This window comes from Rhododendron vialii, chromosome 9a, assembly GCF_030253575.1.
Source record: "Rhododendron vialii isolate Sample 1 chromosome 9a, ASM3025357v1".
NCBI classification, from domain to species: Eukaryota; Viridiplantae; Streptophyta; class Magnoliopsida; order Ericales; family Ericaceae; genus Rhododendron; species Rhododendron vialii.
Window position 1 is genome coordinate 31512422 of NC_080565.1, and position 60948 is coordinate 31573369.

The 60948-nt window shown below is 35.9% G+C and overlaps 3 protein-coding genes, 1 long non-coding RNA gene and 1 pseudogene across 7 annotated transcripts; all 5 read left to right on the forward strand.

The window, feature by feature from the left end:
• Positions 1-1103, forward strand: part of LOC131299796 (probable disease resistance protein At4g27220) — a 5476-nt pseudogene extending 4373 nt beyond the window's left edge.
• An 8888-nt stretch (positions 1104-9991) lies between these two features.
• On the forward strand, positions 9992-19254 carry LOC131301116 (accelerated cell death 11-like). The gene is made up of 4 exons (XM_058327270.1): positions 9992-10256; positions 16535-16707; positions 18443-18588; positions 18997-19254. The coding sequence occupies exons 1-4, from the start codon at positions 10062-10064 to the stop codon at positions 19113-19115; spliced, it is 633 nt and encodes a 210-aa protein (XP_058183253.1). The 5' UTR covers positions 9992-10061; the 3' UTR covers positions 19116-19254.
• Positions 19255-25141: 5887 nt separating this feature from the next.
• On the forward strand, positions 25142-31330 carry LOC131301118 (accelerated cell death 11-like). Its single transcript, XM_058327272.1, has 4 exons — positions 25142-25452; positions 29199-29371; positions 30319-30464; positions 31026-31330. Exons 1-4 carry the CDS (start codon positions 25258-25260, stop codon positions 31142-31144), a joined length of 633 nt encoding a protein of 210 aa, XP_058183255.1. The 5' UTR covers positions 25142-25257; the 3' UTR covers positions 31145-31330.
• Positions 31331-39961: 8631 nt separating this feature from the next.
• Positions 39962-40936, forward strand: LOC131301180 (uncharacterized). The gene is made up of 2 exons (XR_009191193.1): positions 39962-40146; positions 40757-40936. It is a non-coding gene; the product is annotated as an uncharacterized LOC131301180 (long non-coding RNA).
• Positions 40937-46811: 5875 nt separating this feature from the next.
• LOC131301120 (disease resistance protein RPV1-like) lies at positions 46812-56205 on the forward strand. 4 transcript variants are annotated; one of them, XM_058327277.1, is made up of 5 exons: positions 46812-47484; positions 49819-49903; positions 52154-55416; positions 55583-55651; positions 55835-56205. In XM_058327277.1, the coding sequence occupies exons 1-4, from the start codon at positions 47012-47014 to the stop codon at positions 55608-55610; spliced, it is 3849 nt and encodes a 1282-aa protein (XP_058183260.1). In that variant the 5' UTR covers positions 46812-47011; the 3' UTR covers positions 55611-55651; positions 55835-56205. The 4 variants fall into 4 exon arrangements, with proteins under 4 accessions (XP_058183260.1, XP_058183259.1, XP_058183262.1 ...); XM_058327276.1 differs by having other exon boundaries at positions 55583-55647; positions 55808-56205; XM_058327278.1 differs by having other exon boundaries at positions 47420-47484; positions 49819-49928; positions 55583-55647; positions 55808-56205.
• Positions 56206-60948: the final 4743 nt, after the last annotated feature.

Sequence of the window (60948 nt, forward strand, 5' to 3'; positions counted from 1 at the left end):
AGCAGTGCTGACATTCAACTTCTACCCTCGTCGCTTGGACTCCTAACCAACCTTGGGACACTTTGTCTGAATTGTTGCCAGTCAATAACAGACATATCCATTCTTGGCAAACTAAAGAAGCTCGAGATTCTTAGTCTGAGAGAATCTTGTATTGAGGAGTTGCCACAAGAAGTAGGAGAATTGGTCAATCTAAGAATGTTGGATCTCACTTTGAGCAACGATATCAAACAAATTCCACCCAATGTTAAGATTGTCAAATTTGGAGGAAATATATGCATCCACCGGAACAAGTTCATCTGTCGAAACCAACAACAGTGCACCCAATGGCATCATTGGTCCTTGACACAACCATCAACACCTTGCCTTATTGGTTTAACAAAGTGGTGACAGAGAAAGCAGAGAAAATACTCTACATGGAGTGCGGAGGTTTGGATAACATCCTTACAGCATAGAATCGAACAAGGTTAAGTGGCCTAAAGTCTATCTTGATCCAGCAATACTATGGAATAGTCCATCTCATGGATTCAGTGAATTGGGTTCCAAGCATGCCCGTGTTCGAGAACCTGGTGGAGTTGTGCATCAACAATATGGATTTCTTGAAACAGATGTGTTGGCCAACTACCACATGGGTCATTGGCTAAGCTGAAATTTTTGGATGTGCAACAGTGTAATGAGTTGGCGGATGTACTGCTGCAATCTAATTTGTTGCAAAGGCTACAGAATTTGGAAGTACTTAATGTAAGTGCAAATTCTTTCAAAGAGATTTTCAGAACTGAACGGCTGGAGGAAGGACAAATTGTTCTCCCAAAACTGATAGAAATGAAGCTGGACAATCTACCGAAACTGGCAAGGATGTGGAACGGCCCTTCTCGACTAGCTATCTTTCACAACCTCAAAGTTTTAACCCTGATCAAATGCAAGAAATTGGAAGCCTATTCACGCAGTCTGTGTCCCGATGCCTCTTGCACCTAGAAGACCTCTGGATAGCAGATTGTGTTGCATTGGAAGGGATCATTGGTAAAGATGACCAGGATGAAGCAACGTCCATTCAAAGCTCGTCTCTCAGTTCGAGATGAAGGAGAATGGTGAAAAGCACGAGGAAGAAGTGATGGACAAGATCATTTTCCCACAACTGAAGAATCTATTGCTGCAAAATCTTCCCACAACTCAAGAATCATTTTCCCACAACTCAAGAATCATTTTCCCACAGCTTAAGGTTGGAGTTTGCTTGAGACCAAGGAAGCATCATGACTTCTTCTTTTTTTCCTCTCGGCAACCCTACACTACACCGGCGGGACTCGATCCCGGGTGAAACGTGGGGCGTGCAAGTCCCTTACCTACTGGGATGGCCACCACTTTCGAAGCATCATTACTTGAGCTTGTTACTCCCTATGTTCTAATTCTTTTGTTCATTTTGAGAGTTTGTGCTATTTTTTAATTGATTATATCTCGTAATCTAAGGCTTTAGGTAATTTTGAAAACTTTGACTTATAATACTAATCGAAAGCTATCAAACAAGATCCATATTGCACTTAAAATTTGTTACCAATTGAGAAATATAACCAATTTATTATCTGGTTAGGATATAACGAAGGACTAAAAAATAAGGTCGGAGGGAGTATTTTTTACATGCTTTATTTACCCTCTTTATATATGCACACAAAAAAAAAATTATCCGCAAAAAGATTTTATTAATAAAACTTCATATGGGTACATCAAGGAAAAGGAAACCTAAACCATGATATTGATATATGGAAAAGGATAAAAAAAAACTTCCAATAGAGCATTGGAAGAGAGGAGGCATTGTGTTGGAAAATTGCAAATGATGTTGGAAACATTGGGAGCATGCTCCGTCTAATTGCATTGTGTTTTGGTCTATCTTCAGGGTTGTGAGTAGTTCTTATTCCTATTTTTTAGCGGCTTAATTTCATACCTACCCCTATGTTCCTATATTTTTATCTCTTTTTTTCGTGCATTTTGTAAGATAAAAGAGTTCAGAGCATAACCGAGTACAACAACAAAAGAAAACGAAAAAAAGAGGGTAGGGCCTCTCATATATAACTCCGGCCCAATCCGATTCTTGAAAAGGACAAAGAAAATGAAAAGAGATGTCGATGTTTATGTTCGTGATTCCTAGATTGTAACCTGTTTTATTCAGGTCTTCAATAAAATGTAACCAAACCCATATTCAAGCCACTTTTAACCCATTAAAATCCTTAAGTGCACCCATTAAAGCCCATATTACAATATGGTGAATTTGGGCGGATTTTTAGTGCATGGATATGAGCGGGTAAATTAATCTAGTTTACAGTTGTCATCACCTCTTAAAAAAAAATGATACTACCACAAACAAAAGGAATGTATGTTTGCAACTTTACTGCATTGAGGGTTCGATTGGATGCTGTATGAGTTTTGGATCTATTATTTATGAAGAAGGAGAAATTATTCGTTGCCCCAAGGGCAACACGTTTACTTTGCCAGGTGGTGCCTCCCACAAATAAAAATTTGCCTTGTGGGTAAAATTGTCAATCCGAAAGTCTAGCTCCGTTTGAGGCATTAAATCCATTGACACACGTTCTTTTCTCTCTCCACTAGACACAACCTTCTCTTTAAATTAAGTGTTCCAAATTTTAATCCGTTTGAATGGGTGAGAAGATTTTATTTTTTTTATCATTTAATTCTAAAGGTTCAATTAAATTTTGACTATAGGGCTCTCGTTAATTAATCCTAAAAAAGTCGTTGAATCAAATATCTCTTAGGACTAACTAACGAGAGCCTTAGAGTCAAAATTTAATTATGACCCTTTAAAATTAAATGATCTGAAAAATAAAATCTTCTCACCCATTCAAACGGATTGAAATTTGGAACACTTAACTAAATTTTGATCATTTAACGGGAGCACTATAGTAAACTCAAATATGACCATTTTATTTTTCTGATCATTTAATTCTGAAGGGTCATAATTAAATTTTGACTATAAGGCTCTCGTTGGTTAGTCTTAAGAGATATTTGAGTTTACGACTTTCTTGGGGCTAATTAATGAGAGCAATATAGTCAAAATTTAATTATGGCCCTTTAGAATTAAATGATAAAAAAAAAATATATTCTCTCCCATTCAAATGGATTGAAATTTAGAACACTTAATTTTAGAGAGAATGCTGTGTCTAGTGGAGAGAGAAGAACGTGTGTCAGTGGATTTAATGCCTCAAATGGGGCTAGATTTTCTAACTGACAATTTTACCCACAAGGCAAATTTTTATTGGTAGGAGGCACCACCTGGCAAAGTAAACGTTGGGGCAACGAATAATTTCTCATGAAGAAGAGATAAGATAGTAGAAAAATTAATAAAGAATGAAGGGCCCATGTTGATATGACACTTATGGAGGGAAATTAAAAAGTAGATGGTTAGAAAATGGGATAAAGTAAGCATATTACTAATCGCCCCCGTCAAACCCCGGAACACGGGGTACACTTCTTCCCCCTTTTACCCCCAACCCCACCTCCCCTTAAACCGAAAATACCGCCGCTTGAGCCCAAAAATATCTGAACTCATTTTTTGTTATTTTTTCTTTATTTAATTAATAATGTTTATACTCTATATTTTTTTTCTTTTTTATTTATTTAAAATTATTTTAGTGTTCCAATTTTCAATCCGGTTGAATCGGTAGAAAGATCTTGTTTTTTTTTTTTTTTTTATCATTTTGGAACACTTAATTTTTAACTATATTTTTTAATACATAAACCGTCTAAAAAGGTAAAAAAAATTAAATGTTTCAAATTTCAATTCATTTGAACCGGTGGAAATATTTTAGTTTTCTGATTATTTTATCCTACATAGTCATAATTAAATTTTGACTCTAGAGTTTTCGTTGATTAACCCGAAGAGATATTTGATTCTATGAGGCCAAAAATTCATTATGACCATTAAAGATAAAATGATAAAAAAAAAAAACAAGATCTTTCTACCGATTCAACCGAATTGAAAATCGAAACACTAAATGCATCAGTCAAAGCACGCAGATGAGCTCATCCTTATGAAACACGTCTCCAATTGTGGTACGAAGTAATGGAGATAGATCCGTCGGGACCATGACTACAATTTGTCGGAAATATTGACTAAATTTGTGTATTTATTTATGTTCATGTATTGTTTCTATATACTCAATTATAATTAAATGAAGTTTGATTTCAGTTTGCATTATTGACTGTTCAAAGAAATATAAAGTAAATTTAAGTGGATTCAACATATATAATTTACTTGAAAACTCAAATATAGAAGTTTAAAAAAAATTAAGGACAAAAAAATAAAAACAAAGAGATAATATATTGGGCCCAAAAAAATAATTTAATTTAAACATATTATTTCATATTCAATATTAGACTTGTTTGATAGGTTTCGTTGAGTAGATTTCAAAAATATAAAATTTATGAAAAATAAATACTTGAACAAAAAGTTATTAGCATTTAAAATTTTATAGAAAAAGAAAACAAGAGAGAAAGAGAGAGAGAGAGAGAGAGAGAGAGAGTGCAGTGAGAGTAAGAGAAAGAGAGAGATAGGGGTAAAAGGGGGAAGGGAGGGACCCGTGTCGGGGGGTCTGACCGGGTGGGGGTGTTGGGTGATTAACACATCTCTAAAATAATATTTGGTTTGGATGGAGGATAAATTGGAGGTATAAGAAAATGTGTATGGTGTGAAAAACTGTCAAATAACTCATTTGCGCTTGTGCATATGAAATTAGATTATTTATTACATTAATTGAATAATTACAAAACGAAATATATTTAATTACTTTTTGACATTTACACTATAATAAGTTATTTTACTAAAAAAATTAAATAATTGAAATTTTAAAAAAAATAAAAATATAGTTCACTGCATAGTTATCGATACCGTTCCGTACCGGCCGGTATGTACCGTTTTGACGGAAAACCAGTACCCTAACCCCCCAATTTCGTTCCGGTCCCAATACCGGTCGGTACCGGACTTTTCGGAAAATACCGGCCGGTATAGGGATACCGGAAATTCCGTCCGAGATTTTGCAGGGTTTTTTTTTTTTTTTTTTTACTTTTTCTGGTACCAAAAAAAAAAAAAAAACGTTTCAGGCCTTTTTTTTTGGGAAAAAGACTGAAATAGTCCCTGTAGTTAAGTATTTGTGTCAATTTGGTCCCTGTAGTTATAATTGGCTCGATTTACACTCTGTACTTTTCATTTTGTTCCAATTTGGTCCAATTACTAACTTCCGTTAGTCTGCCGTTAGTCCTTTAAACAACAAAATCATATGGCCCACTTTTTTGGGATTAAAATAGACTCGTTTGGCTAAATAAGCCAACTGGCTTATTTTTTTATCCTTATTCAAATTTTTTTCGTATTTGTTAGTTTTTCGTCAATTTTTTTGGGGTTATTGTATCGTTATGACGAGAAGAATCTTAAAAGTAAAAAATTATGATCGAGATCCAACTTTTTTGAATAAAGACGAAAAAATTGGCTTATTGGCTTATTTTTGTCTTTATTCAAAAAAAATTAGGTTTTGATCGTAATTTTTTACCTTTTAGATTCCTCTTGTTATGACGATGCAATAATTCTCAAAAAAATGATAAAAAACTAACAAATACGAAAAAAATTTGAATAAAGACAAAAAATTAAGTCTGTTGACTTATTTAGCTGAATAGCGTTACTCATTTCCCTCTTGCCCTAATATACCTCTGAACCAAAACACAACTCATTCTTCCATTCTCCATTGATAAGGAGGCACTTGGGAAAAATTTTGGTTATAATTTTCTACAAAAAGTTACCGTCGAATTCAGCATTTTCATGATCAGCCATGAGGCATCATAACTGCTGATATTGTCTACATGTTCAACTTGTGGACAAATACTGAGATGCCATATTTTTCTGCATAGTACTAAAAATGCATATAGAACCATGTCCAAAAGTCACAACATGATATAGATCCAAAAGTCAACATGATAAATAGCCATGTCGAAAAGTCAGAATATTATATAAACTCAATTCCAAATTTACCATGTCATAATCTAATATATAGACATAACAAACCACTCAACTAAGTTACAATAAACCTAACTTAACAGCCCAAGTGGTTATACAAAAAATAGTGCCCTGTCATTCCATTCATTTTCTTACACTTGGCCCATGCACTGATTCTTGACTAGGAATGTTGAAAAATAAACCTAAGTCAATTTTTTCGTCTTTATTTTAAAAAAATTGAATTTCGATAATAATTTTTTACTTTTTAGATTTTTCTCGTCATGACGATGCAATAATCCCCCCCCCCCCCCCCCCCACCAAAAAAAAAAAAAAAATTGACGAAAAACTAACAAATACGAAATAAATAAAGAAGTTAGCTTATTTAGTCGAACGGGTCTGTTTTAACCACAAAAAAGGGGGCCATATGATTTTAGTATTTAAAGGACTAATGGCGGACTAACGGAAGTTAGTAATTGGACCAAATTGAAACAAAATAGAAAGTACAGAGTGTAAATCGAGCTAATTAAAACTACAGGGACCAAATTGACACGAACACTTAACTACAAGGACTATTAGAGTTTTTTTCCCTTTTTTTTTTTTACTTTTTCTTGTCCCAAAAAAAAAAAAACATTTCAGGCCCAAAAAAACTAAAAAATTTTTTAGCAAAACATAGGCTTAACCTTAGTACGTGCGCGAGGCTTAGATCCCGGATTTGCACCCCCCCTGCGCACGAATAACCCGTGACGCGCACCCGGTTAATTGGTTTCCGAATCAGTTTTTCCAAATTGCCTTCGGCCACGACACATTTTCCTGAGCGCGCGAGACCTCTTATTGGGTTATCATTCACAAGTTCACTAGTGTGCAAAGTCATTTAAAGTGGATAAGAGTTTTGTAACTAAGCAATGTGGGACTAGAGAATTTCTAGTAGAGATATTTTATGATAAATTGTATGATATGGGAAATTTTTTTGAATTATAATTATATATAATTATTATATATATTGTAGTTGCGGTAAATCCGAAACGGTACCCGGTACCTGACCGGTACCGGTACGTACCGTACCAGTAGAAAAACCGGTACTCTGTCCGAAACGGTATTCAGAACTATAGTTCACTGTAATAAAAAAAATTTACTTTTCTTACTCTTTATTACACTTAAAAAAAAACATGTTTTTTAATTAATTATAGGAATAACTGTATGTCAATTCATTTTCGCTGATTTCAGGCACCTCACCTTAAAAAATACTCTTTATTTGCAAATTTCAAGCTTAAAAATAATAAGTTTATTGAAATAAAAAAAATATGCAATATAGTTGTTGTTTAAAAAATTTCATCGAGATCTATCAAACCCTGCAAAAAGAATTTAAAAAGTTATTTTTTTAAACCCATTATTTTGAAGCTTGAAAATAAATCATTAATTTTTATGTACTTATTTAAGAAAGTGAAACGGAATTCCTTTCTTGGTCTAGTGAAGGACACAAGACATCCCATCATCTACATCGAAATGGAGAATTCATGAAAAGGTCTCGCGGTCTAGCTTTAGCTAAGAGGCTTATGTTCTTTTGGATTGCAATCTACAGTAGCTTATTTGCTGCAAATCTCTGAATGCATCTCAGAAACTTAAATGGAAAAATCAGCTGTCACTAAAAAAAGGCTAAGGTTCCGTTTCGCAATTTAAAATAAATATTTATTTTAAAAAAAAGTAATTTTAAGTTTAAAAATAATATGTTTACGTAAATAATTTTTCTACCAATATGGATCTTGTTTGATAGATCCCATCAAAATCTTTTATACGGTGCAAATAATTTTTATTTTATATTATTTTTGAGTTTAAAAATATGAAATAAGCTACTTATTTTTAAGAAGGTTTCTGGAATATGGCCTAAATCTACTGTCCGCCCTGATTATTAGTGGGCCCTATAGCTTGAAAATTCTATACGTATCCCTGGACGATGTAGCAGGTAAGAAGCGTGTAGATTGTTTCAACGAAAATGACAGAAATAACCAGTTCTCTCCCTTTAATTAACAAAACTAGCATGTTGGGGACTTTTTCCACGTAACTTTTCCTCTTTATTTCTGGAATTTTTTTTTGTCGCCCTTAAACGCAATAGTTGTTATCTAGGGGATCGACCTCTATTTTGGAAGTCATAAAAAAATAAGGTATGTTTCACTCTATTCATGGATTTTGGATTTACAGGTAATAAATGTTAAGAGAAATAGAGTAATAATTGAAAATAGAGATAATAATTGGGGGAAGATAGAGAGTAAAAATGAAAGTAATAATTTGAGAAAAATAGTATAATGATTAGAATTCAAAATCCAAAACCCTTAAACGAACGGGGTCTAATCTTCACTTTGAATCATTTACAGATTTGAAACCTAACTAGTTTGTTCCTTTATGACACATAATTGTGGATATCTATTGGTGAGTAAACACTCTTGAATTTTGTGAAAAACGTTGACTAACATTTGGGACTTATTTGAGTTAGTGGAACACCCTCTTATTGAATGTTAAAATAAACACTTTTTAAAAATAAGTATTTGTTTGAGTTAATGAAAAACCCTCTTATTCTAGTTGTTAAGGAAATAGAATTTCGCATTGCTTGAGATGAAATGTGATATTACTTAATAACATTTGAAATCTCTCTACACATTGGTTTTGAGATAAATATACAGTTTTCACACGGTATCAAAGAGGAGTCCATTCCTCATCACATTTAAAAATTTCATAATCTGCTCTCCACGAAGACAAACCAGTAAAAAACCTGCACGATGATAGGATCTAAAATGTAGCCACACATGACAAACCTCAAACGCGGCTATACATAAGGGATGCTAAGAAAATAGAGTTTCACATTGCTTGGGAGTTGAGTAGTCACTCAATAATATTTGAGACCTCTCCACAAGTTGGCAATTGATTTTGAATTAGATACAAAATTTCAAAAATGCTACGCGCACAACCGTTGTATTGGTTGTGTGCGTAATTCTGACCGTTCAGATGTATTTGGCGATCTAAATTTAAAAAAAAAAACACTCTCCCAAGGGAAAAGTTTAACTTAACTTTTCCGATGAAGAGTTTAAGTGAATCTTGACTATTTATTACAGCAATGGACGGCTAGAGATTGATTGTGTTTTATGTTTTACACAATTGTTGTAGCACTTTTGATAAAGTTTTCACACTAGTAAGAAAAAATAAAGGAAGTTAAATTAAGCCAGAAGGGGAGAGAATAAGTCATGAGGGAAGACATTTCCTCACATTGCTCTATTTTCACATTAATAAAGAAAAATAAAATAATAAAGTTAAAGGAAGAAAGAGAATAAGAGAGTGAAGACATAAAGTTAAAGAGAGAAAAAGTGAAGACATGCGTTAAGGTTCCTTCTTCAGAAGTTCGCCTCAGCGTACATCGAGCATGTTTTTCGCGAGGCAAAAGGTTACGCGGACGGTTTGGCAAAAGATGCTTTCAGCAATGGTGTCGGCTTTATTAGCTATAATTCTATTCCTATTGTTATTGTATTTCAGTTTCAGAATGACTAGTCGTTGGGGTCTCAATACCCAATAACTCTATTTTAATTAATGCTATATCTTTCTTTCAAAAAGAAAAAAGAAAAAGTGAGAAGTGTACAGAGTTCGGAAAAGATAAGGTTAGACTAGCCTTTTACCGCCTATGCAAAAGAATCCTTGCATTTATTGAAAACCTCGTTGGCAACAATCAGACGTCGGCCACGGGGCTGACTCCAGAAGGAGAGAAAATTTTTAATGTCGGGATGGGTATATTTCATCTGGTGCCCGATCATGTATTCAAGTCGTCCAAAAATATTTTGGACGGTCTGAATTTTAAAACAAAATTGTAGGAAATAGTTTAACTTTTTCGGAAAAAAGTTTTTTTAAAATTCGAACCGCCAAAAATACTTTTGAACTGTTTGGATGCGCCGAACGGACATCATGTGGTATCAGGTACTAAAAAATTTCTCCTAGAAGGAGCGTAAAAAAAAAGCTGACGGGCACTCTCGTCCTCGTCGTGTATATATATACCCTCGTCACGAGGTGCTCTTGAATTTCTTTTCTGATAAAAAAAATGGCAGCAACGAATGAGAGAGTACTGACAAAGATGGCTGAGGCTTTTAATGAACTCGCCAACGATGTGAATTCTCGTAGCGCTCCGCCCCGACTTTCTCTGAGCAAGTTCTGTCGTGCTTGCCGACTACTTTCCCCACTTATCGGTTGCATGGGAATCGCTTTTAGGTTCGCCGATATGGAATTCTCTGCCAAGGTAGGTACATGATCATATTCATTATTCTTAATTTCTCTTGGATTTTAAGTAGAGTCTCCACCGAGCATAGAGTTTAGGCGTGTTTGGTCACTTCTTAAATATCGGAAAAATAATTTAAGTATTTTACAAAAAAGAACACGGGGCAGAAAACCTGATTTTTAGAAAAAAGTGACTCCGTTTTACTTTTTAAGAAAAAGCTTTACGTTTGTGAGATTATAGAAGAAAGAGTTCGATAATTCACTAGGAAATGGACTCATTTGTGTCTAGGGTTAACAGCAGTTAGTAATTAGATCAAGTTGGAACAAAATGAAAACTACAAAATGTAAATCGAGTCGATTCAAATTGCAAGAACCAAGTTAAACACAAACACTAAACTACATAGACCATTTCGGTTTTTTTCTCATATTTATTACTTCCACCCAAGAAGTTCACTTTCAGCGGTACCACACCTATTTACACACCCAATCACACACCCACACTCATAGCAAGGTTGTGGCTCACACACACTGGATATGTAGTGTGTGCGGGCTCCACCCTCGTTGTGAGTGTGGATGTGTAATTGGGTGTGGCAGTAAAATGATTGTTTCTAAGAGGAATCCTGCATTATTACTTCCACTCAAAGAAGTTATCCAGTGTGGTTGACGCCTCAGGAGTATACAGTACATCCATACCTTCGTGTGAACAGTACCGTACGTATGAATAGTGCTATATGAGTGAAGAGTTTTTTCGCGGATCAAAAAAAAAAGGAAATTTCCCTTTTTATCTCCTAAATTATGCAACTTTTCTCTACTTAATCCCTAAACTATTAATTTGACGATTTCATACTCTTAACTATCATACCGTTTAGGGGTGTTCAAGTAAACTGTCTGAACCGTAAAACCGATCCAATCCGAATCGAACCGTCTTATTTGGTTCGGTTCTACGATCAGGTTATGGTTCCAAAAAAATAAGTACCGTTAATTTTGGTTCAGTTACTGATTCTCAATTAATGAACCGTGATTAGAATCGAACCGGACCGTTTAAAACTAAGATAAATATAGATATACATAAGTGTGTAATTAAATATGTATTTGAATTTGGTAGGTTAATCTTTTCCTTGCTAAACTTAATTTATTTAGAGATGAAATTTCATTTATTAGGAAAGTTTTTATTTTCTTCATTCCTTTCCTATTCCAGTAGATTATCTTCCTATTTCTTTAATTCTATGCGTTCATATTTTGTGAATAAGTGTTTAGATATTTATTGGATAGAACCGGAACTGAACCGGTCTTGCGGTTGGTTCTGGTTAGGTTCTGATTCTCAATTTTCTAGAACCGTTTGAAATGATCTAGTTACTGATTTCTAAAGAACCGGACCAATATAGACTGTGTACACCCTTAATGCCGTTACATACTTAGTCTAATAAATAACAAAAATTAGAAATTTTTGATGAAAAATGTCACGTAAGGCTCTATTTGGGACCTTATAGAGCAGATACTTGATTATGAGAGCCCTAGAGATAAAAACTAATTTTGACGATTTGAAATAAAATGATAAAAAAATAAGATTTTCGCACCGGTTCATACAGATTAAAAATTAGAGCACTTCAATTTGTTTTACAAGGTTCATATATCAGGATCTTACATGGTATTTTATAGAGACTGAAACATAACATTTTTTTTAAAGACTGAGCGCCTTTTATGGAATTTAGATTGTTTATATATTAAAAATATGATTAAAAATTAAGTGCTCTAATTTTCAATCCGTATGAACCGGTGCAGAGATCATTTTTTTATCATTTTATTCTAACTGTCATAATTAATTTTTGTCTGTAGAACTCTCATAATCAAATATCTGCTCTAAAGAGTATAAAATAAAAAGCAAATACTTAATTATAAGAATCCTAATGATAAAAATTAATTATAACCCTTTAGAATTATATGATCAGAAAAAAAAATTTGCACAAGAAAATTGGGGTACTTAATTTTTTTTAGAAGGTTTATATATTAAAAAATATAGTTAAAAAATTAAGTGCTCCAATTTTTAATCCGTTTGACCCGATGCAAAGATCTTATTTTTCTTATCATTTTATCGTAAAGGATCATAATCAAGTTTTATCTGAAGGACTCTTATAATCAAGTACATGTTCTTACATGGCATTTTCATCTAAATTCTTAATTTCCGTTATCTATTAAACTAAGTAGGTAATGGTATGATAGTTGGGGGAATGAAATCGTCAAATTGATAATTTAGGAACTTAGCAGAAGAAAACGTTCATAGTTTAGGGGATTATAAGGAAAAAAAAAAACCTCTACGTGTGAATAGTACTTTTCAGTAGCAATTCCACTGAAGGTCCCTGGAGTTAAAGAAGTTTTTTTTTCCTGAAACGATGGAGGATTACACTGCCGGAGCCATGATTAAACTCACGTCATCAAATTATTCTATGATCTCATAAGATATATCGAGTTTAACTTCTACACGGTCCCTCCGTGTACTTGAATTACACGGCCAGCCATTCAAAATCTTACACATCAGCTAATATGTAATGTATATTGCATCAAAGAAGTGATGCAGCTAAATCTAAACCGTGGTTTGAAGCCAGCACGCGAGGAATGTTTTATAACTGGACGTCAACTAGCTTGAGTGCATCTTGACTAATTTTGAAACCTTAAAATTAAAGACCAGACAAATCTCAAGTAGCCCCAAGATTTGAAAGATTTGGCATCTGTAGAGAGAACTTATTGTTTTTTCATATCCACTTGGATAAATCCCTTGGAAATTGAAAAAACCTTAAAGCATTCTTTTCACGAGTAACTAATTTTGGGCTACAAGTGGACCGAGTTGTTTGTAAATTGTTTAAAGCTTAACTCGATAAATATTTGTTTGAGTTCGATTTAGGTACTAAATGAACCAAATCTGAGCAACAATTTTAAATGTACATAATGAAATTTTTATATCTTGTACATGTGTAAACTTTCAAAAATACTATAAACTTTAATTTTTTGCATGTTTTATAATTTATATAAACTATTATGTAGAAAATAAAATTTATTTGCAATTTTAAACCTATATGAGAGTGTAAATATCTAATATTTTGATTTGTTAAGACTCGTAAACAAGTTCAAGTTTGAGTGAAACATAGGGAAGCTTAGCTCGTCAATTTTTTTTTGAGCTCGAGTTCATTAAAGTACTTGTCAAATGTAATGAACTCGAGCATTTTTAAGCTCGGCTCGATTCGGCTTGTTTACAGCCCCAAGTACTATCGCAATTGTTTTGACTTCCCCAGGAGTATTGGTATTGGGGTATTTAATCACAAAACCTTGTGACTTGTGTGGTCACATGTTCCATTTTTAAAAAGCAAAACATTTTAAACTTTGGGGCCATTAGAGATTCGGCCGATTGTTAACTTTTGGGCTACGAAATTAGTCGAGATGTGCTCAAGCTAGCCCGGATATTTGGTTACTAAGAAAAAAAAATCATTTTCCCCCCATGTGTTGGCCTCAAAACACGGCTTAGATTTGGCTGGGTCGATGCCTTGTTAGCATTTATTTGTTGCAATAGCAACGTGTAAATTTTTGAATGGCTGGACGTGTAATCCAAGTACATGGAGGGGCTGTGTAGAAGTTAAACTCTATTAAGTATTGATGCATCCAGACAATGTCCAGGATCGGGGGACGAATTTTAAAGATATCATGACCAATGAAGGGGCTATAAGGGAGGAATGTTATGTAGCAGCAGCTACTAGTGACTTGATCATTTCACACCATATGGGGTCGCTCCCCTAATTATTTTAAGCTGTTGGATGTTCATCACAAGATTATGCAAGATTGATATGATTCAAACTCTTCTTATGAGCTTTATGATAAAGTTATGAAACGCTATGTCAAAGAAGTTTATGAATGTTATTTCTATGGTAAAACGTACAACTCTGGTATAGTATCTCACATGACCTATCAGTTTATGAAAATTAATTATTTTTCTACAGCTATTACCAAGTAGGAATGAGAAACGTTGCTGCCTGGGAGACATATAAGAAAAGTATTTAGGCAACGTTTTGAAACCTTCAAGTTGGAAATTGGCTATTCCCTGTTTCGTTTAAGGTTACTTTAAGTTGTAAAGTTTTTAACCCATTAAGGCTCTGACGGTGTTTTCTAATGTCAATAATACTTTTGCAGTTTTATGATTTCCATAGTACATGCATCTTTTGGACTGATCATAAAGGAGGCCTCGGGTGGAAGTAAGATCCACATATCGGTCACGATAACCTCAACCACTGGAGTTGGGTCATGACACAATAATCTACCGTACAACCTACCAACCACCAAACCCTGTCTACTAATGAATCAACAAACCCGAACATACAAAACAACTACCAGGCAAGGCCGGCTCATAGTGTAGGAAAGAGAAGCGACCATTTCCAGCCCCCAAATTTTGATCAAAAATTCAGGCCCCACTATAACTTACATATTAATAATAGAATATTTTCAAATAAAAACAAAAACTAGATACTGATTTAGTGGTCACATGTTGGTATCATGCTATTGGGAGTGTAGGGTTCGACTCTCATGCATCTCCGTGTTTATTTTTTCAATTCTCAGGCCCTTCCTCTTTCATTTATTGCTTTACTTTTTGTTATTTTTGTATATTATGAAAATTCATGAATATGCAAGGTGCTCAATATAGAAAATTCGTTTTTGGCCTCTAAAATATATGAATCGGCACTGCGACCAGGCCTCAACTACAACAACCATGAACTAAGAATCAACCACAAAATCAACAACTAACAAATCACGAAAACAACTAGTAGCATATCAGCAACCACCAATTAGAAACAAAACCAGCAAGTAGAGCATCGACACAATATAGAGAGCGAATAATCGAGAGTAGGCATTACCACAGGAGATCATGTTGGGTAAAATACTCGATCACCCGCACGACGGAAGCGTAACGAAAAATAATCACATGTAAAATAGACACAAGAGTACGTGGTTCCCTAAACTTGGGTACATCCACGAGAGAGAGAACAACTTCCACTAATATTGAATGAGTACAATGAGATACAAAATACCCTACTCTAACTCTCAAGCTCTTGGTATTTTTATCTCTTTCACACTCACCAATATTCCTACACAATTTTGCTCTTTCTCACATACTATACTCTCTACCGTTTTTTCACTCTTGTCTATTTTCTTTAGTCTCACACACACACGGCATACAAGCACTGCCTCATTTAAATAGAAAACAAGAGAAGGATCTACACACTTGACTCTTGAAATTCCAAGCATCACAAATCACATTTGAGATCCGAAGCATGCACAGCCGGCAATACCCGATTCCAATGAGCAGAATGACTTAAGCCAATAAAAGCATAACCAGCCAACCAACCATCCATTTTTATTTCTTCTTTATCAAAACCCATTACCACATGGGCAAAACCCAACAGATCAAAGTACCAAGAGCAGATCATTTTGCAATTTTCAGAGGTGGATGACTAACAAATCAGCAGATTCAGCAGATTTTGAGCATATTTAGTAGGTTTCGAGCACTGGGTAGTAGAGGTCAAGTCCTATTCAGGCAGTTTCGTGGAAAAAATGCATGATTTCAAACTCGATTCAGATGTTTTTCATGTCGGTAAAGGTCGATTTAGAGTGGGTAGGGGTCGAATGAGGTCGGGGAAGGGTTCTGGTGGTTGTCGAATGGTTTCAAGCGCCGACAAGGGCTGTAATGGTTGTCGAGTTTGATACATGCAAGTACTGGGTGAAGAGTTTTAGACTTCGAACCTAGACTTCGAAGAGTGTTGAGGGTCGAAATTGACTGGGCCAGGGTTTTCGAGGGTTGACGTGTCCCGGAAAATGGTTGGCGGAGATTTTCGAGTGGTGGGCTTGGAGTTCGAGCACTGTTCACAATGATCTAGGGTTACGGGAGGGGTGGGCTAGGGTTTTCGAGCACTGTTCGATACCATGTTGTGAGAGAGAAGAGAAAGTGTTTAGAGTGTTTAATTAACCCTAACACAAATAATTATTATTTATAATATGAGATAGACTGTTACAATACTTGACTTAGTGATGTGGGACTAAGACTATTCTAACAGTATTGTTGATTTATATGGTCCTCTATGTGTTTTCATATGTATGGGTATGTATGATTTGTGCTAAAAACAAATTTGAAAGCTTAAGCTGATATAGAGCGATGTAGCATGTGTGTTTATTCAAACAATGCAAAGTGTTGATATAGGAGTATATACATCAAGCCTTTTTTTCTTTATCAAACATCACTGGAACGTTGTGTGTGGATGAAAGGTTGATAGGCTTACAAAGGCATCGGAGTCCATCGATACAATAGAAGCTTTAATTGATCTAGACATTGCACGTAACGCTGGAAAAAGTTCGGGCAGCAATTCGCGAAACCTTATCAGGGCGAACCGCTCGGTCGACTTGGTTAGAATAATGTGCGAGCAGATTTTGGCTCAGAGGTAACTAAATAGAAAACTCCAATTCCATGTTCTTCTTCGGCTCATTTTCAAGAGCTATTGGTATGTTTTTCATGATTTTATGGATCCTACTTCTGTTTCTGTTAATTTAGAAGGATGCAACATTCAAAAACTTACACCGGGGAATATATATTTACTCCTTGTGCAATGAGTCACTCGGACCCGGTTGAAATTTACAATATCTATCAATTATCTATGGGAAATGATTTTTCTACTCCTTTTATTGTTAACGTCACTCTCCTGCAAGTGTATTTTTGGTGCAAAATATACTTGCAGGAGAATGACGTTAACAAAAAAGAGAGTGGCAAAATCAACAGCCTTATCTATTCTAATAAATATATAAAGAGAGAGCACCCTTTGGTGTCACCCTTTTATTTATTTATTTTTTGGCAAAGTTCACGTTCACCCTCTGTGGTTATATAGCCATGTGCGAATACCCTCCTCATGGTTAAAAATTGACCACATAACCTACGTGTGGTTTTGAAAAAGTGCGGATAGACCCCCTGCAGTCATGTTTTCCATCTATATTAACGGACACAACATTAAAAGACTGATATATCCTCGTCATGTCTCTTAATTCTTCTTCTTTTTTAAATATAACCATACCATCCCCTATACCAAAAATTGAATCCAAACCATTGATATTGTAAATTTTAACGAGTACTACATCTATGCCAAAATTCAAGTCAATCAAAAAATGAAAAGCTCATGGTCGAATCGATTTTGTTATGAAATTAAAATTTCAAATTTGAATTTACTAAAAATTAGATCACTGGGTTATTGATTCCTGATCGAAATGATTTTTTATATAGATACTATATTCTTTGTTTAATACATTATGAACGAACTCAGATCACATTCTAGAGGCGTGTGAGATACATATCCGTTAATATGGATGAAAAACATGACGGCATGGGTCTATCTGCACATTTTCAAAACCACAGGTAGGTTATGTGGGGGGTATCCGCACATGGCGATAACTACAGGGAGTGAAAATGGGCTTTGCCCTTTCTTTTCTTTTTTTAAGCTGTGTAAACTTTTTTAACTACCAAAAACACCCTCTAAAATTAAGCATTTTACCCCTTAAATGTTTTTGGTAACGACTTTGCATATTTGGTAACCACTCCTGCTCTCTCTCTTAAACCATGTTAACCACCCACCCCCACTCCCACTCTCAAATATTTCACTTTACTTGCCAATGCACACATGGAGGCCAGGTGGGGCCCCAACCGCTAGTAAAAATAATGTGGTAGCTAGCTAGCGAGGTTTTTGATTTCTCAATGGTATAAACTAATTCCATCGCATGTGAAGGTTAGGGCAGAGTTTAAATTAACTTTGTGGAAGTTTTAGCAGACTCAATGTCTTAGTACGTATCTACTGAATTTTGAATAAATCACGAATTCATCTTTCATGATACTAGCAAGCAAGATTGGATAGAGCCACCTTAAATGCTATGAAAATTACATTGGATTAAGAACTCACATGGGACGACATTGGATCATCCCATATAAATTAAAGTTTGCTGTTTACACAATATATTGTCTTGATAATATTATATCATTTAAAGCTCCATTTATCAATTTCTAATTATAATAAACAAGAAAAAGAAAAAGTGATGGTTGGCCGGGGTATGATTAGCAAGGCATTTTTTTTTCCCCATCTTGACGTATCTATAATTTCAGAATTATGTAAACCAATATTACAATTTCATTGACAGGGGAAACTCCATAACCGGTCCGATTTTAACAGCATACGGGCAGGTGTTTGGTCCATACCATAGTTTGGCTATAAAGACAGCCGTCCGTGCTGCGGTATTGACCCTTCCCACAAAGGCACGGTTGTTGAGAAAGCTAAAGGAAAATGGTAATTGCATACTACTCCTTTAAACAACATGCTAATTAAGTAACTACTACTTGGCATGCTTATGGGAGCGTGTCTAACTAAGCGCGCATCTCAGACAGATATCTTATGGTTCCTTATAACTTAGGTGTGAATGTACGTACGTAGGGCCTGAGCACTATATTATTTTTGACCCAATTAAATACTCCACAAATTTAGAAGAGTCCCATATAACATAGTCCCAAATTTAGAATACTTTATGCATGTTTGATATGTAATAGCTCATCCATTAATTCATCAGTGATCGAGATTCTAAAGTTGGCCCCTCTCATTCTATTAATCTTTTGAGAGTTATAACTATGCATGTTTGTGGATATGTTCATGTTTGATTATCGCACAAACTTTCAATTCATTTGCTTGTGCGATTTTCAGAGGCCTCTGCAAGGGTTTCGATGCAGAAGTTTGTTATTGCATCCTCCGCTGTCATACAATACATTAACAACCTGTTTCACTCGACGGAGTATGGTGATGAGTTGCTCGGAATGATATAATAACATGGCTTCATCAAGATCGATCTTGTCAATGGGCTCGCGCACGCGTTTGTGTGTACGTGTACTTCGAAACTATCTTGTATTCACCTTCCAGAATCTGGAAATAAGGTTATAAAGAATAAAGCTTAGTGGATCTATGATATATACTTGTCACTTTTACTACTAATATGTAAAATTGGTTTAGTTGGTGGAACAAACATAGTATCAATCTGCAGGGTGGTGAAAAATGTACTATTGGTTGAGTTGCCTGTGCCAAAAAAACTTGATTTGTTTTTGTTTTCTAGCAGTTTTTAATAATGGTTATGCCATGTTAAGTTTATGTGCGTACCTATTAAGCTATTTCCTTTTCAGCGCAAAAAAGTTTTAGTTTACCAATTTTTATTGGGTAAATTTCATTGACCTCTCTTGAGGTTTTCTGACAAATGTAGGGACCTCCCCCGAGGTTTTTGAAATATTACTGACCTCCCTTACTTTTAAAAATATTATTGAGATTCCCCCTTCGCTTACTCTACCATTAAAAAACTAATAGAATTCGCTGATGTCAGCTAGTTTAGTTCTCAAAATTCCAAGGTTGTCCATAATCAGTAATGAAAAATCTCAAAAGGCCTCAAGAAATTTTCTCCCCCTTTTCTCTTTCTTCTATTTTCTTCATCTTGTTCAAGCCCTTCCTCAACTTTGATTTCTTCTTTAAAATTCTCAAATTTCTTTTTGTGAAGGAGAGAGAAACAAGGTCATGAGTGAGACGAGGCTTTCTTGGAGGAGAGAAAGACTACTTGTACAAGCAAAATCAAACATAAATATCTCTTAATAAACTGTGTGGATTGACTAATGAGTTTGCTCTGTTTTGTCCAATCTGCACTCTATATATTCTTTCTAAAGTTCCCCCCCCCCCCCAAACCCAATTGTGAGGGTTCTCCATAAACCATGAGATGGATTTCAGGCTATGTTCTAAAGTTTTTCTTTTTAATTTCAAAAACAAAAATGTGGAGGCCTTGGTATGTGTCTCCCCGAATGCCCTAAGCATAACTTGATCCATGGCATCATTGGCATGGAAAGGCTGCAACTTAATAGGGACGTGGGCAGTGGGCACAGTCGAAGGACAAGAATAAGGAATTAGCACAATTCGACAAAACAAAATGCACCTGCATAAGGACACTGTTTCTTTATATCCATTAGTTTGTAGCAAACTCAATGCAGACATTAATGGGAAATCAAATCATTGTTCATGAACCTTTCTTTCTCGAGGTTCAAGCATAAGCCCATTTTACGCACGAACTCCAGATACACATACGCGACTCAATATATGAACAACTGGGAATCGTTAAGGTATTTGTTAAAATAGATACAACCCTGACCATCCTAAAAAGTATAAACACGAAAGAATTGCCTGTAATGCTATTTCGTTTTCCAGCATTTCCTAATTAACCAACGCAACCCAGATAGAGCAGAAAGTGGAATGGTAGGCACCATATACTACCATGCATTTCTCATGTTCAAACCTAACTAAAAATGCTGATTTTCACCAATTAAAAGAAGGAAAAAAAACTACAGCTAGAGCAAAATTCAAATTTTTTATTTTTACCCAAGTATTTTTGAAAATATTCAAGATAAAATTAAGTTTTACACTATAACTGGCTATAGTGACATTTTCATGGATAATTTCAAAAATATTAAGTAAAAGTAAAATTTTTGGATTCTTAGATTCATCTTGATGAGACAAATCTAAAAACCCAATTTTTTTGCGCAAAATCAACAACGCAGATTTTTTTTGAATAAGGACAAAACGTAGATTTAGTGAAAATCTCCTAAAACCAGAACAAGGCTTTATTCTTATTAACGTAATTGAAATTTATTTGATTTCCGGAAAATCGGTTGACGAACAGCAAAAAGTCATCACTTCAAAACAAGGCTTTATTCTTATTAACGTAATTGGATTAATTTTGGAACTTTCTTGTAATCTTTTTCGTGTTTATTGTCCGCTTGTTAAAAATATTTTACTTTTTAAACAAGAATAATTAAAAAAACAAAAAATAACTAACTTTTGGTCAAATGTTTTACACTTTTGGACCCGTCTCGATGAGACCACCCGGAAAAGTGATTTTTTAAAACAAAAGTATAAAAAAAATTCAGAAAGAGACAAGAAAAAAAACCAGTACCAAAACAAATTTTATTTTTTTTGGTATTTAGTGCATTTTGTTTAGTCAGAATTTGAATATTTCTTAGTATAGCTTGTCGCAATGAGACCAACGGGGAAAAAATTTATTTTTTCAAAATATGACAAAGTTTTAGGAAAGATAGTTATGAAAAAGTTATGAAACACAACTTTTTTATCTCATCATTATTCAAAAAAATTCACATTTGTTAATTTTTTTATGTAATATTGGTTCATCTAGTTAGATAAGAAATCGAAAAAGAAAAAAATTAATGATTTTTACACATTTATGAAAATATCCAAAAAATCCAAAAATTGACTTTTTGAGCTTTTCTTTGGATATTTTTCAAAGTACTTGTATTCAGTTGCAAGATTCGAAAAAAAAATTCAAATTTTTTTAGAATACTTTTTCTTCTCTCTCCACTCACTACTCCTCTCAAATCATTACTCACATTTCTCTCTTCACTCATTATCACTTTCTCTAATCATTACAATCATTTCTCTCTATTTCTCCACTTATTATCTTTCCAATTATTACTCTCATTTCTCTCTCCAATTATTATCCCAAATACTATTTTCAAAAACCAAACCAAACACTATATTAAAATACATGGATAAAAAAAAAAAAACACCATCTCAAAATTGTTTTTCCTTTAAACTACCAACCAACTAAAGTCATAATTTTTTACTATTTCAATTTCTCTCGTCGAGACGAATCAATATTACGTAAAAAATTGACATAAAATTAATAAATACGAAAAAAATTAAATAAAGAGAAAACAAAAAAATTGCAGTGCATAACTTTTTCATTAGTGGAAATCCCCTATAAAAAATGCCAATGATTTTGTTACTTCCCTATTTGTTTTTATTAGGGTGAATCTACTAAAACACCTTTGCACTTTATGATACTACTTTTTCTCACTTTGCAAATGAAATGGTGTTTTAATAACAAATAAGCGAGTGACAAAATTAGCTTACCATAAAAGAAGGATAAATCTATTGTCCCCCATTTGGGCTGATTATTAGTGGACTCCATAGCTTGAAAATTTTGTACGTGTCCTTGGAGGATGTGGCATGTAAGAAGTGTGTAGATTGTTTCAACGAAAATGACAGAAATAACCTGTTCCCTCCCTTTAATTAACAAAACTAGCATGTTGGAGACTTTTTTTCCATGTAACTTTCCCTCTGTTTTTTCTTTTACTTAACTCTTTCTTTTTCCATTTCAGACTGCATGTTGAAGTTTTTTTTTGTTGGTCTTCAACGCAATAGTTGTCATCCACGAGATCGACCTCTATTTTGGAAGTCATAAAAAAATAAGGTATCTTTCATTCTGAAGCTATGGTTTCAACCATGGCAAATCAGGCCTCGTTCGTTTTGGGATTTTGAATTTATAGATAATAAATATAAAGAGAAACAAAGTAATGATTGAAAATAAAGATAATGATTGGGAGTAGATAGAGAAAAAAAATAAAAGTAATGATTGAAGAAAAATAGGATAATGCTTAGAATTCAAAATTCAAAACCCTTTAAATGAATGAGGTCTAATCTTCACTCTGAATCATTTACAAATTTGAAACCTAGTTTGTTCCTTTATGACACATAATTGTGGATATCTATTGGTGAGTAAACACTCTTGAATTTTGTGAAAAACGATTGACTAACATTTGGGACCTCTTTGAGTTAGTGGAACACCCTCTTATTGAATGTTAAAGTAAATACTCTTGAAAAATAAGTACTTATTTGAGTCTATGAAACACCCTCTTATTCTAATTGTTAAGGAAATAGAGTCTCGCATTGTTTGGGAATGAAATGTGATATTACTTAATAACATTTAAAACATTTCCACACATTAATTTTGAGATGGATATAAAATTTTCACATACTATCAAAGCAAAGCCCATTCCACCTTACATTTAAAAATTTACAATCCATACTCTACGATGACAGACCAGCAAAAAGGTTGCACGATGATAGGATCCAAAAAGTAGTCACAGGTGACAAATCTCAAACGCGGCTGCACATAAGGGATGTCAAGAAAATAGAGTTTCACATTATTTGGGAGTTAAATGAGTAATCACTTAATAATATTTGAGACCTCTCCATAAGTTAGATAATTAATTTTGAGTTAGATATAAAGTTTCACACTAATAAGAAAAAATGAAGGAAGTTAAAGCCAGAAGGAGAGAGAATAAGTCATGAGAGAAGACCTTTCCTCACATTGCCCTTTGGCTTTGTTCGTTTTTCATTTTAACTTTGTTTTGTTTCTGTTTTTTAATTATTACCTTATTTTTCTTTTCAATCATTACTTTATTTCTTCAATTATTAATTTGATTTCTCTGTCTATCGCTCTCTACTGATTACCTCTTCCTTCAATTATTACCTTATTTTTCTCTCCATTCACTACTAAAACTAAAATACCCAAAGATGGAAACCAAACAAAGCCTTATTTTCACACTAATAAGGAAAAATAAAACAATAAAGTTAAAGGAAAAGAGAGAATAAGAGAGTGAAAGACATAAAGTTAAAGAGAGAAAAAGTGAAGACATGCGTTAAGGTTCCTCCTTCAGAAGTTCGTCTCAGCGAACATCAAGCATATTTTTCGTGAACACCAAGCAATGGTGTCGGCTAAGATGCTTTCAGCAATAGTATCGGCTTTATTCCTATTGTTATTGTATTTCAGTTTCAGAATCACTTTGCAGGGGTCTCATATCCCATAACTCTATTTTAATTAATGCTAGCTTCCTTTTAAAAAAAAAAAAAGTGAGAAGTGAACAAAGCAAGGTTATAAATACCGTTCTGTACCGGCCGGTAAGTATCGGTTTGAGAGTAAAACGGTATTGTAACCCTTTAATACCATTCCGACTCCAATACCGGGCCTAACCAGAAATACTGGCCGATACCGACCGAGAAGATGTTACAGAAAAATTCGTCCGGCATTTTGCTAAGCCCAAAAAAACAAAAATCAGATTTGAAAATGTTTAGCTACCTCTAAAAATGACAACGCTAGCAGCGACGATCGCTGGCGACTGATGAAAGATGTTCCAGTACCGACGATTGTGCTCACCGTTAATGTCTTCTCTGCGCTTTTGTTTATTTACTTTTCATGTGGTCTTCTGACTCTTCTGGATCGAGGAAGGCAGAAGACGATAAGCTCTATTGAAGGGTTTTTTTTTAAATTTTGTGTGTGCAACTTGTGTCATTTAATATTAGTCCAACTGTCCAACAAATAAAGTGCCAGGAATTGCTAGCATATTGTCCTTTACCCATAAAATTTACTATCCTTTTCTTGGTGGGACTGCCACACATGGTTTTATAGGCTCTAATTATTGATGTTTTGCCTTTTCACTGGGAACAGCTGGAATCACGTTTACAATTACAAATGTTCTTTATTTTTTGCTATCTAAATAATAGAATAATATTTTACTTTTTGACATTTAATTATTTGACGAGAAATCAAAAACGGTATCCGATATCTTACTGGTATCGATATATATCGTATCAGTAGCAAAATTTGAAACGGTATTCAGAAGCTTGGTACAACGTTCGAAAAAGATAAGGTTAGAATAGCCTTTTACTGCCTATGCAAAAGAATCCTTGCATTTATTGAAAACCTCGTTGGCAACAATCAGGTGTCGGCCACGGGGCTGACTCTAGAAGGAGAGAAAATTTTCAGTGGCGGGTCAGTATATTCCATCTGGTGTCCGTTCATGTATTCAAGCCATTCAAAAGTATTTTGGGCGGTCCGAATTTTAAAACAAAATTTCAGAAAATAGTTTAACTTTTTCGGAAATAGGTATTTTTAAAATTTGAACCGCCAAAAACACTTTTGGACGGCCTAAATACTCCAAACTGACATTACGTGTTACTGGGTACTGAAATATTTCTCCTGGAAGGAGCGTAAAAAAAAAGCAGACAGGGCACTGTCATCCTCGTTGTGTATATATATACCCTCGTCACGAGGTGCTCTTGAATTTCTTTTCTGATAAAAAAATGGCTGCAACGAATGAGAGAGTACTGACAAAGATGGCCGAGGCTTTTAATGAACTCGCCAACGATGTGAATTCTCGTAGTGCTCCGCGGCGACTTTCTCTGAGCAAGTTCTGTCGTGCTTGCCGACAACTTTCCCCTCTTATCGGCTGCATGGGATTCGCCTTTAGGTTCGCTGATACGGAATTCACTGCTAAGGTAGGTACATGATCATATTCATTATTCTAAATTTCTTGGATCTTTAGTTTTATTTGGATTCCTGGTTTGTGGAGAGCGAAAAAGGGAAGGGAAAAACAAAATTGATGAATACAACTGTAGTGTTAGATTTCTGAGGGGTGTTCATTAAAGAACCATTCGTTCTTATTCATTAATAGTTTAGATTCTAACTTAATTTTTACCGATAAGAATTAACTTTTACCAGTAACAATTAAAAAATCCATCCAAACCATCCAAAACAGAGACGGATGGCTGCGATTGTGCACAACACCGTACTGCTCAAGAGGCCGCACTTAGTGTCTAACCTTAGCGTCTAAGGTTCAACCATGGCAGCCTTTCATGAAGCTTCCGGGGAGATCTACGGTCAAACCTTAGTCTCTAAGGTAAGTCTCAAATCCCTGCCTGTAAATTGAAGGTAGGAAGACATAGCTAGGCATCCTGGTCTCAACAAAACCAGAAATGAGAAGAGAATGAGAAATCCTGGTGAAATTGCCGGACGTGAGTTTTTGTGTGTAATCTTTTTGGGTATTCAATAAATGTTACTCCTATTTCCTTCTCAAATTAGTGTATGTTTTTCGATGTTTTATCTCCTACGATCCTAATAAGTGGTATCAGAGCTTTGGCCATCGGATGGTCACCGAAAATACTACTGCAACCTCTGTTCGAGTTCGGACGTCTGTTGGAAATTGCCCCAAAAGAAAGGAAAAAGTCTTGTCTGCCATTTCAAGGAAAATCAAGATAAGAAGTTGTCTACGGTATTTCTTTTCATTAAAGAAATAATTTCACTTTCGTCGGTGGAGAATTAAGGGTGTTTCCGGTAGTGAAAAATTTATAGATTTTTATTTGTAGATGAAAAGTTGTTAGGTGTTTTTGGTCGTGAATAAGTTGTTGAGAAATGTCAAGTTATTTCCGATAGTGAATAAATTCTTAATAGGTTTGTGAGTAGAGTTAGTGTAGCAAAAAAAACTATTGTTTGTTAGTGGAAACGAGATGGTAAAATGCTAAAACTTTTTGATAGTGGAAACGAGATGATAAAATGCATTAAGGTTTTAGTATTTTTTGTTAGTGAAAACACCCCTTATTAGGAGGAATCCTACATTATTAATTTATTACTTCCACTCAAAGAAGTTCACTTTTAGCTGTGGAGAAGGGAAAATTTCAAAATACCTCACAACTTTTACTCTAAATTTCAATTAGACTCCCAACTTTTTAAAAAAATCAATTTTACTTCCAACGCCACTTTCCGTTAATCAAAACGTCACCTTCCGTCCGAATGACTAACAGATTTTGTTAAAGGTTTCGTTAAATACCATCCCAATTGAATTTTGATGATCCGAGCCGCTCAATGTGTTCAAAACGTGATTTTAAGGGTACTCGGCGAGAAATCAGCAAAAAAAAAAAAAAGATTGGGAAGAGCTTCATCCGAACATTTTTTCATTAAATAGTTCAACAAAAAACTGTTCAAATCAAACTCTTTCCGGTCATTTTTTTTTGCTGATTTCTCATAGGTATCCTTAAAATCATCATATTCTGAACACATTGAGAGGATCGGATCATCAAAATTCGATCGGAAAAGAAGAGGTGCGGACCGATCCTGATTTTGTTCAAGTCACAACGTCCGGATTTTGCTTCGGTCCGGACGTCGTGATTGGAGGTGGTTTTGCCAAACGTTTGTGTTTTGCCCGGTGATATTTGTAATTCATTAAAAAAAAAAAAGTTTCGATAAAGATTTTTCACCTTTTGAATTTCTTTCGTCGAGATAAATCAATAATCCAAAATAAAGTTGATAGAAATCAAAGAAATGCAAATATAAACCTCGTAGAAATTAAGTAGGGGCTTTATTGTAGTGCAAATATAAACCTTAAGGGTGATATTTGTAATTTATCCAACAAATTTAATGGAAAGAAGCGACGGCGTCAGCCACAGGGACCTTTTAAACACAAATTTGAAACATTGGGGACAGGATTGTTACAATTGGTATGTTGGGGACCAAAACGGCACGCGAGTAATAAATTGAGGACCAAAAATGTCAATAAGCCGTTATTTCCATGGTAAAACGTATAACTCTAGTATAGTATCTCACACGACCTATCGGCTTATGAAAATTAATTATTTTCCTACAGCTATTGTCAAGTATGAATGAGAAACGCTACTGTTTGAGGGACATGTAAGAAAAGTATTTAGGCAACATTTTGAAACCTTCAAGTTGGGAATTGGCTATTCCTTGTTTCATTTAAGGTTACTTTAAGTTGTAAAGATTTTAACCCATTAAGGCTCTGAAAGTGTTTTCTAATGTCAATAATGCTTCTGCAGTTTTATGATTTCTATAGTGCATGCATCTTTTGAACTGATCATAAAAGAGACTTCGGATGGAAGCTAGATCCACTGACCGGTCACGATAATCTCAACCGCTGGGATTGGGTCGTGACACAACAATCTACCGTATAGCCTACCAATCACCAAACCCTGTCTACTAATGAATCAACAACCAACAAGAAACCACCCGAACAGACAAAACAACTACTAAGCCTCAACTACAACAACCATGAACTAAGAATCAACCAAAAAATCAGCAACTAACAAATCACCAAAACAACCAGTAGCATATCAGCAACCACCAATTAGAAACAAAACCAGCAAGTAGAGCATCGACACAATATAGAGAGCGAATAATCGAGAGTAGGCATTACCAGTTTACCACATAAGATCAAAGTACCAGAAACACAAGAGCAGATCATTTTGCGATTTTCAGAGGTGGATGACTAACAAATCAGCAGATTTAGCAGATTTTGAGCATATTCAGTAGGTATTGAGCACTGGGCAATAGAGATCGAGTCCTATTCAGGCAGTTTTATGGAAAAAATGCATGATTTCGAACTCGATTCAGATGTTTTTCATGTTGGTAAAGGTCAATTTAGAGTGGGTAGGGGTCGAATGAGGTCGGGGAAGGGTTCTGGTGGTTCTCGAATGGTTTCAAGCGCCGACAAGGGCTGTAAAGCCTGTAATGGTTGTCGAGTGTTGATACAAGTACTAGGTGAGGAGTTTTTAGACTTTAAACCGAGACTTCGAAGAGTGTTAAGGGTCGAAATTGATTGAGCCAGGGTTTTCGAGGGTTGACGTGTCCAGGAAAAGGGTTGGCGGAGATTTTCGAGTTGTGGGCTTGGGGTTCGAGCACTGTTCACAATGATCTAGGGGAGGGGTGGGCTAGGATTTTCGAGCACTGTTCTGGTAGGGTTTCGATGGGTAGGATGGGCAGTGACGACATATATGTGGTGTTCTGGTAGGGTTTCGATGGGTAGGATGGGCAGCAACGACATATGTGGTGGAAGGTAGCGGCTGGTGAAGAAGACGTTTTGGGTGGTAAAAGAGGCTCTGATATCATGTTGTGATAGAGAAGAGAAAGTGTATAGGGTGTTTAATTAACCCTAACGCAAATAACTATTATTTATAATATGAGATAGACTATTACAATACTTGACTTAGCGATATGGGATTAAGACTATTCTAACAGTATTGTTGATTTATACAATTCTCTATGTGTTTTCATATGTATGCGTATGTAGGATTTGTGTTAAAAATTGATTGCTTCAAAAGCTTAAGCTGATATAGAGCAATGTAACATGTGTGTTAAACAATGCAAGTGTTGATATAGGAGTATATACATCATAACATCACTGGCTTTCTTTCTCTTTATCAAACATCACTGGAATGTTGTGTGTGGATGAAAGGTTGATGGGCTTACAAGGGTATCGGAGTCCATTAATACAATAGAAGCTTTAATTGATCTAGACATTGCATATAATGCTGGAAAGGGTTCGGGCAGCAATTCGCGAAACCTTATCAGGGCGAACCGCTCGGTCGACTTGGTTAGAATAATGTGCGAGCAGATTTTGGCTCAGAGGTAACTAAATAGGAAACTCCAATTAATTCCATTTTCTTCTGCGGCTAATTTTCAAGAGCAATTGGTATGTTTTTCATGATTTTATGGATCCTATTTCTGTTTCTGTTAAATTTAAACTTAGAAGGATGCAACATTCAAGAACTTATGCCGAGGAATATATATATTTATTCTAAATATATAAAGGGAGAGCACCCTTTGGTGTCACCTCTTTTTTTTTTTTTGAAGCTGTGTAGACTTTTCAACTATACCAAAAACACCCTCTAAAATTAAGCATTTTACCCCTTAAATGATTTTGGTAACCGTTTTGCGTACTTGGTAACCGCTCTTGCTCTCTTAAACCATGTAACCACCCACCCCAACTCGCACTCAAATATTTCACTTGCACTTGCCAATGCACACATGGAGAGTGTGCCCCCAACCGCTAGTAAAAATAATGCAGTAACGAGGTTTTTGATTTCTCAATGATACTAAATAATTCCATCGTATGTGAAGATTAGGGCAGAGTTTAAACTTTGTCGAAGTTTTGGCAGACTCAATGTCTTAGTATCTACTGAATTTTGAATAAATCACGAATTCATCTTGAATGATACTACTAGTAAGCAGGATTGGATAGAGCCACCTTAAATGCTACGAAAATTACATTGGATTAAGAACTCACATGGGACGACATTGGATCATCGATCCCATATAAAATTTGCTGTTTACACAATATATTGTGTTGATAATATTATCTCATTTAAAGCTCCATTTATCAATTACTAAAAAACAATTAAGAAAAAGAAAAAGTGATGGTTGGGGTATGATTAATTACCAAGGCGTCATTATTATTATTATTATTTTTGCCATCTTGACGTATCTATAATTTCTGAAAGAATTAGTTAGCAACTAATTAGTTTTGAGTTTTCAGAAATTTTATGTAAACCAATATATTACAATTTCATTGACAGGGGAAACTCCATAACCGGTCCGGTTTTAACAGCATACGAGCAGGTGTTTGGTCCATACCATAGTTGGGTTTTGAAGATAGCCGTCCGTGCTTCGTTGTTGACCGTTCCCACAAAGGCAGGGTTGTTGAAGAATCTAAAGGAAAATGGTAATTGCATACTACTCCATTAAACAACATGCTAGTTACGTACCTAGCTAGCTACTCGGGTGCAGTACTATTTAACGTTCTTATGGTAAAAAATGGTATTCACAAAACATAGAAAATTTTATGAATGGAGCCTTGTGGCTTATGCGTCATTGCACAGTAGTGGTCAACTACTTGGCATGCTTATGGGTGCGTGTCTAACGTCTAAGCGCGCATCTCGAACGATATCCCATTAATGGTTCCTTATAACTCAGGTGTGAATGTACGTACGAGGGGCCTGAGCACTATATAAACTTTGACCCAATTAAGTACTCCACAAATTTAGAAGAGTCCCATATAACACAGTTACAAGTACAGCATGCCACTACACTCAGAATACTTTATGCATATGGAGTATGTATGATATGTAATAGCTCATCCATTAATTCATAAGTGATTGAGGTTCTAAAGTTGGCCCCTCTCATTCTATTCATCTTTTGAGAGTTATAATTATGCGTGTTTGCGGATATGTTCATGTTCGATTATCGCACAAACTTTCAATTCATTTGCTTGTGCAATTTTCAGAGGCCTCTGCAAATGTTCAAATGCAGAAGTTTGTTATTGCATCCTCTGCTGTCATACGATACATTAACAACCTGTTTCACTCGACGGAGTATGGTGATGAGTTGCTCGGAATGATATAATTAATTAGTTATTCTCTGGTTATATGTAGCTTGTAATTAATAACATGGCTTCATCAAGATCGATCTTGTCAATGCGCTCGGGCGCGGGTTTGTGTGTACGTGTACTTCGAATCTATATACCTTGTATTCACCTTCCAGAATCTGGAAATGAGGTTATGAGGAATAAAGCTTAGTGGATATATGATATATACTTGTCACTTTTACTACTAATATATATGTAAAATTGGTTTAGTTGGTGGAACAAAAATATCAATCTACAAGGTGGTGAAAAATACTAGAGATTGTCTTGTTTCTGGCTGTGCTGTAAACAAGTTGTTTATGGTTGTTTACAGCATCAACCAATCTTAGTTGTCAATTTGAACAATTAATGGCTGAGATTCGTTTTTAATTATGACTGGTCACAATTAACTATTCCCTGAAAAAGTTTCATTAAAATCCGAACCGTCCAGAACACTTTTAAACGGTCACGATTGATTGTTGTAAACAAGTTTTGCTCAAAATACTATTGCCTATGCCCATAAAACTTTGATTTGTTTTTGTTTTCTAGTTGTTTTTAATAGTGGTTATACCATGTTAAGTTTATGTGCGTACCTATTAAGCTATTTCCTTTTCAGCACAAAAAAAGTTCTAGTTTAACAATTTTTATTGGGTAAATTGCATTCATCTCCCCTGAGGATTTTGACAAATGTGCAGGGACCTCCCCCGGGGTTTCTGAAATATTGTTGAGATTCCACCTCCGGTTACTCTACCGTTAAAAAAATTAACAGAATTCGCTAATGTCAGCTAGTTCAGTTCTCAAAATTCCAAGGTTGTCCATAATCAATAATGAAATAAAATCTCGAAAGGCCTCAGGAAATTCTCTCCCCCCCCTTTCTCTTTCTTCTCTTTTCTTCATCTTGCTCAAACCCTTCCTCAACTTCGATTTCTTCTTTAAAATTCTCAATTTACTTTTTTTAAAGGAGAGAGAAACAAGCTCACGAGTGAGACGAGGCTTTCTTGGAGGAGAGAAAGAGTACTTGTACAAGCAAAATCAAACATAAATATCTGAGTAATAAACTCTATGTGGACTAATGAGTTTGCTCTGTTTTGTCCAATCTGCACTCCATATATTCTTTCTAAAGTTTTTTCCTCCCCCAATTGTGAGGGTTTTCCATAAACCATAAGATGGATTTCCGGCTATTTTCAGCTAATAAAGTGGAGTCCTTGGTATGTGTCTCCCCAAATGCCCTAAGCGTAACTCGATCCATGCCATCGTTGGCATGGAAAGGCTGCAACTTAATAGGGAAGTGCCCCACTTTCCCTACAAATATTTTCATCTAATTCTTTATGAATCATTTTCTCTTTTCTTTCAACAAATGGTTACTTTTAATTTGTATTTTTTCCTTCAACAAAGTGGGCATTTGTTGTGGACTGAAATAGTCGGTTTTGTTTACCTGTATTCTTAATTTAATTTTTTTTGTTTTTTGGTATGGGTTGAAGAGAATGAAAACTGAGAGATGGGTTTTCTTTGGTCATCTATCATCTCACTATGCATTTGTTGATTTGTATTTTTTTAAGAATTTGTAAAATGGGAACTTTGCCCATAATTTCTTTTGCAGTTTTTTGTTTTGTATTTTAAGTTTTTAGGAATGAAAATGGATTGCACGAAGTTGTTTCACTACAAGAAAATCGGGATCTGGCAATGGTCAAAAACATCACTAAAGAACACAAAAAGCGTTGCTAAAGGGTATACCAACGGTTCACCAACCGCCGGCCAAACCGTCGCAATATATCCGTCACTGTAGAGGTATAGCAACGGTTTTGACAAGCGTTGGTACAGATTTTTTTTAGTAACGGTTTCTTTAGCGACGCTTATAACCGTTGCTAAAGACAATTTATTTTATTTTATTTTTGAAAAATCACCGTTGTGGAATGCAATGGCCATGTGTCCTCCACGGGTGGAGCGTGTCACCCACGTGGCATCGTGCAACAAATTTTGCTCCTCCTGGGAATTGAACCCAGGACCTCGAGTTCTTGCGCGCGCGTGTGAACCAATTGGACTAGCACATCACTTTTGTTAAATGAAGCACCTACTAATATTTATACTATATTAATCAAATTTTTCTTAATCCAATTTTTTAGCAACGGTTATTAAAATCCGTCGCTATAGTCCGGTTTATAGTAACGGTTAATGGAAACCGTCGCTATAGTCTTGTAATCTAGTAATGGTTGCATGAAAACCGTTGCTATAGTTCTGTTTCTAGTAACGTTTTGCAAACCGTCGCTATTCACCATCTATACCGACGGTTTTTCCAAGCGTTGCCAAAAATAATCTTTGGGAGATCCTAAATTTCTTGTAGTGTGTTGGGATGTTGGTTTGCCTCTAAAAAAAAAGTTTCCAATACACAAAATGGGTATTCAAACAAAAAATTCTTTTTTGTCAATTTTTTTCCCAAAAGTTAATAAATATCAATGAGTGTATTGATTGCGAAAAAACTTCTTTTTTTTTTTTTTTGGGAAAAAGTCTACTCTTTTTAGTTCTATTTTGCGTACTGGATAATCTTTTTGGTACGGTTGGGTCTAAAGGTTGTCTTTTTTACTATTCACAGTTGCTTACTCTTTTCTTTCTATCGGTTATTATTGTAGCACTAACAAGAAAATTGTGAAATATGAATCGGTTGGACTTTTTCCTCATACTTAGCTAGAGTATCTTTCTCCAACATAATCCTCATATGGCAGCATTGTGATAATGGTGTGGCCGTGTGGGCAACCATTTGGAGAAATTGAGGAAGAAGATAAGGAGAGTTAAATGTACCCCATAGGATTTTAGCCTTTTAATTTGAGGGTGTTTTCATCATTTCATCACCCTATTTAACACTGTTTGGGAGACATTTAACAGATGGGAGAATCTTTACAATACTTTCAAAAGCAAGGGAGGTCAATGATATTTCAAAACCTCAAGGGAGGTCCTTGCATTTGTAAAAAATCTCAGGGGAGGTTAGTGAAATTTACCCTTGTCATTTCTTTCAAGAAGTACAATTACACAGCAATTGTAGCGGAGCTATGGGCCATTTGGCACGGGTTAACCTTTTGTTTGGGATTTTGGGAGTGTACTATTTTGGAGACAGATTCTCAAGTGGCTGTGCGGACTATCTCTGATCGAACACCTCACGATCATAATTATAATCTCATTATGCCTTCACCGGAGTTGCGATATCCGTTTTACTTGGGGAGAAACTAATGATTGTACGCATAATCTTGCACGGTCTTCAGTCGCATCAAATTAAGAGAAGTGATCTATAACCAAGTTCTTTTAGGGGTGACGGAGAAGCTAGATTTTGATCGCCATGGGTTTGGCATTGGGCAAAGTCCACTTTGACCGCCAACGGTTTGAGTCATGTGTGGATACAACTCCTATAGTTTAAGACTGTACACATAACACCTTGTGGTTTGCCAAGTGTGCACATAACACCCAATTTCGTCCATATTAATGTTAAATGTGACGGACGCGCTTTAAAAGTTTGATATGCTCTTATCTTCTCCCTTTATTCATTTTCTTTCTTAAATCTAACCAATCCATCCCATGTACCAAAAAACTAAATCTAAAATGTTATATTTTGCAGAGTTTGACGAGTACTACATCCACACAAAAATTCAAGTCAATCAAAAAATGAAAATCTCATGGTCTAATCTAATTTATAATGAAGTAAATTTTAAAATTTAAATTTGTCATTCATTTTAACAAGAATTAGATCACCAAGTTATTTAATGTTTAATCGAGTTAATTTTTTACAGAGATGTTCTTTTTTTTTTTTTTTATACATTATGAACGGTTCGGATTAAATTTTATTTAAATTCAAGAGACATATAAGATACACCTCCGTTAATAGAGACTGAATTGGGTATTACGTGACACTTCTCATCTAACTGTTTCACATCAGTAACTGTTTCACACATCCACTGACACGAACAGTACTTTTTCTCCCCATCTCTAGCATTGACTGCACCCCGTGGAAACCAAAGAAAACCTCTGATGCTCATGCCTCATGGTAATTTGCTTCAAAGGATTGTGTGGTGGGTCGAAATAACCACAGTTTGGAGGGGTGAAAGAGGTCAAACCTAGCACTTGTTATGTACACATCATTCCCAAGACTCTCCAGTTGTCTCTGTTCATCTGTAACGTCATTGCAGATCTCAAGAAGGCACTCTACTACTCCGCCGAGCATTTAACGGCTTTCCCGAGCGTGTGATCATTTCCTTGCATATTCACCGGTTGATCCCTCATCACACCTGTAAGTCTTTCGGTGGGATAGGCTATAGTTCGATATGCATGTTAACGTTTGGGTAACATATTTCCTTGGGAATAATGCTTGGCAGCGAACGCTCAGGAATCATCTAGAAGCTTCCACTGATAGGTGAAGTGATCTCTATAATAAGTGAAGCGACCTATCTGGCACTGGTGTGTACAGTCTACAAATTTGAGGAGGCGACATTCATTTAATGACTCTGACATGTGACGTCATCCGAGCGGTACAACGCACGTGAGGAGCACGGCCTACTTGTTCAGCACTCCAAGGTTTGCCTATAAATAGTGGACTATCCCTCCAGGTAAGGTACTTGATGGATTCCTGGTCCTAAATAACGGATTGCCCCAAGCGTAGGGCTGAGACCGACGTAGCATAATATCCGGTAAGACTGTAGTCAAATCCACAGAGACGGTGATGTGTGCTGACTTAAAAACTCGGGTTGTTATAATTTGAACTGGCTCTTAAGTAACCACCCCTTGTAGTTCGATGTTGAGATTTAACTAAAACCTAGGAAATTGATTGTTCTTTTCAAATAATTTAGAGGAGGTACGGTCGTAAGGTTCATATTACTCGCAACCAGTACGGATTAATCTGCTTCATTCAGTGTTCTTGAAAACATTCAACTTTAGATTGAAAAAAAATACCCCTCAAGATGCGAACTTTTATGGTCGCCGTTTACCCATGCACAGCGGAGAATGAGTTTTGGTCCCCTATTCTTCCGTTTACATAGGCTCCGATGATGCTCGGGTCGTCTAACAGATGTTCTTTATTAACCTTAAATTACCTTTTTTTTATTGTTTAAAAATAGGAGCAGTGTCCGAATTGGTCACAGCGTGGTAACCACCACACGACCCTACCTAAACAACTACTCACTATGCATTGAACAAGAAACGCAAGAAACCCTAATTTTAAACATGCTTCTAAATACGAAATAAATAAAAGAGTATCAACGAACAACTTTAATAAATGACGAAAATTAACACGAGTTATCGAAGTGCGAGTACTCTAACAAAGTTTCAAAAACTTGAAAGAAAAAGAACTCCCGGAAAAAAAGATAACGTAATCTAAAACTGCAAACTAATATTCTGAACAAATAATCATACAAGTATAAAGTTCCATTGAAATAATAGTAAAAGATTAAAAATCCCGAATCCTTCGTTTTTTTCTGTTTCAACCACGAGCCCCTGAGGCAGTGTCGAGGTGCCGCAGACTCTCCTTCTCTGTTGCAGCATTCCAGAAGTTATTGACGGCAGCCTCGTTCTTTCTTTTCACCATGGGAATCTCCCTTGAGGACGCAGCCCCCTTCTTCGTGATTTGCGTCCGAATATTCTTCCAGCCAAAAAAAAACCCTCGCCTCCTTTTTCTGTTTTTCCGTGGGAATCTCATGGGCCACTTTATAATAGTTACACTATTTGCCGTGGCGCACGAGCCAAGTTTTAATTCTCCTCCTTAGCCCATAATCACTCAATTACTCTATGGCCCACCTTTTATTAGTCAATAAGTATTGGACCCACGCAATAAAATTACAAATCATTTTCCAATAATGCCTATGAACTAATTAGTTCAGTGCTAAACTCCATATAACCTTTAAACGGACCAACTTCCAACATCGTATAATATTTTAATTTCACGATTTTTGTACTGAATCCTTTAAATACCTACAATACACAAATTAAGCATAAATATCCAAGTAATTATATAAAAATAGACTTAGCAAGAATAAATTAAGGAGCGGCGTATGTGAATATTTACGCGCCTATCATAAGGTAAAGGGGCTCTCTCTTCTCATCATTCATCTACCTACTAACTTGTTCGTCGGAGTTTCTCCCCGGAGGTACACCCCCTTTGATTTTCAGATACTCTGTTCACCGTTCCTTTTCACCACCATTCAACAGAAGGGAGAAAGGGTCAACGGTTGTTTAGCCCCATAGATTCGCATTCTGTTTTAGAAAAAAGGTTCATACTATTTTTTTTCGTACTTTCCCTATCATCCATGCCTTTTAGTTCTCCATGTAGAGTTTAATTTCCAAATTTTGTCCACTAGCATTACCACACCTTCTACGGACTGAGAAATTTTTGGGTGCCAGGTGGATACCACGTCACCCGGTTGACGTGGTGCCGAGCATCCATATCCGGGCTATCCAAAGTGTGTCGGACAGCTTAGATTGAAGCATTCTCTCCTCTCACCCCACCACTCTCCCTCCTCTTTCTCTATCTTTTTTTTTTCTCCAAATCCGAACCGTCCAAAACCGAAATTGACGGCCCGGATGCACCGAGCGGAACTCACGTGGTACCGGCTTGGCACTCAAAACTTTCTCAGACTGAGAAAATTTCAGTGTAACAATATGGCAGACCAAAAAGGAAAAAATTGCCGTCGGATGCAGAACATGTGATGCGTGGGACTAAATGCACTTTGGGCCGCTCTGTTCAATTACGAAAATTCTAATTCCACACCCAATTACATCCACACTAACAATAGGGGCGGTTCCCACACACACTAGGTGTGTAGTATGTGTTTCATTTAAATCTTCTCAGAGATTATGTTTTTTTTTTTTTTACGGAGAGTACAATTGGGTTGTTTATGTTGAAAATAAATAAATAAAGTGGATTGTTTAACATATTGATCGTCTTTGTTCACAGTTCATAGGATGTTTGGATAAATAGTGGGAATTCATCTTATTCTTCACAAATTCAAGTATGTTTCTCGCAAATTTTTTATTTTCAGAAACTAATTTTCGTCCTACTTTAACCTTTTCTACCATTTGTTTTACCCTATCGATGTCTTTGTTTAAAGGTTGTATTTGGTTTTCTAATTCATTTTTTTTCTTCTGCCTATGTGTAGTTTCTCTCTTAGGCCGTGTTTTATTGGGAATTGTCTTCATAAATTGAGGTATGTTTCTCTCAACTTTTATATTTTGACTAGAGATCGGGCACACAGGATGCGTTTGCAAATCGAATGTTGACCAAAGAAGTCAGAAGCTAATGTGCAAGTCGAATGTTGAAATATATACATCTTCCGGTGCAAATTTTGTCAACATTCAACTTGCACGTGTATCATCTGTGCCCGACCTCTAGTTTTAAATAAACTGAGCTTCAGCTATGATGATCATGAGTGATTTGGAAGTAGTATCATGCTCCCAAGTCATTTTTTTCCTTATTTTATGGTAAGTGTTGTCATGGTAAGTATTGTCAACAAGTATAGTAAATATTTCTTAAGAAAATTGATAGATGCGTAAATGTGTCCATTTACGCTCTCTAACTTAGACTTCTTATATCCATTTATCATATTATTTGAAGTTTGAGACTCGTGTTTTCCGTTTCAGGTCTTTCAGAGCAATTAAATAGTAGTACATGGAGCTAATTAAATTGAGAATTTTTACATTGGAGAATAATTTTATGTGATGGGCCCACCTAGAAAGAAAGTTCATTAGGAGCCAATTCCTGATTGAAGTTTCGTAGGCGAACGAAGAAAAGCACGTGGAGGCTAAGTTAATGGGCCAACTGGAGAACTTATGCCTTTTTCGTTTTTCTTTTTTTTAAAAAAAAAAATTAACTCAAAAAATATTTACTATCCATATTTTCAATCATTATTCTTTACTTATTATCTTTATCTCCAATCATTATTCTCATTTCTCTCTCTATCTCTCTTCAATCATTATTCTCATAAAAAATTTCTTAAAAACTCATCTAAACACAGCATTCATTGCTCCAAATTAGAGAAGAACGGCCTGCCCATGGGTGACTTACGGCTAATATGAAACGGGAATCAGTAGGGAAAAAGGGAGAACTTTTACACGCACAAACAGAAGCTGCGCATAACGACAGCTTCGGCAGAAGCTTCAATGGAATTTTACTCTTCCATGCATGCGTATATGTTCTAACTCCATGATGGGCTAAATCTTTCGGCTACGGTAACAAGGAAACTTTCTCCGAGTAATGTAATCGTTTAATTCTTTGGGTTTTATTCAACAGTTAATTTTATAACTTTTGGGGATGATTCATAGTTTTTATGAAAGAGCAGATTTTTCCTATTCATCTACTGTGTTTGTATTCCGGATAACAAGCACCGTTATACAATAGTTTTCACTTCTCTAGGATAGTCTCTGTGATAGGTTATATTGTGTTAAACGGATCGTGCCGTTGGTTAAATACAATGAGATGATCCGCGCGCTATGTTGAGATAGCTTTTACGGTGTATGAGTTCCGTGAACCCTCTTGACAATTGTCGATAGTGATTGCAAGCCCTAGCGACAATCTTATTTGTTTTATGTTGAATAATTACCCTAGATTTTATTATGATTATATTTCAAGGGGAATGTGGAATTGAAACTGTAACACCCGTCCCAGGATATTTAGGGTTTCGATTTAATTTTGAGGTTCGGGGCTTAATTCGTATTTGTTAGATTCTATGAGGACCTTGGTGTAATTTGCGTGGTGATTGTTATTGGTTTGGAGTATAAGTTGAGAGGAGAGGTGACCACATGGGATTTCTTCCTAAGTGACTAAATAGCCATCAGGGGGATATTTCCTCATTCTCCCCAATTCTGCCGACATAGCGAGAGAGAGGGGGGGAGAGAAAGGGAGGAGGAGGTCACGGCTAAGGGGAGTGAGGAAGGAGAGGTCCGTTTTCGACGATCCAACTCGGTGACAAGTAACAAGCCGGTCTTTTAGGAGGTGCCGAAACCATAAGTTTGGCATACTCCAGTCGAATGAAAGGTGAGTGTGTCTGATATGTTTCTTCTCAATAAGATATTGCTATGGTGGTATGTATATATCTTGCTATGGTATTTTAGCTTTCAATATGATTATCGATATGTAAATAATGCGGTGGAGGTGATTATATATCAATGATATCATGCTAATCGAGGTTTAGCTATTGATATGGATATATGTGGTCGAAATTGTATATCATGCTATATATTGTTTTAGCTAATGGTATGCATGCTTGTTGTATGTTGATTGTACCCGCGAAAGGATTGTGGAGTGAGTCACGCCATGTCGTATGCCATTTCGTCTAATTAACGGAGGTTGGGAGCATGGTTTGCGGGACACATTGCCTTAGGTACATGGGAATGTAGCAGACATGTCACTGCATGCTTGTGTGATTTATATTCATGTTGTCGTTGATTCAGTTATTGCTATGTGGTTGTTTATTGGATAATATTGCTATGTTTAGCGGATGTGGTGGTTATAACTAATGTACTCATATGAGTATTGCAGTTATGTTGGTGGTGAATATTCTTATTGATATTCTTTTGGGTATTGTGACATTTTATTGAGCATTTTTATATCTCACACACTCTGGTTTTTCTTTTTGGTCTGCCAGGTAGCAAGTGGCTTAGAGTGGGTCCACTACTGGTCAATGCTTTGGAGAGTGCTGAGACTAGCGTCGGGTGATGTCTTTGGTTAGATTGTTGCGTAGCTGATTCGTCTAGAAGTTAACCTAAATGTTATGTAATTAATTGGAGAGAGGGATATTTATTATAACTTGTGAGTTGAGATTTTGACATTGACTTGGTTGTATTTTAAGTGAAAAGTTTTCCGCTAAGTTGTATTCTGATTGGTTGTAGAGTGTGGTGTGGTCTTTTATGTGGAATGCCACGTGACCGCGCTGACTCGGGCCCATTCTGGGTGCCGTTTGCGGGGTGGGGCGTGACAGAAACCCTAGTCCCTTCTCTCTACTGTCTTCGAAACTTTTCTGAGCAAACCAAATCATCCTAATATTATATCAAACCCAGCCAAAACATACACAGTACAATAAGGGGACACTACCGGTCCCAAAATACAAAACTAACAAAAAAAAATAAAAACAAAAAAAAAATCTGCATGGAACCACAACGCAGAAGCCGGACCCGTCGAACACACTCGTGAGGAGGGGTTGAAGAGGCCGAAATTGAGAGACCAGGTACGAACACAGAGCAAGCCCTCCTGGATGACCTGTTGCTCCAACTCGAACTCTTCCCGCCACAGACTGGAGGCAGAAGCCGCTGCAGACGTCGTCTTCGTCGTCGGTACGCTGATTCCAAGAAAAACCAGATCTAGAACCCCAAATCTGGTTCCTGAGTCCAAAAATGAAAGAGAGAATGGAAAATCTCAACTTCCAAAGAAGAGAGTCTCAACTACCTCACAATCTTGAGCCGGAAGAGTGGAGAAGGAGAAGTAGATAAGAGAGGCTGAAGATGGGGGATTGAGTGGTGAGGAGGAAGGAAGTGGGTACATGGGGGTGGGGGGTCGAAAGAAGGGGGAGGTGGGGAAGGGGGCGACGGAGGGGGTGGGGAGGAACCCACCTCGACTCTCTCTCTCTCTCTCTCTCTCTCTCTCTCTCTCTCTCTCTCTCTCTCTCTCTCTACCTTGTATTCTCTGGACGCCTTTGTCTTCGAAACTTTAATTGCTTTCTAGTTTAATTTTAGTTTACTCAAATCAAATCACAAATTCAAACTTCATCTTTTTTCAGAATTGAATTAAAAGTAAATTGAAAATACCGCAACTTAGCTATTTACTCCCCGTAGACGATTCTGGACTTAACCACTGTTCTTTGGAAAAATTATTAATTCCTTGTTTTATAAATTATATTTTTAGTACGATAACGACAGACCAGAAGTGTAGCCATACAACATAGTAAGTGTTGCCTTAAGAAATGATATATAAAACTTGTTTCTATGATAAATAATACTATGTTTTTTTGGTAAAAAATTCTTAAAACCATCTTGCTTTTGACAAATTCACCCTACTTTTTATGAGTGATTTTGATCTAAAGGCTGTAATTTATCTACTTGTCAATCTAAGGATCCAGAGTTAATGGGAGCATCATACACCCATATCACCTGGGAGCATTATAGAAGTTTTGAAGTTCATGATTGAGTTCTCTTTGTTACTGTACTATTTAATTCAAGGCTAAGTGTTCCACCAAGACATTTTGAAAAAGTCTGATTTTGTCCTTATTTGATTTTTTGGGAAAAGTAAAAAAAATTTACTTTTACCGAAATATTTTGAAACTTTTTTTACTTAAAAGCGGTTCTTGTTCAAAATATTTGGGCAGAAGGGAAAAAAAATTACTTTTCCAAGTCGTCTCAATGAATCAAAAAATCAACGAAAATGACATAAATAATCCCTTTCTGTTATAAAAATAAAAGTAAAAAAACACAATATATATAAAAGGATAGTTGCTTCAGGAACTATCAAGAGAGAGAAGTTAGTCTTCCGGACTAACAGAATATTATTTCCCATAGCCTCAGTTTCACTCATTTACAATAGAATCTCTCTGATTTTCTGAATTCATCAAACTAAAACTGAGGGTCCTATTTACAGAGGAGGAACCAGGGACTAACTATGTAATAAGCAAAGACTTGAGGGATCAGAGTGTAATTAAGGAGTTACTTCTCACCGTATCATCCTGCCGCTTAGCCGAAAGGCTTTCATGGCTAAGAATTGGATGAGGTCACCCATGTGACATCACCATGATGTCATCCATCCAACCATTTCACAACACTTTTTGTCACTTTCCTCCCTTTAATTTACAAAACTATCACGACCACTTCTTTCACGTGACTTTCCCTCTTCTTTTTTTTCTTTTACTTTATTCTTTCTTTTTCCATTTCAAACTGCATGTTGAAGGTTTTTTTTTTTCCGGCCTTCAACGCAATAGTTGTTATATACGGAATCGACCTCTATTTTGGAAGTCACGCATAGGAAATCTTATGTTGAATATAAAGTTTTCACATGGATAAGGAAAAATAAAAATAAATAAAAAGTTAAAGCAAGAAGAAGAAAGAGAAGACATAAAGTTTTTTTTTTTGGTCGACAAGGCATAAAGTTAAAAGAGAGAAAAAGTGAGAAGTGAAAGAGTTCCGAAAGATACGGTTAGAAGAATAAATTCTCTCCGCGGAGGAAAAGTGGGTCCACTTTCCTCACTTTTCCTCCGCAATTTTTTTTGCGTGCCCCTGACACACGCCCCTCCCGGACCCCACCCCCCACGACAAAAATACCCCCGGCAGAAATAATTCAACCCATTTTCTTTTATTTCTCATTTATTTACTTAATAACTTTTATATTTTTTTCCACTTTTATTTATTTAATATTATTTAAGTGTTTCGATTTTCAATCCGGTTGAATCGATGCAAAGATCTAATTTTTTTATCATTTTATCTTCAATAGTCATAATGAATTTTTGGCTCGAAAGCCTTTCAACAAGAACCCTAAGGCTCCTTATTTAGTTTCATATCTTTATTAGGATGTTCATTGAAAAGCCTTAGAGCCAAAAATTCATTACTACTATGTAGGATGAAATGATAAGAAAAATAAGATCTTCGTACCCGTTCAAACGAATTAAAAATTGGAACACTTATTTTTTTACTCTTTATATGTATTTTTAAATTATTTAATATTATATACGTGAGTAAATTTCTTCTTTTTTAAAAATTTATAATTCTTTTATGTTATTGAATTTATTAATTTTGTATTTATTTATATCTTTAATCTATTTTATTTCTAACCACTTATTCAGATTTTTTTTTGTTATCTTCTTATCTTCAACTATAACCACTCATTTAGATTTTCTTTTTATCATCAATTACAACCACACATTCAGATTTTTTTATTATCTTCTTATCTTTAACTATAACCATTCATTCATCACCCATTATCCTCATATATCTAGCATTATCCTTCTAAAATCACCTTCTTCTTCCCATCATCTCCATTTCCCTGCTTATAACATCACCATCTTTCCATCATCTATCTCTCTCTCCCTTCATCTGTCACGGTTCATTCCTTCTTTTCTACACCAGTTTCGTAAAAACGTAGAAGATCATTATGGATGACTACAACTTCTTATTTTCAGATAATTGGTCCGTTAAAAATGATGTTACTAGTGGGGAAGGCGTCTCCCACAATTTTCGTGATTATACACCAAAATTCAAAAATGACAAGGTTAGTTATTACCATTGTTTTTATGCATATTAGTTATTTAATTTAAAAGTATAGAAATTATGCATATTAGACTGGTTCATGTTGCACTTATACATATTCTTTTTTTTTTTTTGTCTATAGATTTTTCAAAATAGAGACGACATGATAGCTTGGGTGTGGAGAGTCGGTAGGAAAAATGGTATTGTTATTATCATTAAGAAATCTACTAGTTTAATTGGTGGCAAGTTGCTAAAGTGTATTCTTAGTTGTGAAAGAAGTGGAAAGTATAGATCGGCACGGAATGTAGTTGAAGGGCAATCATTGCAAAAGAATACTGCGACAAAAAAATGCGAGTGCCCATTTGAGCTGCGACATATACCAATACCTCCAACGGGTGTCATATGGGGTATAAAGATTGAATGTGGTCTTCATAACCATGAAACAACAGAATATTTTGATGGGCATGAGTACCCGTCAAGGCTAACACCAGAGAAGAAAGAAATTGTGCGCGACATGGCGAACAACACCGCGCCTTGTGAAATTCTTAGTGTTTTGAAGAAAAGAAACTTGTTAACATTACAAGTGCCAAGAGCATTTACAACCTTAAATATATAAATAACATAGTAGAACGAAGCGGTCTAAGTCCTACTCAGTTTGTCTTAAATCAACTAATAGAGAAAAGATGCCTCCTCCGATATCGTACAAATCCATACACCAACGAAATCACAAATATTGTTTGGGTTCATCCTCAAAGTCTCGACTCATCTGTGAACTTTCATCTGTATTGGTCATTGATGCCATATACAAGACCAACGAGTATCGGTTACCACTATTGGAGGTTGTGGGCTTCCTTCAGGTTGTTTTACTCACTTCCTATTGAGATCCCCTCCAGTTCCAGTCCAAGAGCACATTGAAATAGCTATTGCCCATATTAGGAACAATTACTTTGTGTAACTTTTCTTGCAGCCTCATTACCCTGTACCACCCTTCCCAGTATGGTGGTGGAACAATGCATCAAACCAAGCTAAAAGATGGGTTATTCGTTATGCAACACAAATTAGTTTGTGGGAAAAAATAATGGATACAAAACCAAGAGAGACAGGAGCAGAATTTGGTGGAAACATTAATTAGAAATTGAATTTTTATGTATTTTCACTCTTCGATGAAATTAGTACAAATTATGTTAGTATAAGTTATGTTTTAATTATTCCTTTATAAATTAAAATTATAGTAAGAAGTCTTTTAAAAGTTTAAAAAAATTATTAAAAGTAAATCAAAAAAAACTATTAAAAGTAAAACAAAGAAAACTAGTAAAAGTTAAAAAAAACAAAAAAATAGTAATTAAAGTCTTTTAAAAGAAAACAAAAAAAAAAACTAGTAAAAGTTTAAAAAAAAAACCGAAAATGGAGGGGCAAGGGGAAAGGTGGTGGGGTCCGGAGGGGTGGTGGGGGTGCGAAGAAGTTAAAGCAAGAAGAAGAGAGAGAAGAAATAAAGTATTTTTTTTGGTCGACAAGACATAAAATTAAAAGAGAGAAAAAGTGAGAAGTGAAAGAGTTCCGAAAAAATACGGTTAGAAATAGCCTTTTAAGAATAAATTCTCTCCGCGGAGGAAAAATGGGCCCACTTTCCTCACTTTTACTCCAAACCGAAATCCTTCTGCCGCGTCAGTCAATTGTACAAAAACTAAAGCAAACAGTTCAAAACCAAGGGGAAAATCACATTTTATACTGTGTTTTGGACTTTAATTGACTTGGGTTAAAGGTAGGAAAAATGAGGGCCCGTGATGTGTTTTGATAATTAATATCTGTCAAGAGCATTTTCAGCATTAACAAATATTAAATAAATATTCTCTGCATTCTTGTTAACTTATTTTTTTTATTTTGTGTTTTTTGTTCATTTTTTTTGAATTTTTGTTAGATTCGGAAGATTTTTTTTGGATTAATCATCCGTTTTAATGAGAAGAGTTTAAAAAGTATAAAATTATGACTAAAAATAAAAAAAATTCAAAAAAGATGGCACTTAAGCTCATAAAGATAGCTGTTTGATTTTTTTTTTCAGTTTTTAGTGATTTTTTTTTTACTATTGGTCATAATTTTATACTTTTTAGATTTTTCTCATCGAAACGTATGATTGATTAAAAAAAATCTCACGAATCTAACAAAAATTTAAAAAAGACAAAAAATAAACGAAAAACGAAAAAAAAAATTAAGTTTAAGTTAAGTTTACAAAAATTTCTGAGATTTAAAGATAAATTATTTCATCAATCCGCCACAGCGTTAATTCCAAGCTTCGCAGGAGGGAACATGACCCCCAATTTCTCTTTTTCTTCAATTTTTTCTTCACTTTTGGGTTCAGCCTTTTTTTTCCCCTTTCCTCTCTCTCTATCTCTCTCTCTCTGCGTTAATTCAAAGCTTCACAAGAGGCAACATGACCCCCAATTTCTCTTTTTCTTCACTTTCTTCTTCACTTTTGGGTTCAGCCCCTCTCTCTCTCTCTCTCTCTCTCTCTCTCTCTTTAAAGTTTTTATGAGAGAATTTTGAGAGATTAATTTACCTGATTTCTGAAAGATATAAAACCATTCAATTCGCAGGGTCAATCAAGAAGAACATGTCTATTTAAAAAATAAAAAAGAACATCCTAATCGGATGTTGTAGCTCAATCTCTGCGTTCTTGGATGGCTTCCTCTTCGAATTCTGAATTCACATATAGTTACGACATTTTCTTGAGCTTTAGAGGCTTAGACACCCGAAAAAAATTCACCGATCACCTCTACGAGGCTTTGAAGCGTGAGGGGTTTCAAACATTCAGGGATGATGATGAGATCGAGAGGGGTGAGAACATCAAATCCGCGTTGCAGAAAGCAATTTGGAACTCCAGGATGTCCGTGATCGTGTTATCGAAAAACTATGCCACTTCAACATCGTGCCTGTTTGAAACCCACACGATTATCGAACACCGTAAGAAGAAGTCGGATCATTTTATTTTGCCTGTGTTCTATGAAGTGGATCCATGGGAAATTAAGCAGCAAGCAAAAAAATTGGATTTCGGAGGAAAGACAGTGAGGGTTGAGGAAGTGAAGGGTTGGAGTGTGGCGCTTAACGAGGTTGCGAGTATGGCTGGGATGGTTTCCCAAAATCAATCTAACGGGTACGTAATTTATACATTCAACTCATTTTAGTACTCCATTAGCAATCTTAAGTACACATATTTGCATACACCCATCTGGACACAGAGATTACGCTCGTTCAAGACAAGTAATTCTCTTTTATTTTGTAGGGTTCATAACACATCCATCGTTTGCCCCATAAAAAGTTAGATATAACAAATGCACCCGTACTTGTATATGCTACAAGCTAGGGACGGCAAAAACTAATCGCATGTGCACTTCAATTCTTACGTGATCACTAACTGAATCATTCGATCGTTTCCAATTTAGCTCTTGTTGGAGCTGAAATTATAAACTAATGGGAAAATTTTAAAATAGCACATGACCTTTTGCACAAATCATATACAGGCACCTGACCTTTTAAAATTATCAAAAACCTGACCTATTTAAAAATCCATCAATTTTACACCCGCCGTTAACTTCCCATCCAAAACAAACGGAAAAAAAGAAACGCATTTGTTGGTTTGCGTCAAGACGAATCAATAAGTCACAAAAATTACTTAACTTTTCAATCCAAATCCACCCTAAATAAGGAATCAAGCTTAATTTAGTAATTAAATACCCATAACTATGCAGCCAAATAAAATTACTCTGTATTAAACAAAAAAAAAGGCAAAAACAAAAAATATAGAATAGTCAAGCTTAATTTAGTAATTACATACCCATGACTTGTCACTTTTCACACCTACCCATGACTATTCTATGTTTTTTGTCAAGCTTAAAACTAACAAATGCGCTTTTTTTCTTTTGAATAAAGATAAAAATTAAGTTATTAATTGACTTTGAAAGCCAAATCAAGCCTTAATCTTGTTTATGAGTATAATATTGTATTTTGCCAAAATGAGCCTTAATCTTGTTTTGCTAATAGTCATGCCAAAATGCACATTTTCAGCATTTCCGTTTGTTTTGGATGAGAAGTTAACGGTGGGTGTAAAATTGATGAGTTTTTAAATAGGTCAGGTGTTTTTTTGATAATTTTAAAAGATCAAGTGCATGTGTGTAATTTATGCGAAAAATCAGGTGCTATTTTGAAATTTTTCCCAAACTAATTATGAGCAAATTGTCGGGATTAATCGAGGATCGATAAATGACGAAACAACTAATAGCAACACAACCACGTGGGGTCAGCAATAAGACATTGGCAAGAATGTGCCGATCGAGAAAGGATCTTGTCTGTGTGCGCGCCCACCAACAAGAAGCTTAGAACCCGGTTCGGGTTCGGGTGCTGGGCTTGGGACACGGAGTGTACTGCAAGAAACCGTGCTTGAACCAAAGGCCGGGTATCTGAGTGGGCTCATGGTCAACACAAAAGGATGCGTGACCATCGGGCCGGGTGAACGACGGAGCCACCAGCCGAGATGGAGTTTACCTTGTCAAGCAAGTAAATGAAGCACGTACAAGCAATACTCTGACAGCCACCAATGGGTGAAGCGTGCACAATGGAATGACTTTTCTGTACGCACATTCATACGGGATGCTCATGGCAGAGAAGCCCGGCCCTCTAGTATATATGACTCACATACAATATTATTCCTAAAAGAACAATGATCGAGCGATGACTATCCAGAACCATGGCGCCTTTGGTCAAGACCCATCTTTGATCCATGCAAATAGTACTACTTTAAAGGACTGTCCAAAGGGAAAAGCATTTGATGGTGTGGACAGCTCTGTAGTACTTTAAAGGACTCTCCTCGTAAATTGTATACTCCAGTTGGGAGGAGAGACAGAATTAGGTTCTGTATACGCATGCAGGGGCCATAGCGCACCAACAAAAATTTTGAACTTTAAGGTTGAGGAATATAGAAAAAGAGAAAGTTTTATGTTAAATTAATGATTTGTGAGAAATTAAGTGGTCCAAGTCTGTAACTCCTCTTAAATTTCTTTTCTATATGACAATTTATTTATTTTTTATTATCAGCTTTTCTATATGACAAGTTACAAGACCCAATATGTTAAATGCTGTCTGCAATTTTGGTTTTTCTAAATTGGGGGTGACTATAGCCCACCTTTGGATATCCGTCCCTGGTGGGGATTTGAGGAAAAGTAATGCTACTCTTGACCAAATCCTTGAGTTCATAGATCTGGGGGTGGCCATAGCCCACCTTTGGATTTATCTTTGATGGGGAGTTGAGGGAAAGTAATGCTACTCTTTACTAAATTCTTGAGTTCATAGATCTTCTTAACACACGTTGTTGTCTTGAGGACTTTTTATTTGTGTTCTAGTTTTGGTATGTTCATGGAAATTTGGTTTTTCCTTGCAAATCTTTTTTGATATACTAAGCTTTATTTGCATATTAATTAAATTGAAATTTTAGGTATGAAGCCAAGTTCATTGAGGAAATTGTTGGTGAACTCAAAAGCAAGGAAGCTGGCAGGCACCGAAGGGTTGGGGACTATCCAGTGAGTATGGCTTATCAAACCAAGGGTAATTGTTTGTGGCTAAAAGATAGGGGTGTCAGATGTTGAATTCTTTTTTCTACGTGGAATGGGTGGAATGGTTGCATCATAGAAAAGTTTCAAGGAGGAAAATGATTGAGGTACCGATGGGGGTGTAGGGATTTTGTACCGACCGGCTGCACCGAACAATCTCCGGCCACCGGACGGCCGATTAGGGCCTTTCAAAAATTCTAAAAAAAAACATCTTACTCCCTCCATCTCCATTTTATTATTCCAAAAATTCTAAAAAAAAACATCGTACACCCTCCATCTCCATTTTATTATCCCTCGTCTTATTTTAACGGAATAAAAAATTAATTATAATTTTTAATTGGTAATACTATTTCTATGTAATATGGATCTTATTTGATAGATATTAATAAGCTCTTTTAAACGATATTTTCAAAATTACCTAAAAATTTATAAATTGCAAGATATAATTAATTGAAAAGTGACACGAACTCTAAAAAGAAACAAAAGAATGGAGACAGATGGAGCACAATTCTTCCAATTAAGCTTGGTTGGAGTCTTGGGACCCTATGGCCCCAACTTTGGCCACCCCAACCAACCTCCGTAATTACTACGTACATTCTCCCCACCCTCTCCCAATGGCAATCGCTTTTGTCTTTAAGGTTTCACTCCACTTTTTCAAATAAGTACTTAAAAAATAAAAACTTATTTTCAAATTTAAAAATAATAAACTTACGAAAATAATTTTTCAATTTGTTTGCAAGATTTAATAGATCACATCGATATCAATATCTATCAAATAAGATATATATTGTATATTTTTTTTATTTTAATAAGACTAATTGGGTTGAAGTGATCCCAGGCAGGAGAAATATATCTTTCCTCATCCTCCATGCCTCCTTTTTAGGTCCTTTCGGGCCTTTAGGCACTCCTGGTGGAAGTTTTATTTTGACTGCATTTTTCTTGACTTCATCTGATTGACTTCTACCGTATCATCTTCAATATAGTCAACATCAAAATCGATAACCCCAAAGATTAGACTTTAGGGTTACCTTCAACATCATCCTCATTAGGCCTGTCATGTCTGAATCCATCATCACCTACAACTGTTCAGAGAAAATCAAACACTGCATGACTGGCATATACAGTCACATGACGGACCAAAGCGGGGGCACGTGCCACCACTCGAACGCGTTCCTCCACTTGAAACTAAATTTTTTTTATAAATTAACATAATTATAAAAATGTGCTAACATACACACTTGCACATATCTCAAAAATACACACATATAATTTGTTTTAAGCTTGAGTTTCATCATATGATGTAGTTATACTTATTGTTTTACGAGTTATTTCTCGATTTGGAGATATTCTTTCTTATTTCTCTTCATTTTTAACATTCTGAGAAAAATATTTTAAAATAAAGTTATTGAAAAAACTAGCTCGATAATTCTAAAACTTTTCCATGTTCATTTAATACATTCTTTTAAATTTTTGTATGAGATTTTGTGCTCATTTTTACCTAATTTAACTTAAAGTACGTGGTATAAACTTTTGTAGTTAATAATGTATTCATTAATTTTGAACAATCTTTGACTAAAAAAATAAACTTTCATCATTATGATTAACAGGTACCCTCATTAGACCTATATTTCTAGATCCGTCCCTGAGACTCATGAAAAATGAAAGAAACATGGAAAAATCAGGCATGACTGGCATGGAATCACAGATACACATAGCCGCTACTGGGTGTGTGAGACTGGAGTGACAAATTGGGATTTTTTTTTCTTTTTACACGTGTCTGTTTTTGAACGGGTCGGATACACCCGACACCCAAACAATCATTGGTCGGGTTTGAACTTACGGACCTGAACTCGACCGACAAGGGTGATCAGATCTGCCCGTTGAGCGTTTTTGGTTCGGGTTGGATCGGGTTGGTAGACAGGCCTGCCCTTAGTTCGAGAGTTTTCTTTTTGTCAAGAGAAAATAGAATTCCACTCATGGTTTGGCAGTACGCACGTCTGTAGTTTATAACTTTTATTTTTTTGGTATAAGCAATCAATTGAAAGGAAAATAAATTTACATGAATTTTCGAGCAACAAAATTGCTGCAGGGGCCTTGTAACGTTTTCCTTCTCTTGGTTGTCTTTTGCAAAATAGAATTAAACCATCGATCAGAACAATGGTGAAGTGCTCTTCATGATTTTCTCGTGACCACAATCCGTTGCTATTTCTTTGTTTGCAGGAACTTGACGAAAACATGCAAAATCTCAAGAGAAAGGTAGACTACTTGAGCGGTCAAGAGGATGACATAAATTCAGAAATTAGCGAGAGCCGGCCACAGAAAAGACCAAAGAAAGAAGTTGAAGTTTGGCTCACAGATGTGCAACGGTTTAAAGACGAAGTGCAAAGACTTGAGCAAGAAGTAGTCGGAGAAACAAATGTCTTCTCGCGTAAGCGGTTGGGAAGCGATATTGTCAAGAAGATTCAAGAGGCGTCAGAACTCCAGGAAAAGGGAAGAGATTTTAATGGTTTGAACAAGAAATGGTGTGGTGGGTGGTTTCCTGATTTGTTGACGCGTCCTGATTTGTTGTCGCTTAGAATTGATGAGCTCCAAGTAGGGGGGAGATTATGCAAATCAAAAAAAAAAAAGAAAAAAAAAGTAGGGGGGAGATTTGATAATGTTGCATTCCCAATGAGACGGCCCATAGACGTCGAATCAACAATGTCTACCGAAGGGTTTGTGGCCTTCGAATCGATGAGAAAGGCTATGGATGAGGCCATGGAAGCACTAAAGGATGACAGGGTCAAGATTGTTGGGGTCTATGGCATGGGAGGCGTAGGCAAAACCACCATGGTGAAACAAGTGGGTGTTAAAGCCCAGAAGGAGGGGCTATTTGATTATGTGATAATGGCAGTGGTTTCCCAAAACGTAAACTTGAGAAGAATTCAAGGCCAACTCGCTGATATGTTGGCCTTGGGATTGCATGAAGAGAGTGAATTTGGAAGGGCAGGGAGATTGAAAGAGAAGATAATGAGAACAAAGAAGATCCTCATAATCTTGGATGACATTTGGACGAGGGTAGAACTATCTGAAATAGGAATTCCTAGCGGCAGTGACCTTGAGGCTTGCAAATCGAAAATCCTACTCACTACAAGGACAGAGCATGCCTGCTTCACAATGGGAAGTCAAGCCAAAATCCATCTTGATGTTGCCTCTGAGGAGGATTCTTGGACCTTGTTTAGGAGTAAAGCCGGGGAGGTGGTTGAGTACCACGATTTCCATGATGTCGCCAGGAGGGTTGCTAAACAATGTGGCGGTCTCCCAATTGCACTTGTTGTGGCAGCAAGGGCTCTAGGGGACAAAGAACTTTTTGAATGGGAAGAAGCTGCACGGCAACTTGAAATGTCTACATTTAAAAACCTTGATGAGGATGAAAAGGTATTTAAATGTATAAAGTTGAGCTATGACTATCTAAAAGGCAATGATGCAAAATTATGTTTTGTGATTTGTTGCCTATTTCCTGAAGACACAGATATTAGAATATTTGAGGACTTGGTGAAGTATGGGATTGGGCATGGATTGTTTCAAGATGCCAACACAATGAATGCAGCAAAAGCGCGAGCGCTATCGGTGACCAGGCACCTCCAAGCTTCCTGTTTGTTGTTGGAAAGTGAACAGGAAGAATGCGTGAAAATGCATGATGTTGTGCGCGATATGGGCATATTAATTGCATCATCTGGTGGAGAGCATGCTGTTATGGTAAAAGCTGGTATTGGATTGAAGGAGTGGCCAAGGGAAGAAAATTACAGAGGATGCACTGCAATCTCACTAATGTACAATGAAATTACAAAGCTCCCTGATCAGTTCGTATGCTCTAGACTCCAGACGCTGTTGTTGCAAAATAACAGTGATGTACAAGAGATCCCAGATGCCTTTTTTGAGGAGGCCAAATCATTGAGAGTGTTGGATTTCAGCAGTGCTGACATTCAACTTCTACCCTCGTCGCTTGGACTCCTAACCAACCTTGGGACACTTTGTCTGAATTGTTGCCAGTCAATAACAGACATATCCATTCTTGGCAAATTGAAGAAGCTTGAGATTCTTAGTCTGAGAGAATCTTGTATTGAGGAGTTGCCACAAGAAGTAGGAGAATTGGGCAATCTAAGAATGTTGGATCTCACTTTGAGCAACGATATCAAACAAATTCCACCCAATGTTATATCGAGATTGTCAAATTTGGAGGAACTATATATGCAAGGTAGCTTCGCAGAGTGGGGCCAAGCTGTAGAAGGAACAGAGAATGGTACTAATGCTGGCTTAGATGAGCTAACATGCTTGCCTCGCCTCAACGTTTTGAAAGTTGACATCTGTGGTGTCCAATGCATGCCCAACAATGTTGCCCTTGATCCAAACTGGATAAAGTTCAATATATGCATCCACCGGGACAAGTTCACAAGGTCCTTCAATGTCCAATTGTCGAAACCCACAACAGTGCGCCCAATGGCATCATTGGTCCTTGACACAACCATCAACACCTTGCCTGATTGGTTTAACAAAGTTGTGACGGAGAAAGTAGAGAAGATACTCTACATTGAGTGCGGAGGTTTGAATAACATCCTCACAGCATATGATCGAGCAAGGTTAAGTGGCCTAAAGTCTATCCTTATCCAGCAATGCTATGGAGTCCATCTCATGGATTCGGTGAATTGGGTCCCAAGCATGCCCGTGTTCGAGAACCTGGTGGAGTTGAGCATCAACAATATGGATTACTTGAACCAGATATGTGTTGGCCAACTACCGCATGGGTCATTGGCTAAGCTGAAATTTTTCGATGTGCAACAGTGTAATGAGTTGGCAGATGTACTGCTGCAATCTAATTTGTTGCAAAGGCTACAGAATTTGGAAGTACTTAATGTAAGTGCAAATTCTTTGGAAGAGATTTTCAGAACTGAACAGCTGGAGGAAGGACAAATTGTTCTCCAAAAACTAAGAGAAATGAAGCTGGACAATCTACCTAAACTGGCAAGGATATGGAACGGCCCTTCTCGACTAGCTATCTTTCACAACCTCAAAGTTTTAACCCTGATCAAATGCAAGAAATTGGGAAGCCTATTCACGCAGTCTGTGTCCCGATGCCTCTTGCAACTAGAAGACCTCTGGATAGCTGATTGTGTTGCATTGGAAGGGATCATTGGTAAAGATGACCAGGGTGAAGCAACGTCCATTCAAAGCCCGTCTTCTCAGTTCAAGATGAAGGAGAACGGTGAAAAGCATGAGGAAGAAGTTATGGACAAGATCATTTTCCCACAACTGAAGAATCTATTGCTGCAAAATCTTCCTTGCCTTAGAAGTTTCTACTCCGGAGATGCTGCTATTGAATGCCCTTCCTTGGAGCAAGTGCATGTGCAAGATTGCCCGTATTTTGGGACTTCCATCTCTGATTTCAATCGCAACAAGACGATCCAATTCAACAACGAGCAGCATTTTATCCTCCTACAGAAAAGGTATGTAGTATATTTTAGTAAACTGGCCTTTTGTGAGTAGGTATACAACAAGCAGCATTCCCACTTCTTCAATTTCCATGTTTTCATTTCTGTCAAAAGTTCTACGCAATTCTCTGAGAATAACTTTTATTTTTTGCTGATGTACAAATCAAATGATTTCTTCTAGGATCTGGGAGCTGAGACAAATTTCCTAGAAGAACAACGAGCACATTTTCACCTCCTACGGATAAGGTATGTATATTTGAGTGAAATGTTCTGACTTTGCAAGCATATACGCACAACGAGCAGCATTCCCACTTCTTCAATTGCTATATTTCCAATTCTGTCAAAAATTTTACGCCATTCTAACTTGTGTTTTTTACTGATGTAAAAATCAACTGATTTCTTCAAGGCTCTGGGAGCTAAGCAAATTTCCTAGAAGAAAGTTGGCTCATCAAGGAGGAAAGAAAAAGGAGATCGATAGCTTTATGTGCTAGTTTCTTTCTTGGAGCTGCATTCAACTGCCAGTCTTATGGATGCTGCATGCTACTTGTTTGGCAGAGTTACATTGTTTTTCACAAATAAAGAGTGTTGTTTGTGTGCTTTGGGGATACACAAGGCTATGTTTTGTGGGTTTGCTTTCTTTTTCTTTTTCTTTCTCATCCCTCTTTTCTAGTACTTCTACTGTGTGCGCGTGCGCGCGCACGTTTACTCTCTCCATTCAGATTCACATGTTCCAGTGTTTGCCAACTTTTTTTGTTTCAAACTGCATTCATAAATTATTTATCAATTAAAAATCTAATATTTATGTCTACTCTTACATTTTCATGTAATTGTGTTGGAGCGATGCTTAAGGTTGGAGTTGGCTTGAGACCAAGGAAGCATCGTGACTTCTTTTTTCTTTTTTCCACTCGGCAACCGTACACTACACTACACTACACTGGCGGGACTCGATCCCGGGTGAAACGTGGGGCTTGTAAGTCCCTTTCCCACTGGGATGGCCACCACTTTCGAAGCATCGTGACTTGAGCTTGCTACTCCCTCTGTCCTAATTCTTTTGTCCATTTTGAAAATTCGTGCCACTTTTCAATTGATTATATCACATAATCTACAAGGTTTTGGCTGATTTTGAAAACTTTGACTTATAGTACTAATCGAGAGCTATCAAACAAAATCCATATTACATATAAAAAGTATTACCAATTGAGAAATATAACCAATTTATTATCGGGTTAGGATATAATGAGTGACTAAAAATTGGGGTCAGAGTATTTTCTACATGCTTTCTTTATCCTCTTTATATATATGCAAATGATGTTGGAAATATGGGAGCATGCTCACTTGCTTTACGTGTATGGGTAATGATGATCTTAGTTGTCAACCTGCTAACTTACCCTCTAATCCATCACTGATATATATAATTAATATGAAAAAAAAAAAAGTAGGTTACATTTTTAGCTCCGTCTAATTGCATTGTGTTTTGGTCTATCTTCAGGGGCTTGTGAGTAGTTCTTATTCCTATTTTTTAGCAGCTTAATTTCATACCTACCCTATGTTCCTTTATTTTTATCCCTTTTTTTGGTGCATTTAGAAAGATAAAAGAGTTCAGAGCATAACCGAGTTCAACAACAAAAGAAAAAAAAACAAAGAAAATGAAAAAAGAGAGGGTGGGGCCTCTCATATGTAACTCCGGCCCAATCCGATTCTTGAAAAGGACAAAGAAAACGAAAAGAGATGCCAATGTTTGTGTTCTAGATTCACTTAGATTGTAATGTGTTTTATTCAGGTCTTCAATAAAATGTAACCGAATTAGAAGATGGTGCTGTGCAGTGGTAAACCATTAAAATCCTCAGCAAATTACCACTAAGGATAGAAAAGAGCATAATAATTCTCATTAAGGATGAGCTCAATTTCTATTTACCTCTAAGGACAACCTTTCATTAAATACAACCATTTTACCTTTCTTTAAATACAACCACCCCCTCCCACCTCCACCCCTTCACTTGAGGGTAGATAAAATTCTGACATTTTTACTCGAGTCTTTATAGAGTCTGGACCCAATGGATTTATTTTTAAAATTTTTTTTCTCTATGAAATTGTAATGGGCCGAATTTGACTAGGCAGCGGGCCATGTGCCATCGGCAGCCCGTCATATTAGAGCTTGTATGGGCCGGACGCACATGTACCGAATGCTCGACCCAGTCGTCCCTTGGAGCCCATCTATCAAGCCCAACGTTGGCTACGGCCAGATGACACTAATTGGTTCCCTGTCTTGTAGGCTTGCTTAGGGAAGGAGGGAGCTACATGAAGGAGGAGATCCGACCCGTCGAGAACTGAATGAATCACCCCAACACAGAATTCAACGAAAAAGGGGAAGAAGACGAAACAAGCCAAGCACAAGGACGAAAAAGCCACAGACAAGAACAGAAAAAAGAGTAAGAGGAAAGAGAATAAGAAGAAAATGGCTCTGTCTTGAAAATTATGCAGAAGCGTTCAATCTACTCCTAGAGGGGGTGAATAGGAGTTCAAAAATATCAATTTGAATGAAGATTAACTTATTAAAATTTAATATAGATGAACGGATTGATTATCTCCATTAATCCAAATCAAAATTCAAGTAGTGCAGTAAAATAAAATTGAGACAATAGACGCACTATTTACGTGGAAAAACTTAAGGTCCTAAATAACTCTAAGCCAAAACCACGGACGGCTTAACACTACTACTATATTCTACTATTAATCAAAAAGAAATACATATTGCGAAATAGTAAAACCTTATCCACGTCTTTACTTATTCTTGTCAATCTCCGATGCTCTTAGAGCTTCTTCAAGATTCAACAGATGCACCACGGACTTCACGCTCGATCTTCAGATTCAACCAACTCCGAATCGATCTCCAAAAAATTCGGCCACAGCAGCAAACGGCACCAAGAAATCACAGGATGGAATGATGTATGATGTGTAGTGTGATCTCAACAAACCCCAAAATCGTTCAAAGAAATGCAAGATGCAAGAACGAAAAAGAAAAATATGGGCTGTAATGAAAACTGTCACTCTCGCCTCCTACGGCCATGGTGCACCACTTTCTTTCTTTCACATATAAGCAAAAATCTCTCCACGCACAAAAGTGTCGTCCACCCATTTTTTTATGTAGTATATATATATATATATATATATATATATATATATATATGTATATATATATATATATATATCTATGTATATATATATATATATATATATGTATATATATATATACACGAATTTTCAAGTGAGGGATCCAACAAAATGAGGGACTTTTATTTCCTGATCAAATTTTGAAAATCCGAACCGTTCAATGTGTGTAGAACGTAATTTTAAGGGTCCTCGCGAGAAATCAGCACAAAAAATGACCGGGAAGGGCGTCATCTGAGCAGTTTTTTTTGAACCATTCAATGAAAACTGCTCGGATGAAGCCCTTTCCGGTCATTTTTTTTGTTGATTTCTCACGAGGACCCTTAAAATCACGTTCTGATCACTTTGAGCGGCACGGATCATCGAAATTCAATCGGAACGGGGAGTCCCGCATTTTAATAAAATGAGAGATCCCTCATCGGAACCTAACTCATATATATATATATATATATATATATATATATATATATAATAAAAATAAAAAACTAGACCATCTGTTCTCTTGATAATTGATATATATATATATATATATATATACTAGCGAATGCTCGTGCCTGAAGGCACGACTCAAACATTCAGTACACGCAAATTAAAACAGAACAACAAATTTAACCAACTAAGATGCATAGAACAAACTCAGATGCATAAATCTTGATCAAATCAAAAAACACCATCCAAAATACCGATGAAAATAAAAAATGATAAACATTAATGAAAATGTGTGCCTCGATGAGACATCTAAAAAGAGAACATGAAACATGTCAAGACTAAAAAATCTTCTTCAAGACGAAAAATCTTCAAGCATATTGATCCTTTTGAGCTTTGAGGCTTCTCAATCACTATCCTAAAAAAGAATGATATGTTAACAAAAGTCTAGTTAGTACGCCAAGTCATTTATTTAAGGGATGATATATGATAATAGAGGAAAATTAAATTATAATATTCTACAACTCATTGTAACTCGTATGATAAAGCAAACTACAGCAGAACTTCAGGGTAAACAATATTGGAACGTAGTGAAATCCGTTTCTTCTACGGGAAGAAGGACATTGATATGATCAAAAGACGTGCACCTTGATAATGCCACATATAGTTGTCCATGGCTAAATACAGGTGTGCGCAAATCGACTCCTACAAATTTGATAGATTGTTCTTGCGATTTGTTAATAGTCATAGCATATGCCAAGCGAACTGAAAATTAACGTCTTGTCATATGAAAAGGAAGATTTGAAGATGACGGTGATAAAGATATTCTCGGTATGAAAGCCAATTTGGCAAATTGTTTGCCTGTTAAAATCTTAACTTCAATAATACAAGAACCGCCTTGTAATATGAAGTATGAACCATATTTGAAACCATTTTGTTACATTCTTAAATTTGGTTGGTTCTAAAGAAGTTCAGCCACAACCTCAAGAGTGCAACTAAGATAGTATTTCCTTTGAACCCCTTCTTGATTGAATGGTACACTAAAATAGTCAAATCTTAATTTGTATAAAATAAATAAATCTAAAACAACTAAGGAAAAATCAAATTTAACCTTATTATAAGAATATGCAAAAAAAAAAAAATCATACCCCTCCAATCTCAAGAGTACTCATAGTCCTATAGCAACTCAAAATGTATAAAAACTAACATCTTCTAAAGACATGGACCCTTAAATTTTCTTTGTAGAAAACAAAACTAAAAGCCTTTGCATAGGTGCATAAAGATGGTGGAACGACAGAGAAACAAATATAACACAAAGCAAATGGCACACAGTTGAGAATCATTTCGGTCAAATAATTGTTCAAATGAAAAAAACCAAGCACATAGTTAATAAACAAAAGAAAAGAAATGTAAGACTACTGAAGATGATAGATAAAATAGTCAAACAAACCCAAAATTGAAACACTAAAAATCATATTTCTCCTTGGGGACAGCTCCTCTTGGTCAATACATCCATACAAATTCATATTCTAATCACTAACTTTAGAAATTGGTCAATGCATCCATACAAATCCATATTCAATAATCACTGACTCTTCATTGTTATGTAAGTCGTTCTTTCCACATAAGCATATACACCCACCCCTCCCACACCTTTTTTTCTTCTTCTCAAATCATATACTCTACATAAGTATTTAACCATCTTCCCCCTTCCTTTTTCAAACCATACTGTTTTAGATTTATTAAGGCCACTTTTTTTTTTTTTTTTGGTTCATCCTACTAACGTTTCCTGTTTTAGTTTTTGTTCATAAATTTTGATAATGGCATGTTCATAAAATTATGAACAAACTACTTATTAAGCCAACAATAATATTATACCTTTTTCAATCCACCAATAAATTCCTTCCTTCTTTAATAAATCGACAACTTCCTACACAATGGGTGCAACCAAGA

Excerpts from the sequence above, each read along its gene's own strand:
- LOC131301116 (XM_058327270.1), top strand. The coding sequence starts at position 10,062 with ATGGCAGCAACGAATGAGAGAGTACTGACAAAGATGGCTGAGGCTTTT. Across the intron at positions 16,708-18,442 it reads GAGCAGATTTTGGCTCAGAG|GGGAAACTCCATAACCGGTC; the intron begins GTAACTAAATAG and ends TTTCATTGACAG. Across the intron at positions 18,589-18,996 it reads GAGAAAGCTAAAGGAAAATG|AGGCCTCTGCAAGGGTTTCG; the intron begins GTAATTGCATAC and ends TGCGATTTTCAG.
- LOC131301118 (XM_058327272.1), top strand. The coding sequence starts at position 25,258 with ATGGCTGCAACGAATGAGAGAGTACTGACAAAGATGGCCGAGGCTTTT. Across the intron at positions 25,453-29,198 it reads ATACGGAATTCACTGCTAAG|GTTGATGGGCTTACAAGGGT; the intron begins GTAGGTACATGA and ends TGTGGATGAAAG. Across the intron at positions 29,372-30,318 it reads GAGCAGATTTTGGCTCAGAG|GGGAAACTCCATAACCGGTC; the intron begins GTAACTAAATAG and ends TTTCATTGACAG.
- LOC131301120 (XM_058327277.1), top strand. The coding sequence starts at position 47,012 with ATGGCTTCCTCTTCGAATTCTGAATTCACATATAGTTACGACATTTTC. Across the intron at positions 47,485-49,818 it reads TCCCAAAATCAATCTAACGG|GTATGAAGCCAAGTTCATTG; the intron begins GTACGTAATTTA and ends TTGAAATTTTAG. Across the intron at positions 55,417-55,582 it reads TTTATCCTCCTACAGAAAAG|GATCTGGGAGCTGAGACAAA; the intron begins GTATGTAGTATA and ends GATTTCTTCTAG.